This window comes from Henckelia pumila, unplaced genomic scaffold (assembly GCF_033568475.1).
Source record: "Henckelia pumila isolate YLH828 unplaced genomic scaffold, ASM3356847v2 CTG_461:::fragment_3, whole genome shotgun sequence".
In the NCBI taxonomy this organism is placed as follows: domain Eukaryota; kingdom Viridiplantae; phylum Streptophyta; class Magnoliopsida; order Lamiales; family Gesneriaceae; genus Henckelia; species Henckelia pumila.
The window spans coordinates 1,876,420-1,948,508 of NW_027331831.1; the positions used below are offsets into that span (position 1 = coordinate 1,876,420).

General features: G+C 32.4%; 3 protein-coding genes and 8 pseudogenes across 4 annotated transcripts; 5 read left to right on the forward strand and 6 right to left on the reverse strand.

Annotated features, from left to right (window-relative positions):
* Positions 1-2,686: 2,686 nt before the first annotated feature.
* On the forward strand, positions 2,687-19,670 carry LOC140872244 (uncharacterized). Of its 2 annotated transcripts, none has more exons than XM_073275055.1 (2): positions 2,687-3,479; positions 19,270-19,670. In XM_073275055.1, exons 1-2 carry the CDS (start codon positions 2,709-2,711, stop codon positions 19,582-19,584), a joined length of 1,086 nt encoding a protein of 361 aa, XP_073131156.1. In that variant the 5' UTR covers positions 2,687-2,708; the 3' UTR covers positions 19,585-19,670. The 2 variants fall into 2 exon arrangements, with proteins under 2 accessions (XP_073131156.1, XP_073131155.1); XM_073275054.1 differs by lacking the exon at positions 19,270-19,670 and adding an exon at positions 4,415-4,861.
* On the reverse strand, positions 5,837-8,815 carry LOC140871732 (eukaryotic translation initiation factor 2 subunit alpha homolog). Its single transcript, XM_073274409.1, has 7 exons — positions 8,335-8,815; positions 7,396-7,452; positions 7,207-7,293; positions 6,980-7,126; positions 6,732-6,836; positions 6,339-6,437; positions 5,837-6,170 (listed from the first exon to the last, which is right to left on the reverse strand). The coding sequence occupies exons 1-7, from the start codon at positions 8,371-8,373 to the stop codon at positions 6,015-6,017; spliced, it is 690 nt and encodes a 229-aa protein (XP_073130510.1). The 5' UTR covers positions 8,374-8,815; the 3' UTR covers positions 5,837-6,014.
* LOC140872355 (pentatricopeptide repeat-containing protein At1g19720-like) lies at positions 12,589-15,217 on the forward strand (annotated as a pseudogene).
* Positions 19,671-20,342: 672 nt separating the features above from the next.
* Positions 20,343-21,162, reverse strand: LOC140871480 (protein ZW2-like; annotated as a pseudogene).
* Positions 21,163-21,308: 146 nt separating this feature from the next.
* LOC140871482 (eukaryotic translation initiation factor 2 subunit alpha homolog) lies at positions 21,309-24,038 on the reverse strand (annotated as a pseudogene).
* A 4,024-nt stretch (positions 24,039-28,062) lies between these two features.
* Positions 28,063-30,847, forward strand: LOC140872323 (pentatricopeptide repeat-containing protein At1g19720-like; annotated as a pseudogene).
* Positions 30,848-36,793: 5,946 nt separating this feature from the next.
* On the reverse strand, positions 36,794-39,524 carry LOC140871484 (eukaryotic translation initiation factor 2 subunit alpha homolog; annotated as a pseudogene).
* A 4,040-nt stretch (positions 39,525-43,564) lies between these two features.
* LOC140871551 (pentatricopeptide repeat-containing protein At1g19720-like) lies at positions 43,565-46,350 on the forward strand (annotated as a pseudogene).
* A 5,951-nt stretch (positions 46,351-52,301) lies between these two features.
* On the reverse strand, positions 52,302-55,556 carry LOC140871485 (eukaryotic translation initiation factor 2 subunit alpha homolog; annotated as a pseudogene).
* Positions 55,557-59,113: 3,557 nt separating this feature from the next.
* On the forward strand, positions 59,114-64,461 carry LOC140871552 (pentatricopeptide repeat-containing protein At1g19720-like; annotated as a pseudogene).
* A 3,608-nt stretch (positions 64,462-68,069) lies between these two features.
* LOC140871486 (ethylene-responsive transcription factor ABI4) lies at positions 68,070-69,071 on the reverse strand. Its single transcript, XM_073274016.1, has one exon. The coding sequence runs from the start codon at positions 69,069-69,071 to the stop codon at positions 68,070-68,072; it is 1,002 nt and encodes a 333-aa protein (XP_073130117.1).
* Between the last annotated feature and the right edge of the window lie 3,018 nt (positions 69,072-72,089).

Genomic DNA, 72,089 nt, shown 5'->3' on the forward strand with positions numbered 1-72,089 from the left:
AAATTAAAATAATATGATATATATATATATATATATATATATATATATATATATATATATATATATATATAGAGAGAGAGAGAGAGAGAGAGTAAACACAATTTTCAATAATTAAACTTTGGCCATCCACGAAGCACGACAATTATTGTTGAACTCAAGTTTTTGGTTTTTTTTTTGGGAGCAATAATGCAGTTTATTATAGACAATTGGAGTTGATCATATAGATTATTTTATCTTTTGTTCGAATTTGGTTAATTAAAATTTAAAAGTTTTACTTCCTCCATTTTGTATACTACATTTATGTTAATACGTTTTCTCCTAAATCTAGATCCCCTTTTATATTTATTTATTTTTGGTTGGTTTTATCATTTTCTAACTCCAACAAGTAGTTCTCTCTCTCTCTTTGTTTATTGATGTGTCAAACCATCCTTTAAGTTTCAACTAAACAAAAAACGTTACAATATAAACTGCATAAATCAACAATATGGATTATAATATTATATTTTATGATAAAAATATATTTTATCAAAAGATATAACTAATAATAACGACGTAGGTTGAGTTTCTTGGATTGTAAAATAACTCCAACACAATAAATTATTACTTTCCGACATGTATGGTGACTACAACTTTATTGAAGTATAAAATGTGTACATTATATGTTCCGAAGACATATATCAAAATGTAAAGAAAAAAATTAAAACGACACAAAACTGATTTTGAAAAAGGTACTCTTCCGGTGAATGGAACAAAATCGCACGAGCAGGATTTGGAGTCCCTACAAAATAATGAATTTTAAATAATCGTCTCATAAAATGCGAAAATGTCAGTGTCGTAACTTGGTCACAAAAATTCAAAAAAAAAAATTATTCGCAAAAATCCCAAGCGTTTATCAAACTTAATTAATTTTGTACATAAATGAATATCATGGTTATACTATGATTAGTTCATAATTTTTCAAGGTATTATATTTCTATCAACAATTCTCGTACAAATATCAGTAAATATATACTATGATTAACTGAATACACTCACTTGTTATTGTTGTTCTCGGCATAATATAATTTCTAATATATTATCTATTGCAATTATAAAGCAAGACCAGTGAATACGTAGGAATTACTTTGATGCTTTTAGGTATAGTTTGGTACATTTGATAAGTTAGTGATTAATAAATTATTTTCTCTCATCCATACATTTTTAAAAAGCACATCATGATAATTCAATGAGCCCGTGATAAATGTTTCTACAAGTGGACTATGTATCCCTTTAATTTGGTGTGATAAATTTAATAAAAGGAAAAAAAATATTACAAAAATCCAAATTTAATTATTACAAGTATGCATGTGCAAGATCTTGAATAAAAATAAAAAATAAAATTTATTATGGTAAGGTTAATTTCATCGTTACAATCCAATATATAAATTTAATCACTCTTATTAAAACCATACCAAACATTTAATCGATTATCTGTTTATTGTTTAAAATATAGGTGAAAATTAACTTCCATTTATTTTAAAATAAAAGTTCCTATCAAGTAAAAACCAGCAGCTCATATTTAATTTTTCGAAAACCTATTTCAACAACAATCATAAAAATATTTGATAGTCATTCTCAAATAGATGATCCCATAATTTAATGTATTTGGTTCACGCATTGACTCTGTGGAATCACTTGTTTAAATCAACTGCTGATATAATTTTCAATTGTAGCTCACAAATATCAGTGATTACTTATTTAACTTGGCCTACGTACCATGCATGTAATAAAAATAAATGAATTGCAGCAAGAGGCCTATTCCCATAATATCTTCATCAAATATTTCGTGATTATAAATTCATGCCTAACACACATATGCCATTATAAAATATATGATTTCAATTACTAAATATTTATGAATAAATTCTAAAAAAAATTATATAAATAAATCGAATTTTAAATCTAATTCTTTATAAATGTTTGCCAAAAAAAATTACAAAGATAAATTCATTGAGTAATACATTAATACAAGAAAATTTCCTTTAAAGAACATTTGTCGGTAATACGCCAAATAAACGGAAAAAAATTCTCCAGCAATTACTGCTGGTTTTACATATATACATATAAATCGACGAAGCAAATTCATGTAAGGCTCTTACACACACAAAATCAATCACTAATATTTATGAATAAATTATAGAAACAAACATATATAAGAATTGAATTTTAAATCTACACAAAAACGGTTTCACGAGTCAATTTCGTGAGACGAATCTTTTCTTTAGGTCGACAGAGATGTAGGAAAATGTGAGCACTTGACCAAAGGTCACGAGTTCGATTCCCCTTACCAACATCTTTTTGAACTAGTTTATTGCGGTTTACCTGACTGACGTAGTTTGTAGGCTATTGTGTTAGTCTAGATATTTACCCATTGTGATCGGTTGCAGCCCAGGTTCATACGTCATAAAAAAATATTATACTTTTAGTGTAAAAAAGAATTTAACATTATCATAGATGATTCAATTAGGAGATCCGTGTTATAAAATTTTTTAATGAAAACGTCTCAAATGAGTTTTCGTGTACATAAAAATTTCTTTTAAAAAATATTTGTGGGTAATACGCCAAATAAACGCAAAGAATTCTCCAGCAATTACTGCTACTGTTTTTACATGTACATATAAATCCACGAAGCAATTTCATGTAAGGCTCTTACACACCAAAAATCCATCATGGCATCCTCCGCCGAGGAATCCCAAAACCACCGCCATCAATCCAATCCATACGCTACCACGGCGGCGCCACCGCCAACCCCATCCGTCAACACCAACCCCGCCTCATCCATCTCCACCTCCGACGCTCTTTCCGCTCTCCTCCACCGCCTCCCGCCGACCCTCTCCCTCTCCCTACCTCCCGGCCGCCGCTCCTCCACCAACGCCCCTCTACTATCTCTCTCCGATCCTATCCCTGCTCTCCACCCAAACCTCCTGTCGGCCTCCACAAAACTCGGCTTCTTCCACCTCAAACACCGAACCATCTGTCCCGCCGCCGAGTCCCTTTTCGAACTCCCGCACCAGAAAAAGCAACTCCTATTCCCGAACAACTGGCCTCTCGGGTACGACGAAGATGATGATGATGATCATGACGAATCTTTTTGCCTCGACTTCACAAAGAAAGTAGATGATTTGAATTTGGATTTGGATTTGGATTTGGATTTGGATTCTTTGCGTGAATTTACACGAGAAATGGAGACGCTGGGCTTGAGGTTGATTCAAGAACTGGCTTCTGTAATCGGGTTTGAGAATCCGATCGCAGAGGAGCTGTGCTCTCTGTTGTGGATATCTGATAATGGGTCGAGCAAACCGGGTCGGGTTTACCCGTATGTAGTCGGGTTGCATTATGTACCCAGGTGTCAGAAGTGGTCTTTGTGCTCGGATTCGGGTTGGGTCAATGTGTCGGGTCAGGAGGATTCTCTGCTGATCACACTTGGAGACATTGCTCAGGTGAGAATTTTACCAACTCTGTTTGGTTTCAAACAAAATAAATAAATAAAATATTTATGTTCTTACGTAATTTATTTAATAATTTGGTGGTTGGGTATTACTAGACTACTAGTAATGGGTGCTGATATATGCAATAGAAATAGAACAATATTGTTAGTTTATCTTAATAATAATTAATTATGAATTGTACAAACCCTTAAATTAATTATCATAATTTTGAGACGACTATATTTTTTTTAATATATAAATAAATATAAAAGTCTACCATAATTGAATGTTAAGTTATTTGCGAATTAAGTTCAGGATACTTCTTTAACATTTGATTTATTCGCAAATATTAAAATTAATTCAAACCTCAATCGAGGGAAAAAAATAATTTAATTAATACGACAAGCTGGTTCAATCTAATCCAGTTGTGTGGGGAAGGGAAATTGGGATTTTGGAATCTTGATAATTTTAGTTTAACACGAAATTAGGATTGAATTTGCATTTAATCACATATATTAATTGACTAGCTGGAAATGCAAATGGAAATGGAAAGGCTCTACTTAATTATACGTCGACATTTTCCAACAAATGTTATCAAATTAATGATGGTTTTGGACTTGTGATTTGTCAACATTGGTAGACACAATTTTGTGGAATATATTATTCAATTTTAATTGTGTAATTGTGTTAACATTGTTCTTTTTTTCCCCAGTCAATTCGAATTCTTTTATACTATCAAAAATAAATTTTTTTTTATCTAGTACCAATTCAAACTTTCTTGAACCAAAGCAAGAACAAAATGGCATGATAGAATTGGGTCTTGATATCAAATAAAATTATTGAAGTTTTAAGCGTATTATATATGTAAAGTCCTGAAAACAATAATTGAAACCTCCATTCTTTCTGTTCAAAAGAATATATACATTATGTGGTTTGTAACATGACAGGTCTGGAGCAATGGGAGATCGAAGAAAGTTAGAGGAAGACCGATACCATGTTCGGGCGACGATTTAGGTCGCGTAACAATGTCTCTACTGGTTACCCTCCCGATGGAAAGCATGGTGTCCCCTCGACCAGCTCCAAAAGTAGCCATTGAAGGTGGACACGATGGCAATGATGAAGAAAACGACCGCGACATCGAAGACAAAGACGCCGAGACTGAACCACAAGTGTTCCATTCGTTTCCTTTTGAAGATTACGCTTGGAAAGTATATCACGAACGTATTCTGTTCAAAGACCCACTCCTCAGATATAGAATTTAATTGATCAGTGCCATTGATGATAATTGGTGTGGCCTTGTTGTATTCAGTGCCCAATGGATGTCTTATTTTTTTAGTACATTTTTTGGTACATTGGTTAAACATGCATGAGATGGAGAGTACGTCCACTTCCAATTTTTGGATTATATAGACTTTTTGTCAATGCACTGAATAAATTTTTTTTTCCAAAAGAACTCAAATAAAAAATCTAATAATAAATCATATCGAATAAATTAATAATAAGAATAATGTTTAAAAATTTAAAATTTAACAACAGTCCAATTTGTTATTTTCGTTAAATCAAAGTTTTGTTATAATACCATTATTTGGTTTTTTAATTGTCATCGTAAACTTCATTACTTAATTTTGTCAATATTATTTATTGTTGTTTGGATTCGTTATAATCACCAAAGCATATAAGTTATAGCCAAAAAAATTTCAAACCAAACAGACGATAAACAAAGCACCACCCAATAATATAATGCATTCCTTATTATAACGTGTACGCTTAACATTTTCCTAGGGATAAATTTTCGTATGGATATACAAGTAACGACACGACGAGTGTCCTGTGTACGTCGTCCTTATGATCGGGTTGAATGACTTCTTGTGTTGGTGGGATTTCTGCAGGCAATAGTGTAGTTATATTCTCCGAATAAATGGCTCGTACAGTGATTTTATTTGTAATTCAATCTATACAAGTTTTATACGAAATTTCTATGTATCACAACCGACGTTTTGAGATCCTTAGAATCTGCTTGAGGTCTAGTACGGGGAGTTTAGCAATATTTATCAAACATTAGAAGCCAATTATGTGATATCTACGTGTTAAAAGATTGAAAAAAATTATCTAATCGAGGGTATACAACGCCAAAAGCAAATAAGGGGTGGGCTTTCTTCTGCCAGGTGCAAAACATAAGCAACACGACAAAGTTCATGTATAAGCCACGGCTTCGATGCAAACAATACAACAATAGACGTGCCAAAACAGAGTCGAATCCAAGAATTTGGGAGGGGGTGGTTCGACGAGATTGTGCATTAGCTAGATTTTTTGCGATGAAACTTTACTTTCTAAGACAAATTAAAACATAAAATGGGACAACAAAGATATATAGATTCAAATATAACTTTAAATCTTGCATACGTTAGCCAAAATTTAAAAATATAACAGGAAAACATGGGTAAAATGACAATACATTTGTTCAAATTGTATTTGGAGATAGGGTGAACAAAATTGTTTAAATTAACAAGTACTCTCACACAGGTACGAATAAGAAAGAAGAAATATCTAATCTGTTATCCCAGATCCCGTGTTCTCCAGATCTATGTCTCCCATCCCTGTATCTTCCTCCGCTTCACTATCTTCATCTCCACTAATCTCCTCGTTCTCGCGACCAAGCTTAGCCATATGCTCTGCGAGCAGTTTATCTTCTCGTTCACTCACCTAAATAAAACCAAACGAATTAAATGGTGGTGGCCATGATGAATATTCAATCAAGGTGAAAATTTTGAAACCGTAACAGAACATGCAAATGGAAACGATTTTTAGCGACAATCTGATGTGATATGGGAAAGTTGAAATTCTAATTTTGATAAATATAGTCATCCTCACCGCTCTAGGTGCTTCTTTGACAGTAAGTTTTCCTGAGTGTCGTGCAATCTCTTCTGTGCAAGCTTCAATGGCCTTGTTAAGTACAGATATACCTTGTTCCTGCAATGCAAAAATGAAACTAATTTTATTGGTGACAGCTTTTTGAATCATCTCAAATATAAAGTAAAATATAGGAAAATACAGGAAATGATGATAACAAGGCACCTTAACATTCACCAATGGCAAAAGCAAATTTTATGTCATTCGCTGGTGATGTACACCAGTTGCATTGCTTAACAAACTTTGATGCTTACCATAGGATCGTGAGTATCAATATTGATCCAGAACTCATTGCTGCCCATGCATAAGGCAATATCAGATTATTAAGCGTAACATGCTTGTCTAGTAATTTACCTTGTCAAGAGTCTGGGTGTTGAGAACATATGCTGGAGGAGCAACAAGTTTAATTTTAACAGGGCAATCCTTGTTTCCTGCAGCTTCAGCTTTTCGCATCGCGTCCTGAAAAGCATTTGGGAGATATCAGTGGTACATAACACCAAAGAGAGATCCCAGTAATGCTACTAACCACGATAATAATAAAGTTTTAAAAAAAAAATAAAAACAAAAAAAAAAGAGTCAGATGATTAATCATGGGAGTGAACCTTTATGTGCAGAACACCATCAAATTGAAAGCACTTCATTTCAATATCTGCACGAATTTTTAAAGGCTGTGGTGTCATTCTTCTCCTAATATTTTTAACTAAAGAGTCTTTTACATCCTCCGATAAAGCAGGAACAACCTTAGTTATCTGCAGGATTTCCAGATGGAAAATAATCATATACATTGATCTCGTGAAGAATATGAGATTGAAATGAAAATGTATACTACCTCTTGTCCGTTAGGTCCGACTTCTTTTACTTCACGAGTAAGAGAGTCAAGCACGGAATCAGGATCATTGACAACTACTTTAAACGCCTGTAATTTAGAAATCAGTAAAACGTTTGTTACGGAATTAAATATTAAGTTGGCGCAAATATACAACATATACTATATTGATTGAACTTCTGAGCATCTCACCTCAAATGCATGACCATATTTCCTGTATAAAGGCCAGCCCACATGAATATAGAGGTCCTGCAACAAAAAATCATCTAAGCAAAGCTCATAATAGATTGTAAAATTAGTTCACTAGTCAAATAGTTCATTAATCGGGTAGCGCAACAAGCAGTATTAGCAAATCGTTTTGAGTTAATTGGTCAGTTGGCATAATTGATGCTCACACCTTTAAAAAGTACAGTGAGACCTTAACAACTCTACAAGTAACCAAAGGTAACCACAATTTAGTTCCATTGACCAATACCGAGCTCAAAATTCACAAAGTTGCAATTGGTCCTATTCAACAATAACAAGACAACCATATTCAGATTCAAATACCAAAAGCTATTCCCAGGAGATGTGTTAAACAGAGTGAAGCCTAGATCTAGTAAGTAGCCTACAAAGCTCTTCTAGAAAAGCTTCAAACTACCCATAACTGCATCCATATAAGTGTTGAATGTTCTCTGACAGTTCCTTGTAGTTTTTTTCTTCCCTTTCTTCTCTTTCACCATTTTTTTTACAAGTTTCACGGCATACTTTGCCTATAAATAGCTACTTACACCTATTTCGTTGGGATAAAATTTACAAATCACAAGCATGCTGCCAAAGGCAAAATCAAGTTAATTATTTGGAGTCAAGCAACATATCAGTAGAAGTAGCAAACAAACATGAGACTAAAATAGAAAATGCAAAACACAAACTCCCTAACCGATGTTTATTAGCAAGGAAAATAACAACAAAAAATGATACAAAAACATAGAACATTCCCCAATGGACTCGTTGGCAGTATTTCAAAAGCACTGAGCTAAAATCAATTTAAAGGTGCATCTTTTTATTCAAATAAGAAAACAAAAGAATAGAAATGAAAAGGAAAACTTTGAAATAAAAATTTCAACAGATACAATCCAATTTAAAGATAACCTCAAGATCAATCTTCATTGTCTCCGCCACATGTCGCATTATGGAATGGACAAGCTTGCTCTTGTTAAATCTCTCCTCGCACGCCTGGATATCCTCTTCAGAAACTCGCCTCTTGCTGAGATCAATGTAACGTTCTTGATCGATCAACCAATGTTCGAAAAACAGCTGGAATGACTGAGCATCCGAGGTGTTTGAATATGATCCAAGAGAGACATGATTCCCGGAGGCCAATTAGGATATGGATTTGGGCAAAACTTTGAGAAGACGGGATGCTTCGGAATATGGGCATCCGAAGCTGGGTTTTCGAAGGGTGGGATCAAGAAACGGTGGATTTCGAAGGTTTACAAGTCGGTTGCAAAAGGGTTGATGGAAGCGTAGAAGATTATTAATTATGAGCGGCGGCGGAGGAGAATTGTGGGGGAAGAACTGCAAGCACTGTGAATTGATGGGGGAAGAACGGAATTATGCGGTGGAATTATGCGGTGGCCGCCTCAATTTAATTTTTGAAGCTATCTTTATTTAAACATAATATTTATAACCATATACTTGTTCCCACATCTAGAATTCAATAAATAATTTGTTATTTATAAATCACTTTTCACAATTGTTTGTTTGCCGGGCTCAGTCGCGAGGGCCTGTAACCATAGCTGGGGCAATAAAGTGGAGGTGAATGAAGCCGTGCCCACTATCTTCAAAGAAGAACCTTGAGCCCAGACTTGACCGCTGATAGCTGGCGACAGAGCGCATAGGAGGTACTCCTCTTTAGTTGCCGGCTTGACAGAGCAGCGACAGTATATCGGTTTCTAAATTGGGCTTATAAGATGGTGTTTCCACCTCATTCGAACCCCCAAACTTTTTTTGATTTATAAATTAAACACACATTTTTTAATTAAAAACATTATACAATTTTTTTTAATTTTTTTCAACTCTTCCCGATGTCACACTCCTATCTCCCTCCCAAAAACTTCCCTAACTAGTATTCCCACCTGTGCGATGCGCAGAATGATATTTTTGTGTAATTATTGACATAATATGAGTGCTTGAATAAATAATTAAAATATAAATAAATTAAGGTTGAAGTGGATTAAAAAATTTGAAATATACGGATATAAATATATCTTCATTGCTTATATAACTTTTTTTAAAAATTCAACTTGATATTTATTAAACCACAATTGAAGTCATCACAACGGATTTCAAATCCTTAGATTATTGGAATCAATTTAAATTCATTGTAGTTGGAGTGGTTTGTGACAGAGTTTAATATTTTTGTAAATTTCTTTGGAAAATTTTTTAGAAAACAGTTTTAAGCAAATGAAATAAGTTATTTGACATCTTCTAATATGTTTATAGATATATAAATATATAAGGTTTTCCGCCCCTATTTTTTTCATAAATTTCTTATTTTAATATTTTAATTTTCATATTATATTTTTATTAAAAAATTTGTTATTTTCTAAGGGATTTATTTACCCAATAATTATAAATTTGATGCATGCAATATTTGTATTCTATACAAAAGAAAAATATAATTTTTTTAAATTTTAAAATTTCAAAGTTGAAATATAAAAATATAAAATATAAAATATAAAAATAAATATAATAAAATATAGATACATAATATTTTAATAATATAAGTTACATTAAACTTTTTACAATTAGTATAAAATGTTTTTTATATAAACAAAAAATTAATATATAAATTATATAAAATTAAATAAACAAAAAATTTAATTATTATAACAAAAAAAATTTAAATTAAATCGTAAATTTGTCTATATTTTAAAAAACTTTAATCAAATAATATATCACTCAAATCAAAATAATATTTTCTTGAATATCCTATATAATCTCTATCTATAGTTTTAAACTCAATCATATCTTATTTGAATTTTTAAGTTTGATGATAATGTGTTCACTATTTTCAAAAATAATTTTTCGGTTGAAAATATTATAGTTTCTATTTTAGAAATCTTTTCATCTTATATATATATATAAACAAAAATAAATTTTTTTTTATCACAAAAAAAAATTTAATTTAGTTTAACTTCAGGAATATTTTTATCTATGTTCTAAAATTTTATATTAAATAATATATCACTCATAACATCATATTTTTTTGAATATTTTTGTTGTGTATATCTACATATGCATATAGACAAATCAATCATCATATTAAAAATAATATTAAATTTTATTTGATAAAAATAATATTTTAAATTTTTTCAATCGTATTTTGAAGTATATTTATAATTTCTAGATTAAATATAATATCACTAATTTTTATTAAATTTTGTTTAATAATGAAATTTTTTTTATCAAACTTTTATTAAATTTTGTTTAATAATGAAAAATATTTTTTTTAAAAAAAATCTGTCGGATTTTTATAAAAAGAGGAAGAATTTAAATTTTTTAGAAGACTATTTTGAATTTTGTTTTTAATTAAATCATATTTTTTACTTATATTTTAAAAATTTTAGTTTAAATATTTGCATATAAGTTTTATGTTTTTATATATAAAAATTGCTAAAGGTATAACAAATATCATATACAATGATATCTAAAATATTAATATCTTGAAATTTTTCTATTTTATCGCGATATTTTGTATCTAATTTATCATGATATTTTTGTATATTAAATTCCTGTATAATTTTTTGTGTTGTAAAATTTGGTGTACAAATTTTGTTTTATTGAGCAAAACAACCAACGTCAAAAGCAAAAATTAAATTTTTTTTATCAAGATAAATTATATTTTAATTTTTTAAAATTAAATTATATTTTTATCTATATTTTAAAATTTTTATGTCAAATATTTTATCATTTATAATTCATCTTATTTTTTGAATATTCAATATTTTCTCTATCTATAATTTTAAATTAAATAATATTTTTTTTATTTTTTAATTTTATGATATCTTTAATATTTTTGAAAATATCTTTTGGGCTTGAAAATTTGTTTTATTTCTATTTATGTCACTTTTTTGTTTATATATATATATATATATATATATATATATATATATACTAAACAACCACATTAAAAAAAAATTGTTTGATCACTATAAATAGTACTTTAATTTTTTTTAAATTAAATCATATTTATATATATATATATTTTAAAATTTTTAAATCAAATATTTTATCACTAATAATATTATTTTTTTAAACTTCAATATTATCTCTATCTATACTTTTAAATTTAACCATATTTATTTTCAAATTTAATGATTAATGATAATGTTTTTACTATTTTTATAAATTACTTTTGAACGAAAAACTATTTTTAGCAGACTTTTATTCTTTTATATAGATATAGATTAATAATATTATTTTTAAATCTTTGTTGTGTATATACATAATTGATAGTCAAAACACCGGCTATAAGAAAAATTTCAATTTTGTTAAATCAAGAAAAATAATTTTTTTAATTTTTTTTTTAAAAAATCACTCGTATTTTAAATATATTTTAAAATTTTTGGATAATATACTTTATCACTTATAATATAATATTTGTTTTATTTTGAATATTATCTTTACCTAGTTTAAATTCAACAATATCTTTATTTTATCTATGCAATATTTTTACTAATTTTAGAATAAACTTTAGGCGGGAAAATATTTGTTTTCTTTTTTTAGCATACTTTCTTGTTTTTATATATATATAGATTTCTGTTCTTCCTCCCATCGTCTTGCTCGCTTCCTTCTACGCCAAAAATCGTCGCCCAACACCAGCTCTATCATCCTCCAATCTCGTCTCGTCTGCTTTCCTTTTTCTACGTTGATCGAAATTATAAGTACGTGCATTTGTTTTTTTTTTTTCTGGTTATTTAATTGCGATTTCTTTGTCGTGACCGAATTGTTCAAACCTCTGTTCTTCTTCGTCGTTGCCCCCACATTCGATTACCCGAACAAGTTCTCGGAGGTAACGTTCTTGATCGATCAACCAATGCTTTTTTTTTTTTTTTGAAAAAATAAATGAATAAATTTTCAAAAAAAGAAGAGAAAAACAACATAATAGGCTTGGTTGGTTTTAGGAGGTGGATTTCTCGGCCCCCTGTGTTAAACTTTACTTGTTGGATAGAGCCTGAGCTTCATTAATTCATTTGGGCCCAGAAGAATTTAGATGGCCCATATTATTATGGACATAACCCAATTTATTCGGGTGGTCCACAATTAAGCAGCCAATAAAGCGCCGGTCGGATTTGTGGCTCAGCATCCACCAATGTCTTGCAGCACCAAAAACTCGCGAGAATGGAGAACATAGTTCTTCCATGTAAAACTATACCCCTTGGAATCCCTGAAACTTTGCGATTTCCGCACAAGATCTCTTTCAGAAGGCCCAGTTCAGCTGAAGATTTCGAATTGAAGCAGCTCTGCAAGCAAGGACGCCTCGGTGAAGCTATTGCCTATTTGGATTCCATTGCTTTATCATGGTCGAAGGTACGACACAACACTTTATCGTACTTGATTCAATCGTGCATTCATTCTCGTTCAATAAGGCTATGTTCCGAGCTGTATGCCCGTGTCAGGGAATGGCTAAAACGAAAACCTGACCCGTTTCTTGAAGGCAAGTTAGTTGGCATGTTTGCGAAGTGTGGTTCCCTAGATGATGCATTTCAAGTATTTGATGAAATGGTTGAAAGGAATTTGTATGCGTGGTCTGCTGCCATTGGCGCCTGTTCAAGAGAGAAGAGGTGGGGTGAAGTGTTGGACCTATTTTATTCGATGATGATTGAGGGTGATGCGTTTTCTGATAATTTCTTGTTTCCCAAAATTTTACAGGCGTGTGGAAAGTGTGGGGATGTCGATACAGGGAGATTGATACATGCTATGACAATTAAACTTGGGATGAGTAGAGAACTGCATGTGAGTAATTCTATTATTGCTGTCTACGCGAAATGTGGATGGTTGAGCTGTGCTGAGAAGTTTTTTGGAAGATCAGAAGTGAATGATATAGTTTCTTGGAATGCAATAATTACAGGGTATTGCCTGCAGGGAAAGATGGATGATGCACTTAGATTTTTTAACTTGATGTGCAAAGATGGTGTTGAGCCGGGGATGATCACTTGGAATATAATGATTTCAAGCTATAACAATGCAGGAAAGTGTGATGAAGCGATTGAAATGATGAATGAGATGGAGAGTTATGGTCTCATGCCCGATGTTTTCACTTGGACTAGTATGATTTCTGGACTTGCGCAGAATGATAAGGGGGCGGAGGCATTACGTTTGTTTCAAAAGATGCTTTCATCAAGAGTTGAACCAAATGGGGTTACTCTATTGAGTGCCATATCAGCATGTTCATCTTCAAAAGATCTTAGGAAAGGAAAGGAAGTTCATTTACTTGCCATCAAGTTGGGATATGCTGAAGATGTGTGGGGAATTCCCTCGTTGACATGTATTCCAAGAGTGGAAAACTTCGGGCAGCTCGCCAGGTTTTTGATATGATATCAGAAAAAGATGTGTATTCGTGGAACACAATGATAAGAGGATATTGCCAAGCTGGATACTGTGGTGTAGCACATGAGCTCTTTAAAAGAATGCAAGAATCAAGCATAAAGCCCAACGTAATTACGTGGAATGTGATGATCACGGGTTACATTCATAATGGAGATGTGGATCAGGCCGTGGATCTTTTCCAGAAGATGGAAAAGGATGGGGGAATTCATCGGGACACTGCATCTTGGAATGCTCTTATTACTGGTTTCTTGCACAATGGCTTGAAAAATAGAGCACTGCAGATTTTCCGGATGATGCAGTCTGTTGGTTACAAACCCAATTCAGTTACTATTTTGAGCATCTTGCCGGCATGTGCAAATTTGGTTTTTGTGAAAAAGTTGAAAGAGATCCATGGTTGTGCTTTGAGGAGAAATATAGACTCTGATGGTTCGGTTGTGAATTCTCTCATAGACACTTACTCGAAATCGGGGATGTTGAAATATGTGGAAGTCATATTCGATGGAAAGTCATCAAAAGATATTGTGACGTGGAACACAATGATTGCTAGTTATTTTGCGCATGGGCGTTTTATGAAATCAATTGAGCTCTTTGAAATGATGTTGCAACAGCAATACAGACCTAACAGAGGTACATTAGGGGGTGTGATTTCGGCTTATGGTCGTGCCAAAATGGTTGATGAAGGGTTGCTAGTCTTCTTGAAGATGAGTGAAGATTATCAGGTTTTACAAAGTTTAGACCTTTACATGGCTGTGGTAAATTTATATGGTCGTTCAGGGATGCTCGATGATGCATTGAACTTTATCAGGGGAATGCCCATAGAGCCTGATGTCTCTATTTGGTCTGCTTTTTTTGCTGCCTGCCGGGCACATGGGAATGTTAAGTTGGCAATTTACGCAGGAGAGAGGTTACTTGAACTTGAACCAGGAAATGCTTTCATTCACAGGGTAGTCGTACACCTATATAACTTGGTTGGAATTTCCAAGGATTCTTCCTATATAAAAGCATTCGAAATTAGGAAAGATTCAACAGAACCTATGGGTCTGAGCTGGATCGAAGATAAAAACACGGTTCATATGTTTAGTTCTGGTAATCTTGGCCAACTTGATGATAAATCTATACTTTCTTGGATAAAAAAGGAAGAATTAAGAACCAAGGGGACAAAATACTATGACGTGGGGAAGAAGAAAAAAAAGAAATGAATGGAGTTCACAGTGAGAAACTTGCATTAGCTTTTGCTCTCATCAAATCTGCTCAAAGGTCTCGAAGTATAAGGATAGTCAAGAACTTGAGGACGTGTGAGCAATGCCATGGATTTGCCAAATCAGTTTCTGAAACGCATGGGTGTGAAATATACTTAAGTGATCCAAAATTCTTGCACCATTTCGAAAACGGGGTCTGTTCGTGTGGCGATTACTGGTAGATTGATCATATAGGACCGTACACCTTCACCCACTGCTGTTCCGCAAGAAGCACTCTCGATGAGGTAAATATGTATATATTTTGCATTGTAAATTGAGGAGGCTTGTAGATAAAACTGTACCCAAAGTTTTGTCTATGGCTCCTAGGCTTTCCATGAAAATACAGTGGTGTAATGGCACTGGCTAAGTATGTTGTTTTTGAATGTAGCTTTTCTTTGTAGATAAGAAATGAATGCATAATGTTATAACTATTGTAAGCAAAGCAATAATTTTTCTTTTTTGTGAGAATGAATGATAATACAAAGGCTTGAGCCGAGGCACAAAGAGGCACCAAATGGATTATTGAACAAATATATGTGCTATTAATTTACATTTACTCGTATTTTGTTCAGATAATTTATAAATGTAATCATGCTGACGGATCTAGCTTAGGCCAATCCTAGGCTGTAGCCCACCCCAAATTCTTTTTTATTACATATATAAGTTGTTTTACTTAATCCAATAAAATTTATTTTTTACACCGGAAGCCTATGTGCACAACTTTTTGGGTGGAAAATTGCATTGTAGTCCTGCATATTTGTCATTTTACGATTTTTATTCTCTGTGTTAGGAAATTTCAGTTTTAGTCACTCAATTTTTTTGGTATTCTAGTCTTTTTTTATTGGAAGTGCTAATGTGGCAATATACACTCCAGTGTTAGCAGTACTGCATTGTTTCCATGTCAGAGCCAAGTCGGAACAAAGATGAAAGTTGCAAAAAAAAAAAACAAAGATAACAGATTAAAATTGAAATTTGACAACATAGAGGATCAAAATCCTAAAGACAAACATATAGGATTAAAAACACAATTTGTCTATTTTTTGTGAGTAGTACAATGTAATGACTTTTTTTTATACTACCTACGTCCCAATTATATTGTCCACGTTTTTTTTGTTTGTCCCAAATATATAGTAATATATCATATTTAGTAATATTTTTTTACACTTCTTTACTAATATACCCTTATTAACTACACCTTGAAAATTGTGCAATCATTTTTTAATGAGAGAATTTTTAAAATAGCCTTCTACAAGTATCTATAATCAATTTTGGCCTTAATTTAGCTATTTTTTCAAATTAGACTTTTAATCATCCCAAGTTACAGATTTATCCCTTAAACCCTATTATCACTTATTATCACCGATTTATCATTCTTATTTTTTTCTCTTTGTTGCCACCAACAAAACATTAAATCCAAGATACGAAATCTCATGTTTTGTGGTTTTGATTTTTTATTTATTCTTATATTTTATTTTAGTTTATTGAAAAAGTCACAAATTTCATTATATTATCTTCTCCCTCTCCCGGACTCTCACCGCCAACCATCAAATCAAATCAAGGGAGGTAATCTCTTTTTCTTTTTGCATCATTTTTTATGTGTTTTTATATCATGTTTTAATGTATTGAAAATTCATGATGAATATCAGATTATATAATTTTTTATGTAATATTGATAAGTATATCACACAAAGCTAATTGTTAGAGTAATGTTATCTACGTGCAGTAACTAGTAATTAGATAGTAGAGACTGATACATTGATATAGTTGTGGGGTTTGGCTCTATTAGCGGTGTTGAATCATATGCATATTGTGAAAAATATTGTGTTAATTTAAAATACATTTTAAACAATATTTTTACGAGCCAATTTTTTTTCTTCCAAATATAGTGTTGTAAATCTCTCTTAATTTATTGAGTGAGTTATAGTAATAGAATCTACTAATTTAGAAAATGTTTAAAAGGATATTTTAGGATTTTAAGTTTATGGAAAGGCTATACTGCAAAATATTTGATGAACAAGGCTATTTTTAAAAATATGGTTTGGAAGTAGGCTAGAATCCTTAAATTCTCTTTTTTAATATATTACATATGGATAAAATAGGAAGTTTATATAAAATTTACTTTCCCAATAAATTTTTCTTAATCTGTGTGAAAAACAAAATAGGAGAATGTATTTGGAACAGAGAGAGTAATATATAATTCATTGATTAAGTTCAACCCACCCCAACTCTAATTTATGAATCCGTCCCTGATCATGCATTTAAATATTCGTTTGCAATAATTAAGAGAAATGTGAAAATTTGGTTGAGTTGAGTGCTTGTGATTATTATTTTTAAGTTGACCATTGAAAATAAGTAATGTATTTTTTCAATAAGAAGAATATATGTTGATTTTGATTAGTACTTGGAGATCTATAATTTGAAGTCTAATATGGTATCATTCGAATAAAATATTCTTCTCAATTCCATGTCTCCCATGAAAGAGTGGGTGCTCGGTGAGCCAACTTGTGGCTAAGGGCTTTGATGACTCTTTGTATAAATAATCTTTTGTTTAATATAATTTACACTTTTATTAATGGCAATGACTTTATCTTTCTTCATATTGTTATATTGTGATATACTATTGTTGTTTTGATAAAGACCTTGAATATACTATAATGTATGTAAGATGTGGTAGTGCATGGGGATGACTATCATGAAACACATCTTATAGTCACTGTATATTCTAAACAGTTCCTAGTCGATTGAGCCGTCCGTTAATAAGGATAAGGATCGCTCGAGATTGAGACTAGCATTTGCGATGCCGAGTACCACGTTTCATTGGTATGGAACATAGAGATGTTCAAAGCATGCAAATGGATATTCATACGATGAATGATCGAACTACCCTATCCGGACTTTCCAAGTGGTTATCACTTATCGAGTGGATAAAGTCCGCGGTTTTGGTTGTACACCATTAGTCCTTACTACTTGAAACATCATTGAGACTTTATATGCTAGTACTGTACTTTGACTCGTTTACCGACTCTATTGGGGTCATCAGGTGTCGGGATTGGGTATAATTACGACACATATAGGAGTCGATGCTTTGTTGTCAAGGATTCACCACATACTTGCTAGTGTGGATATCCTATGCAATCTGAGGAGATATTAGTGTGACGAATCTCTGGTCAGAGTACATGATGTGTTTTAAGAAATAGTTTCTTAGTAGCACATGCGATGTCACTATTTGATCTTCAAGATGTATTGCATAGTTATCGAATCTCGAACGACTCTCGATTTACCAATTATGGAGACATTGCTCAGGTGAGAATTTTACCAACTCTGTTTGGTTTCAAACAAAATAAATAAATAAAATATTTATGTTCTTACGTAATTTATTTAATAATTTGGTGGTTGGGTATTACTAGACTACTAGTAATGGGTGCTGATATATGCAATAGAAATAGAACAATATTGTTAGTTTATCTTAATAATAATTAATTATGAATTGTACAAACCCTTAAATTAATTATCATAATTTTGAGACGACTATATTTTTTTAATATATAAATAAATATAAAAGTCTACCATAATTGAATGTTAAGTTATTTGCGAAGTTCAGGATACTTCTTTAAGATTTGATTTATTCGCAAATGTTAAAATTAATTCAAACCTCAATCGAGGGGAAAAAATAATTTAATTAATACGACAAGCTGGTTCAATCTAATCCAGTTGTGTGGGGAAGGGAAATTGGGATTTTGGAATCTTGATAATTTTAGTTTAACACGAAATTAGGATTGAATTTGCATTTAATCACATATATTAATTGACTAGCTAGAAATGCAAATGGAAATGGAAAGGCTCTACTTAATTATACGTCGACATTTTCCAACAAATGTTATCAAATTAATGATGGTTTTGGACTTGTGATTTGTCAACATTGGTAGACACAATTTTGTGGAATATATTATTCAATTTTAATTGTGTAATTGTGTTAACATTGCTCTTTTTTTCCCCCAGTCAATTCGAATTCTTTTATACTATCAAAAATAAATTTTTTTTTATCTAGTACCAATTCAAACTTTCTTGAACCAAAGCAAGAACAAAATGGCATGATAGAATTGGGTCTTGATATCAAATAAAATTATTGAAGTTTTAAGCGTATTATATGTGTAAAGTCCTGAAAACAATAATTGAAACCTCCATTCTTTCTGTTCAAAAGAATATATACATTATGTGGTTTGTAACATGACAGGTCTGGAGCAATGGGAGATCGAAGAAAGTTAGAGGAAGACCGATACCATGTTCGGGCGACGATTTAGGTCGCGTAACAATGTCTCTACTGGTTACCCTCCCGGTGGAAAGCATGGTGTCCCCTCGACCAGCTCCAAAAGTAGCCATTGAAGGTGGACACGATGGCAATGATGAAGAAAACGACCGCGACATCGAAGACGAAGACGCCGAGACTGAACCACAAGTGTTCCATTCGTTTCCTTTTGAAGATTACGCTTGGAAAGTATATCATGAACGTATTCTGCTCAAAGACCCACTCCTCAGATATAGAATTTAATTGATCAGTGTCATTGATGATAATTGGTGTGGTGTGGTGTGGCCTTGTTGTATTTAGTACCCAATGGATGTCTTATTATTTTAGTACATTTTTTGGTACATTGGTTAAACATGCATGAGATGGAGAGTACGTCCACTTCCAATTTTTGGATTATATAGACTTTTTGTCAATGCAAAATTTATTGGAAAAATAAATGAATTTATATTATATTTATTTAATTTATTAAAAAATTGTAGGGTTTTTTTTTTTGAAGAGATTAAAAATAGGGATATATTAGTAAATTATTAATTTTTTTTTTACTAAATATGAAACAAGTTTATATATTTTAGACAAACGAAGAGGAAAATTTAGGAGCATATATAAATTGTTAAATATAGAAACTGAATATAATGCAGTAGAGATCATTTGAAACCCCGTGCCGGCCTACTTCTAATATTTTTTTAAAAAGAACTCAAATAAAAAATCTAATAATAAATCATATCGAATAAATTAATACTATGAATAATGTTTAAAAATTTAAAATTTAACAACAGTCCAATTTGTTATTTTCGTTAAATCAAAGTTTTGTTATAATACCATTATTTGCTTTTTTAATTGTCATCGTAAACTTCATTACTTAATTTTGTCAATATTATTTATTGTTGTTTGGATTCGTTATAACCACCAAAGCATATAAGTTATAGCCAAAAAAATTTCAAACCAAACAGACGATAAACAAAGCATGTACGCTTAACATTTTCGTAGGGACCAAACGGAAATGTAAATATTTTTCTTCTACGTTTTGACCAAATTAACCATCGAGTGTGACTCCCATCATCGTAGCGTTTGACATAGTTTTTAATAATGAGGAAATACTTGTCAGCTTCGGCTTAAAAAAAACCGAGAATTGTTACGTACGAAAAGTACCTATAACAAACAAGCTGCAGTAGCCATTAGCTAAGCCTCTGGAACGTTTTGGGCATCACTTAATTTGCATCCCCCAGCTACGGATCTTGAGCCGCCAAGAACCGGACGGTTTGAGCCGGTTTAAGCGTCTCCACAATCTTGATCACGGTTCTTTTCCTCAAAAAATCGGCACATTGCAGTAGACCCACCGTCCATGGAAGCAGCTAAATGTTCCATAGCCGAATCGAAGTTAGCCTCGTCCCCGTTACGTGGCCTTCCCACTGTCCTAGCCAATTCCACCATTGTTGGAGACACCTATATATATATGGTCACAAGCAACATTAATAATAATTTAAATATTCATGGATATATATATTAGAATGAATGAATGAATAATATTAATATTATACCAACTCTAGCAAGTTCGTTCTTTTTCCTCTTGTTTGATCTGTGTCATCAAGTTGCATGTGTCAAATCCAACACATTGCTGATCACAATCCGAATAGCCAATCCCGGCCTGAATCCACAGATAGGTTCTCTCCAAGGAGCTAAACCAAGCCGGTGCGAACACCAGGAAAACATCCTCACCCGCAACTCTTCCCTTGGCTTCGTAATATTGGTTCCAATGAGCCATGACTTGTTGGATAAGCAACACGACAAAGTTCATGTATAAGCCACGGCTTCGATGCAAACAATACAACAATAGACGTGCCAAAACAGAGTCGAATCCAAGAATTTGGAAGGGGGTGGTTCGACGAGATTGTGCATTAGCTAGATTTTTTGCGATGAAACTTTACTTTCTAAGACAAATTAAAACATAAAATGGGACAACAAAGATATATAGATTCAAATATAACATTAAATCTTGCATACGTTAGCCAAAATTTAAAAATATAACAGGAAAACATGGGTAAAATGACAATACATTTGTTCAAATTGTATTTGGGGATAGGGTGAACAAAATTGTTTAAATTAACAAGTACTCTCACACAGGTACGAATAAGAAAGAAGAAATATCTAATCTGTTATCCCAGATCCCGTGTTCTCCAGATCTATGTCTCCCATCCCTGTATCTTCCTCCGCTTCACTATCTTCATCTCCACTAATCTCCTCGTTCTCGCGACCAAGCTTAGCCATATGCTCTGCGAGCAGTTTATCTTCTCGTTCACTCACCTAAATAAAACCAAACGAATTAAATGGTGGTGGCCATGATGAATATTCAATCAAGGTGAAAATTTTGAAACCGTAACAGAACATGCAAATGGAAACGATTTTTAGCGACAATCTGATGTGATATGGGAAAGTTGAAATTCTAATTTTGATAAATATAGTCATCCTCACCGCTCTAGGTGCTTCTTTGACAGTAAGTTTTCCTGAGTGTCGTGCAATCTCTTCTGTGCAAGCTTCAATGGCCTTGTTAAGTACAGATATATACCTTGTTCCTGCAATGCAAAAATGAAACTAATTTTATTGGTGACAGCTTTTTGAATCATCTCAAACATAAAGTTAAATATAGGGAAATACAGGAATTGATGATAACAAGGCACCTTAACATTCACCAATGGCAAAAGCAAATTTTATGTCATTCGCTGGTGATGTACACCAGTTGCATTGCTTAACAAACTTTGATGCTTACCATAGGATCGTGAGTATCAATATTGATCCAGAACTCATTGCTGCCCATGCATAAGGCAATATCAGATTATTAAGCGTAACATGCTTGTCTAGTAATTTACCTTGTCAAGAGTCTGGGTGTTGAGAACATATGCTGGAGGAGCAACAAGTTTAATTTTAACAGGGCAATCCTTGTTTCCTGCAGCTTCAGCTTTTCGCATCGCGTCCTGAAAAGCATTTGGGAGATATCAGTGGTACATAACACCAAAGAGAGATCCCAGTAATGCTACTAACCACGATAATAATAAAGTTTAAAAAAAAATTAAAAACAAAAAAAAAAGAGTCAGATGATTAATCATGGGAGTGAACCTTTATGTGCAGAACACCATCAAATTGAAAGCACTTCATTTCAATATCTGCACGAATTTTTAAAGGCTGTGGTGTCATTCTTCTCCTAATATTTTTAACTAAAGAGTCTTTTACATCCTCCGATAAAGCAGGAACAACCTTAGTTATCTGCAGGATTTCCAGATGGAAAATAATCATATACGTTGATCTCGTGAAGAATATGAGATTGAAATGAAAATGTATACTACCTCTTGTCCGTTAGGTCCGACTTCTTTTACTTCACGAGTAAGAGAGTCAAGCACGGAATCAGGATCATTGACAACTACTTTAAACGCCTGTAATTTAGAAATCAGTAAAACGTTTGTTACGGAATTAAATATTAAGTTGGCGCAAATATACAACATATACTATATTGATTGAACTTCTGAGCATCTCACCTCAAATGCATGACCATATTTCCTGTATAAAGGCCAGCCCACATGAATATAGAGGTCCTGCAACAAAAAATCATCTAAGCAAAGCTCATAATAGATTGTAAAATTAGTTCACTAGTCAAATAGTTCATTAATCGGGTAGCGCAACAAGCAGTATTAGCAAATCGTTTTGAGTTAATTGGTCAGTTGGCATAATTGATGCTCACACCTTTAAAAAGTACAGTGAGACCTTAACAACTCTACAAGTAACCAAAGGTAACCACAATTTAGTTCCATTGACCAATACCGAGCTCAAAATTCACAAAGTTGCAATTGGTCCTATTCAACAATAACAAGACAACCATATTCAGATTCAAATACCAAAAGCTATTCCCAGGAGATGTGTTAAACAGAGTGAAGCCTAGATCTAGTAAGTAGCCTACAAAGCTCTTCTAGAAAAGCTTCAAACTACCCATAACTGCATCCATATAAGTGTTGAATGTTCTCTGACAGTTCCTTGTAGTTTTTTTCTTCCCTTTCTTCTCTTTCACCATTTTTTTTACAAGTTTCACGGCATACTTTGCCTATAAATAGCTACTTACACCTATTTCGTTGGGATAAAATTTACAAATCACAAGCATGCTGCCAAAGGCAAAATCAAGTTAATTATTTGGAGTCAAGCAACATATCAGTAGAAGTAGCAAACAAACATGAGACTAAAATAGAAAATGCAAAACACAAACTCCCTAACCGATGTTTATTAGCAAGGAAAATAACAACAAAAAATGATACAAAAACATAGAACATTCCCCAATGGACTCGTTGGCAGTATTTCAAAAGCACTGAGCTAAAATCAATTTAAAGGTGCATCTTTTTATTCAAATAAGAAAACAAAAGAATAGAAATGAAAAGGAAAACTTTGAAATAAAAATTTCAACAGATACAATCCAATTTAAAGATAACCTCAAGATCAATCTTCATTGTCTCCGCCACATGTCGCATTATGGAATGGACAAGCTTGCTCTTGTTAAATCTCTCCTCGCACGCCTGGATATCCTCTTCAGAAACTCGCCTCTTGCTGAGATCAATGTAACGTTCTTGATCGATCAACCAATGTTCGAAAAACAGCTGGAATGACTGAGCATCCGAGGTGTTTGAATATGATCCAAGAGAGACATGATTCCCGGAGGCCAATTAGGATATGGATTTGGGCAAAACTTTGAGAAGACGGGATGCTTCGGAATATGGGCATCCGAAGCTGGGTTTTCGAAGGGTGGGATCAAGAAACGGTGGATTTCGAAGGTTTACAAGTCGGTTGCAAAAGGGTTGATGGAAGCGTAGAAGATTATTAATTATGAGCGGCGGCGGAGGAGAATTGTGGGGGAAGAACTGCAAGCACTGTGAATTGATGGGGGAAGAACGGAATTATGCGGTGGAATTATGCGGTGGCCGCCTCAATTTAATTTTTGAAGCTATCTTTATTTAAACATAATATTTATAACCATATACTTGTTCCCACATCTAGAATTCAATAAATAATTTGTTATTTATAAATCACTTTTCACAATTGTTTGTTTGCCGGGCTCAGTCGCGAGGGCCTGTAACCATAGCTGGGGCAATAAAGTGGAGGTGAATGAAGCCGTGCCCACTATCTTCAAAGAAGAACCTTGAGCCCAGACTTGACCGCTGATAGCTGGCGACAGAGCGCATAGGAGGTACTCCTCTTTAGTTGCCGGCTTGACAGAGCAGCGACAGTATATCGGTTTCTAAATTGGGCTTATAAGATGGTGTTTCCACCTCATTCGAACCCCCAAACTTTTTTTGATTTATAAATTAAACACACATTTTTTAATTAAAAACATTATACAATTTTTTTTAATTTTTTTCAACTCTTCCCGATGTCACACTCCTATCTCCCTCCCAAAAACTTCCCTAACTAGTATTCCCACCTGTGCGATGCGCAGAATGATATTTTTGTGTAATTATTGACATAATATGAGTGCTTGAATAAATAATTAAAATATAAATAAATTAAGGTTGAAGTGGATTAAAAAATTTGAAATATACGGATATAAATATATCTTCATTGCTTATATAACTTTTTTTAAAAATTCAACTTGATATTTATTAAACCACAATTGAAGTCATCACAACGGATTTCAAATCCTTAGATTATTGGAATCAATTTAAATTCATTGTAGTTGGAGTGGTTTGTGACAGAGTTTAATATTTTTGTAAATTTCTTTGGAAAATTTTTTAGAAAACAGTTTTAAGCAAATGAAATAAGTTATTTGACATCTTCTAATATGTTTATAGATATATAAATATATAAGGTTTTCCGCCCCTATTTTTTTCATAAATTTCTTATTTTAATATTTTAATTTTCATATTATATTTTTATTAAAAAATTTGTTATTTTCTAAGGGATTTATTTACCCAATAATTATAAATTTGATGCATGCAATATTTGTATTCTATACAAAAGAAAAATATAATTTTTTTAAATTTTAAAATTTCAAAGTTGAAATATAAAAATATAAAATATAAAATATAAAAATAAATATAATAAAATATAGATACATAATATTTTAATAATATAAGTTACATTAAACTTTTTACAATTAGTATAAAATGTTTTTTATATAAACAAAAAATTAATATATAAATTATATAAAATTAAATAAACAAAAAATTTAATTATTATAACAAAAAAAATTTAAATTAAATCGTAAATTTGTCTATATTTTAAAAAACTTTAATCAAATAATATATCACTCAAATCAAAATAATATTTTCTTGAATATCCTATATAATCTCTATCTATAGTTTTAAACTCAATCATATCTTATTTGAATTTTTAAGTTTGATGATAATGTGTTCACTATTTTCAAAAATAATTTTTCGGTTGAAAATATTATAGTTTCTATTTTAGAAATCTTTTCATCTTATATATATATATAAACAAAAATAAATTTTTTTTTATCACAAAAAAAAATTTAATTTAGTTTAACTTCAGGAATATTTTTATCTATGTTCTAAAATTTTATATTAAATAATATATCACTCATAACATCATATTTTTTTGAATATTTTTGTTGTGTATATCTACATATGCATATAGACAAATCAATCATCATATTAAAAATAATATTAAATTTTATTTGATAAAAATAATATTTTAAATTTTTTCAATCGTATTTTGAAGTATATTTATAATTTCTAGATTAAATATAATATCACTAATTTTTATTAAATTTTGTTTAATAATGAAATTTTTTTATCAAACTTTTATTAAATTTTGTTTAATAATGAAAAATATTTTTTTAAAAAAAATCTGTCGGATTTTTATAAAAAGAGGAAGAATTTAAATTTTTTAGAAGACTATTTTGAATTTTGTTTTTAATTAAATCATATTTTTTACTTATATTTTAAAAATTTTAGTTTAAATATTTGCATATGAGTTTTATGTTTTTATATATAAAAATTGCTAAAGGTATAACAAATATCATATACAATGATATCTAAAATATTAATATCTTGAAATTTTTCTATTTTATCGCGATATTTTGTATCTAATTTATCATGATATTTTTATATATTAAATTCCTGTATAATTTTTTGTGTTGTAAAATTTGGTGTACAAATTTTGTTTTATTGAGCAAAACAACCAACGTCAAAAGCAAAAATTAAATTTTTTTTATCAAGATAAATTATATTTTAATTTTTTAAAATTAAATTATATTTTTATCTATATTTTAAAATTTTTATGTCAAATATTTTATCATTTATAATATCATCTTATTTTTTGAATATTCAATATTTTCTCTATCTATAATTTTAAATTAAATAATATTTTTTTTATTTTTTAATTTTATGATATCTTTAATATTTTTGAAAATATCTTTTGGGCTTGAAAATTTGTTTTATTTCTATTTATGTCACTTTTTTGTTTATATATATATATATATATATATATATATATATATATATATACTAAACAACCACATTAAAAAAAAATTGTTTGATCACTATAAATAGTACTTTAATTTTTTTTAAATTAAATCATATTTATATATATATATATTTTAAAATTTTTAAATCAAATATTTTATCACTAATAATATTATTTTTTTAAACTTCAATATTATCTCTATCTATACTTTTAAATTTAACCATATTTATTTTCAAATTTAATGATTAATGATAATGTTTTTACTATTTTTATAAATTACTTTTGAACGAAAAACTATTTTTAGCAGACTTTTATTCTTTTATATAGATATAGATTAATAATATTATTTTTAAATCTTTGTTGTGTATATACATAATTGATAGTCAAAACACCGGCTATAAGAAAAATTTCAATTTTGTTAAATCAAGAAAAATAATTTTTTTAATTTTTTTTAAAAAATCACTCGTATTTTAAATATATTTTAAAATTTTTGGATAATATACTTTATCACTTATAATATAATATTTGTTTTATTTTGAATATTATCTTTACCTAGTTTAAATTCAACAATATCTTTATTTTATCTATGCAATATTTTTACTAATTTTAGAATAAACTTTAGGCGGGAAAATGTTTGTTTTCTTTTTTTAGCATACTTTCTTGTTTTTATATATATATAGATTTCTGTTCTTCCTCCCATCGTCTTGCTCGCTTCCTTCTACGCCAAAAATCGTTGCCCAACACCAGCTCTATCATCCTCCAATCTCGTCTCGTCTGCTTTCCTTTTTCTACGTTGATCGAAATTATAAGTACGTGCATTTGTTTTTTTTTTTATGGTTATTTAATTGCGATTTCTTTGTCGTGACCGAATTGTTCAAACCTCTGTTCTTCTTCGTCGTTGCCCCCGCATTCGATTACCCGAACAAGTTCTCGGAGGTAACGTTCTTGATCGATCAACCAATGCTTTTTTTTTTTTTTTTGAAAAAATAAATGAATAAATTTTCAAAAAAAGAAGAGAAAAACAACATAATAGGCTTGGTTGGTTTTAGGAGGTGGATTTCTCGGCCCCCTGTGTTAAACTTTACTTGTTGGATAGAGCCTGAGCTTCATTAATTCATTTGGGCCCAGAAGAATTTAGATGGCCCATATTATTATGGACATAACCCAATTTATTCGGGTGGTCCACAATTAAGCAGCCAATAAAGCGCCGGTCGGATTTGTGGCTCAGCATCCACCAATGTTTTGCAGCACCAAAAACTCGCGAGAATGGAGAACATAGTTCTTCCATGTAAAACTATACCCCTTGGAATACCTGAAACTTTGCGATTTCCGCACAAGATCTCTTTCAGAAGGCCCAGTTCAGCTGAAGATTTCGAATTGAAGCAGCTCTGCAAGCAAGGACGCCTCGGTGAAGCTATTGCCTATTTGGATTCCATTGCTTTATCATGGTCGAAGGTACGACACAACACTTTATCGTACTTGATTCAATCGTGCATTCATTCTCGTTCAATAAGGCTATGTTCCGAGCTGTATGCCCGTGTCAGGGAATGGCTAAAACGAAAACCTGACCCGTTTCTTGAAGGCAAGTTAGTTGGCATGTTTGCGAAGTGTGGTTCCCTAGATGATGCATTTCAAGTATTTGATGAAATGGTTGAAAGGAATTTGTATGCGTGGTCTGCTGCCATTGGCGCCTGTTCAAGAGAGAAGAGGTGGGGTGAAGTGTTGGACCTATTTTATTCGATGATGATTGAGGGTGATGCGTTTCCTGATAATTTCTTGTTTCCCAAAATTTTACAGGCGTGTGGAAAGTGTGGGGATGTCGATACAGGGAGATTGATACATGCTATGACAATTAAACTTGGGATGAGTAGAGAACTGCATGTGAGTAATTCTATTATTGCTGTCTACGCGAAATGTGGATGGTTGAGCTGTGCTGAGAAGTTTTTTGGAAGATCAGAAGTGAATGATATAGTTTCTTGGAATGCAATAATTACAGGGTATTGCCTGCAGGGAAAGATGGATGATGCACTTAGATTTTTTAACTTGATGTGCAAAGATGGTGTTGAGCCGGGGATGATCACTTGGAATATAATGATTTCAAGCTATAACAATGCAGGAAAGTGTGATGAAGCGATTGAAATGATGAATGAGATGGAGAGTTATGGTCTTATGCCCGATGTTTTCACTTGGACTAGTATGATTTCTGGACTTGCGCAGAATGATAAGGGGGCGGAGGCATTACGTTTGTTTCAGAAGATGCTTTCATCAAGAGTTGAACCAAATGGGGTTACTCTATTGAGTGCCATATCAGCATGTTCATCTTCAAAAGATCTTAGGAAAGGAAAGGAAGTTCATTTACTTGCCATCAAGTTGGGATATGCTGAAGATGTGTGGGGAATTCCCTCGTTGACATGTATTCCAAGAGTGGAAAACTTCGGGCAGCTCGCCAGGTTTTTGATATGATATCAGAAAAAGATGTGTATTCGTGGAACACAATGATAAGAGGATATTGCCAAGCTGGATACTGTGGTGTAGCACATGAGCTCTTTAAAAGAATGCAAGAATCAAGCATAAAGCCCAACGTAATTACGTGGAATGTGATGATCACGGGTTACATTCATAATGGAGATGTGGATCAGGCCGTGGATCTTTTCCAGAAGATGGAAAAGGATGGGGGAATTCATCGGGACACTGCATCTTGGAATGCTCTTATTACTGGTTTCTTGCACAATGGCTTGAAAAATAGAGCACTGCAGATTTTCCGGATGATGCAGTCTGTTGGTTACAAACCCAATTCAGTTACTATTTTGAGCATCTTGCCGGCATGTGCAAATTTGGTTTTTGTGAAAAAGTTGAAAGAGATCCATGGTTGTGCTTTGAGGAGAAATATAGACTCTGATGGTTCGGTTGTGAATTCTCTCATAGACACTTACTCGAAATCGGGGATGTTGAAATATGCGGAAGTCATATTCGATGGAAAGTCATCAAAAGATATTGTGACGTGGAACACAATGATTGCTAGTTATTTTGCGCATGGGCGTTTTATGAAATCAATTGAGCTCTTTGAAATGATGTTGCAACAGCAATACAGACCTAACAGAGGTACATTAGGGGGTGTGATTTCGGCTTATGGTCGTGCCAAAATGGTTGATGAAGGGTTGCTAGTCTTCTTGAAGATGAGTGAAGATTATCAGGTTTTACAAAGTTTAGACCTTTACATGGCTGTGGTAAATTTATATGGTCGTTCAGGGATGCTCGATGATGCATTGAACTTTATCAGGGGAATGCCCATAGAGCCTGATGTCTCTATTTGGTCTGCTTTTTTTGCTGCCTGCCGGGCACATGGGAATGTTAAGTTGGCAATTTACGCAGGAGAGAGGTTACTTGAACTTGAACCAGGAAATGCTTTCATTCACAGGGTAGTCGTACACCTATATAACTTGGTTGGAATTTCCAAGGATTCTTCCTATATAAAAGCATCCGAAATTAGGAAAGATTCAACGAACCTATGGGTCTGAGCTAGATCGAAGATAAAAACACGGTTCATATGTTTAGTTCTGGTAATCTTGGCCAACTTGATGATAAATCTATACTTTCTTGGATAAAAAAGGAAGAATTAAGAACCAAGGGGACAAAATACTATGACGTGCTCGTCATTCCGGAAGAAGAAAAAAAAGAAATGAATGGAGTTCACAGTGAGAAACTTGCATTAGCTTTTGCTCTCATCAAATCTGCTCAAAGGTCTCGAAGTATAAGGATAGTCAAGAACTTGAGGACGTGTGAGCAATGCCATGGATTTGCCAAATCAGTTTCTGAAACGCATGGGTGTGAAATATACTTAAGTGATCCAAAATGCTTGCACCATTTCGAAAACGGGGTCTGTTCGTGTGGCGATTACTGGTAGATTGATCATATAGGACCGTACACCTTCACCCACTGCTGTTCCGCAAGAAGCACTCTCGATGAGGTAAATATGTATATATTTTGCATTGTAAATTGAGGAGGCTTGTAGATAAAACTGTACCCAAAGTTTTGTCTATGGCTCCTAGGCTTTCCATGAAAATACAGTGGTGTAATGGCACTGGCTAAGTATGTTGTTTCTGAATGTAGCTTTTCTTTGTAGATAAGAAATGAATGCATAATGTTATAACTGTTGTAAGCAAAGCAATAATTTTTCTTTTTTGTGAGGATGAATGATAATACAAAGGCTTGAGCCGAGGCACAAAGAGGCACCAAATGGATTATTGAACAAATATATGTGCTATTAATTTACATTTACTCGTATTTTGTTCAGATAATTTATAAATGTAATCATGCTGACGGATCTAGCTTAGGCCAATCCTAGGCTACAGCCCACCCCAAATTCTTTTTTATTACATATATAAGTTGTTTTACTTAATCCAATAAAATTTACTTTTTACACCGGAAGCCTATGTGCACAACTTCATTTTTGGGTGGAAAATTGCATTGTAGTCCTGCATATTTGTCATTTTACGATTTTTATTCTCTGTGTTAGGAAATTTCAGTTTTAGTCACTCAATTTTTTTGGTATTCTAGTCTTTTTTTATTGGAAGTGCTAATGTGGCAATATACACTCCAGTGTTAGCAGTACTGCATTGTTTCCATGTCAGAGCCAAGTCGGAACAAAGATGAAAGTTGCAAAAAAAAAATCAAAGATAACAGATTAAAATTGAAATTTGACAACATAGAGGATCAAAATCCTAAAGACAAACATATAGGATTAAAAACACAATTTGTCTATTTTTTGTGAGTAGTACAATGTAATGACTTTTTTTTATACTACCTACGTCCCAATTATATTGTCCACGTTTTTTTTTGTTTGTCCCAAATATATAGTAATATACCATATTTAGTAATATTTTTTTACACTTCTTTACTAATATACCCTTATTAACTACACCTTGAAAATTGTGCAATCATTTTTTAATGAGAGAATTTTTAAAATAGCCTTATACAAGTATCTATAATCAATTTTGGCCTTAATTTAGCTATTTTTTCAAATTAGACTTTTAATCATCCCAAGTTACAGATTTATCCCTTAAACCCTATTATCACTTATTATCACCGATTTATCATTCTTATTTTTTTCTCTTTGTTGCCACCAACAAAAAATTAAATCCAAGATACGAAATCTCATGTTTTGTGGTTTTGATTTTTTATTTATTCTTATATTTTATTTTAGTTTATTGAAAAAGTCACAAATTTCATTATATTATCTTCTCCCTCTCCCGGACTCTCACCGCCAACCATCAAATCAAATCAAGGGAGGTAATCTCTTTTTCTTTTTGCATCATTTTTTATGTGTTTTTATATCATGTTTTAATGTATTGAAAATTCATGATGAATATCAGATTATATAATTTTTTATGTAATATTGATAAGTATATGACACAAAGCTAATTGTTAGAGTAATGTTATCTACGTGCAGTAACTAGTAATTAGATAGTAGAGACTGATACATTGATATAGTTGTGGGGTTCGGCTCTATTAGCGGTGTTGAATCATATGCATATTGTGAAAAATATTGTGTTAATTTAAAATACATTTTAAACAATATTTTTACGAGCCAATTTTTTTTCTTCCAAATATAGTGTTGTAAATCTCTCTTAATTTATTGAGTGAGTTATAGTAATAGAATCTACTAATTTATAAAATGTTTAAAAGGATATTTTAGGATTTTAAGTATATGGAAAGGCTATACTGCAAAATATTTGATGAACAAGGCTATTTTTAAAAATATGGTTTGGAAGTAGGCTAGAATCCTTAAATTCTCTTTTTTAATATATTACATATGGATAAAATAGGAAGTTTATATAAAATTTACTTTCCCAATAAATTTTTCTTAATCTGTGTGAAAAACAAAATAGGAGAATGTATTTGGAACAGAGAGAGTAATATATAATTCATTGATTAAGTTCAACCCACCCCAACTCTAATTTATGAATCCGTCCCTGATCATGCATTTAAATATTCGTTTGCAATAATTAAGAGAAATGTGAAAATTTGGTTGAGTTGAGTGCTTGTGATTATTATTTTTAAGTTGACCATTGAAAATAAGTAATGTATTTTTTCAATAAGAAGAATATATGTTGATTTTGATTAGTACTTGGAGATCTATAATTTGAAGTCTAATATGGTATCATTCGAATAAAATATTCTTCTCAATTCCATGTCTCCCATGAAAGAGTGGGTGCTCGGTGAGCCAACTTGTGGCTAAGGGCTTTGATGACTCTTTGTATAAATAATCTTTTGTTTAATATAATTTACACTTTTATTAATGGCAATGACTTTATCTTTCTTCATATTGTTATATTGTGATATACTATTGTTGTTTTGATAAAGACCTTGAATATACTATAGTGTATGTAAGATGTGGTAGTGCATGGGGATGACTATCATGAAACACATCTTATAGTCACTGTATATTCTAAACAGTTCCTAGTCGATTGAGCCGTCCGTTAATAAGGATAAGGATCGCTCGAGATTGAGACTAGCATTTGCGATGCCGAGTACCACGTTTCATTGGTATGGAACATAGAGATGTTCAAAGCATGCAAATGGATATTCATACGATGAATGATCGAACTACCCTATCCGGACTTTCCAAGTGGTTATCACTTATCGAGTGGATAAAGTCCGCGGTTTTGGTTGTACACCATTAGTCCTTACTACTTGAAACATCATTGAGACTTTATATGCTAGTACTGTACTTTGACTCGTTTACCGACTCTATTGGGGTCATCAGGTGTCGGGATTGGGTACAATTACGACACATATAGGAGTCGATGCTTTGTTGTCAAGGATTCACCACATACTTGCTAGTGTGGATATCCTATGCAATCTGAGGAGATATTAGTGTGACGAATCTCTGGCCAGAGTACATGATGTGTTTTAAGAAATAGTTTCTTAGTAGCACATGCGATGTCACTATTTGATCTTCAAGATGTATTGCATAGTTATCGAATCTCGAACGACTCTCGATTTACCAATTATGGAGACATTGCTCAGGTGAGAATTTTACCAACTCTGTTTGGTTTCAAACAAAATAAATAAATAAAATATTTATGTTCTTACGTAATTTATTTAATAATTTGGTGGTTGGGTATTACTAGACTACTAGTAATGGGTGCTGATATATGCAATAGAAATAGAACAATATTGTTAGTTTATCTTAATAATAATTAATTATGAATTGTACAAAACCTTAAATTAATTATCATAATTTTGAGACGACTATATTTTTTTAATATATAAATAAATATAAAAGTCTACCATAATTGAATGTTAAGTTATTTGCGAAGTTCAGGATACTTCTTTAACATTTGATTTATTCGCAAATATTAAAATTAATTCAAACCTCAATCGAGGGGAAAAAATAATTTAATTAATACGACAAGCTGGTTCAATCTAATCCAGTTGTGTGGGGAAGGGAAATTGGGATTTTGTAATCTTGATAATTTTAGTTTAACACGAAATTAGGATTGAATTTGCATTTAATCACATATATTAATTGACTAGCTGGAAATGCAAATGGAAATGGAAAGGCTCTACTTAATTATACGTCGACATTTTCCAACAAATGTTATCAAATTAATGATGGTTTTGGACTTGTGATTTGTCAACATTGGTAGACACAATTTTGTGGAATATATTATTCAATTTTAATTGTGTAATTGTGTTAACATTGCTCTTTTTTTCCCCCAGTCAATTCGAATTCTTTTATACTATCAAAAATAAATTTTTTTTTATCTAGTACCAATTCAAACTTTCTTGAACCAAAGCAAGAACAAAATGGCATGATAGAATTGGGTCTTGATATCAAATAAAATTATTGAAGTTTTAAGCGTATTATATGTGTAAAGTCCTGAAAATAATAATTGAAACCTCCATTCTTTCTGTTCAAAAGAATATATACATTATGTGGTTTGTAACATGACAGGTCTGGAGCAATGGGAGATCGAAGAAAGTTAGAGGAAGACCGATACCATGTTCGGGCGACGATTTAGGTCGCGTAACAATGTCTCTACTGGTTACCCTCCCGGTGGAAAGCATGGTGTCCCCTCGACCAGCTCCAAAAGTAGCCATTGAAGGTGGACACGATGGCAATGATGAAGAAAACGACCGCGACATCGAAGACGAAGACGCCGAGACTGAACCACAAGTGTTCCATTCGTTTCCTTTTGAAGATTACGCTTGGAAAGTATATCATGAACGTATTCTGCTCAAAGACCCACTCCTCAGATATAGAATTTAATTGATCAGTGTCATTGATGATAATTGGTGTGGTGTGGTGTGGCCTTGTTGTATTTAGTACCCAATGGATGTCTTATTATTTTAGTACATTTTTTGGTACATTGGTTAAACATGCATGAGATGGAGAGTACGTCCACTTTCAATTTTTGGATTATATAGACTTTTTGTCAATGCAAAATTTATTGGAAAATAAATGAATTTATATTATATTTATTTAATTTATTAAAAAATTGTAGGGTTTTTTTTTTTGAAGAGATTAAAAATAGGGATATATTAGTAAATTATTAATTTTTTTTTTACTAAATATGAAACAAGTTTATATATTTTAGACAAACGAAGAGGAAAATTTAGGAGCATATAAATTGTTAAATATAGAAACTGAATATAATGCAGTAGAGATCATTTGAAACCCCGTGCCGGCCTACTTCTAATATTTTTTTAAAAAGAACTCAAATAAAAAATCTAATAATAAATCATATCGAATAAATTAATACTATGAATAATGTTTAAAAATTTAAAATTTAACAACAGTCCAATTTGTTATTTTCGTTAAATCAAAGTTTTGTTATAATACCATTATTTGCTTTTTTAATTGTCATCGTAAACTTCATTACTTAATTTTGTCAATATTATTTATTGTTGTTTGGATTCGTTATAACCACCAAAGCATATAAGTTATAGCCAAAAAAATTTCAAACCAAACAGACGATAAACAAAGCATGTACGCTTAACATTTTCGTAGGGACCAAACGGAAATGTAAATATTTTTCTTCTACGTTTTGACCAAATTAACCATCGAGTGTGACTCCCATCATCGTAGCGTTTGACATAGTTTTTAATAATGAGGAAATACTTGTCAGCTTCGGCTTAAAAAAAACCGAGAATTGTTACGTACGAAAAGTACCTATAACAAACAAGCTGCAGTAGCCATTAGCTAAGCCTCTGGAACGTTTTGGGCATCACTTAATTTGCATCCCCCAGCAGCTACGGATCTTGAGCCGCCAAGAACCGGACGGTTTGAGCCGGTTTAAGCGTCTCCACAATCTTGATCACGGTTCTTTTCCTCAAAAAATCGGCACATTGCAGTAGACCCACCGTCCATGGAAGCAGCTAAATGTTCCATAGCCGAATCGAAGTTAGCCTCGTCCCCGTTACGTGGCCTTCCCACTGTCCTAGCCAATTCCACCATTGTTGGAGACACCTATATATATGGTCACAAGCAACATTAATAATAATTTAAATATTCATGGATATATATATTAGAATGAATGAATGAATAATATTAATATTATACCAACTCTAGCAAGTTCGTTCTTTTTCCTCTTGTTTGATCTGTGTCATCAAGTTGCATGTGTCAAATCCAACACATTGCTGATCACAATCCGAATAGCCAATCCCGGCCTGAATCCACAGATAGGTTCTCTCCAAGGAGCTAAACCAAGCCGGTGCGAACACCAGGAAAACATCCTCACCCGCAACTCTTCCCTTGGCTTCGTAATATTGGTTCCAATGAGCCATGACTTGTTGGATAAGCAACACGACAAAGTTCATGTATAAGCCACGGCTTCGATGCAAACAATACAACAATAGACGTGCCAAAACAGAGTCGAATCCAAGAATTTGGAAGGGGGTGGTTCGACGAGATTGTGCATTAGCTAGATTTTTTGCGATGAAACTTTACTTTCTAAGACAAATTAAAACATAAAATGGGACAACAAAGATATATAGATTCAAATATAACATTAAATCTTGCATACGTTAGCCAAAATTTAAAAATATAACAGGAAAACATGGGTAAAATGACAATACATTTGTTCAAATTGTATTTGGGGATAGGGTGAACAAAATTGTTTAAATTAACAAGTACTCTCACACAGGTACGAATAAGAAAGAAGAAATATCTAATCTGTTATCCCAGATCCCGTGTTCTCCAGATCTATGTCTCCCATCCCTGTATCTTCCTCCGCTTCACTATCTTCATCTCCACTAATCTCCTCGTTCTCGCGACCAAGCTTAGCCATATGCTCTGCGAGCAGTTTATCTTCTCGTTCACTCACCTAAATAAAACCAAACGAATTAAATGGTGGTGGCCATGATGAATATTCAATCAAGGTGAAAATTTTGAAACCGTAACAGAACATGCAAATGGAAACGATTTTTAGCGACAATCTGATGTGATATGGGAAAGTTGAAATTCTAATTTTGATAAATATAGTCATCCTCACCGCTCTAGGTGCTTCTTTGACAGTAAGTTTTCCTGAGTGTCGTGCAATCTCTTCTGTGCAAGCTTCAATGGCCTTGTTAAGTACAGATATATACCTTGTTCCTGCAATGCAAAAATGAAACTAATTTTATTGGTGACAGCTTTTTGAATCATCTCAAACATAAAGTTAAATATAGGGAAATACAGGAATTGATGATAACAAGGCACCTTAACATTCACCAATGGCAAAAGCAAATTTTATGTCATTCGCTGGTGATGTACACCAGTTGCATTGCTTAACAAACTTTGATGCTTACCATAGGATCGTGAGTATCAATATTGATCCAGAACTCATTGCTGCCCATGCATAAGGCAATATCAGATTATTAAGCGTAACATGCTTGTCTAGTAATTTACCTTGTCAAGAGTCTGGGTGTTGAGAACATATGCTGGAGGAGCAACAAGTTTAATTTTAACAGGGCAATCCTTGTTTCCTGCAGCTTCAGCTTTTCGCATCGCGTCCTGAAAAGCATTTGGGAGATATCAGTGGTACATAACACCAAAGAGAGATCCCAGTAATGCTACTAACCACGATAATAATAAAGTTTTAAAAAAAATTAAAAACAAAAAAAAAAGAGTCAGATGATTAATCATGGGAGTGAACCTTTATGTGCAGAACACCATCAAATTGAAAGCACTTCATTTCAATATCTGCACGAATTTTTAAAGGCTGTGGTGTCATTCTTCTCCTAATATTTTTAACTAAAGAGTCTTTTACATCCTCCGATAAAGCAGGAACAACCTTAGTTATCTGCAGGATTTCCAGATGGAAAATAATCATATACGTTGATCTCGTGAAGAATATGAGATTGAAATGAAAATGTATACTACCTCTTGTCCGTTAGGTCCGACTTCTTTTACTTCACGAGTAAGAGAGTCAAGCACGGAATCAGGATCATTGACAACTACTTTAAACGCCTGTAATTTAGAAATCAGTAAAACGTTTGTTACGGAATTAAATATTAAGTTGGCGCAAATATACAACATATACTATATTGATTGAACTTCTGAGCATCTCACCTCAAATGCATGACCATATTTCCTGTATAAAGGCCAGCCCACATGAATATAGAGGTCCTGCAACAAAAAATCATCTAAGCAAAGCTCATAATAGATTGTAAAATTAGTTCACTAGTCAAATAGTTCATTAATCGGGTAGCGCAACAAGCAGTATTAGCAAATCGTTTTGAGTTAATTGGTCAGTTGGCATAATTGATGCTCACACCTTTAAAAAGTACAGTGAGACCTTAACAACTCTACAAGTAACCAAAGGTAACCACAATTTAGTTCCATTGACCAATACCGAGCTCAAAATTCACAAAGTTGCAATTGGTCCTATTCAACAATAACAAGACAACCATATTCAGATTCAAATACCAAAAGCTATTCCCAGGAGATGTGTTAAACAGAGTGAAGCCTAGATCTAGTAAGTAGCCTACAAAGCTCTTCTAGAAAAGCTTCAAACTACCCATAACTGCATCCATATAAGTGTTGAATGTTCTCTGACAGTTCCTTGTAGTTTTTTTTCTTCCCTTTCTTCTCTTTCACCATTTTTTTTACAAGTTTCACGGCATACTTTGCCTATAAATAGCTACTTACACCTATTTCGTTGGGATAAAATTTACAAATCACAAGCATGCTGCCAAAGGCAAAATCAAGTTAATTATTTGGAGTCAAGCAACATATCAGTAGAAGTAGCAAACAAACATGAGACTAAAATAGAAAATGCAAAACACAAACTCCCTAACCGATGTTTATTAGCAAGGAAAATAACAACAAAAAATGATACAAAAACATAGAACATTCCCCAATGGACTCGTTGGCAGTATTTCAAAAGCACTGAGCTAAAATCAATTTAAAGGTGCATCTTTTTATTCAAATAAGAAAACAAAAGAATAGAAATGAAAAGGAAAACTTTGAAATAAAAATTTCAACAGATACAATCCAATTTAAAGATAACCTCAAGATCAATCTTCATTGTCTCCGCCACATGTCGCATTATGGAATGGACAAGCTTGCTCTTGTTAAATCTCTCCTCGCACGCCTGGATATCCTCTTCAGAAACTCGCCTCTTGCTGAGATCAATGTAACGTTCTTGATCGATCAACCAATGTTCGAAAAACAGCTGGAATGACTGAGCATCCGAGGTGTTTGAATATGATCCAAGAGAGACATGATTCCCGGAGGCCAATTAGGATATGGATTTGGGCAAAACTTTGAGAAGACGGGATGCTTCGGAATATGGGCATCCGAAGCTGGGTTTTCGAAGGGTGGGATCAAGAAACGGTGGATTTCGAAGGTTTACAAGTCGGTTGCAAAAGGGTTGATGGAAGCGTAGAAGATTATTAATTATGAGCGGCGGCGGAGGAGAATTGTGGGGGAAGAACTGCAAGCACTGTGAATTGATGGGGGAAGAACGGAATTATGCGGTGGAATTATGCGGTGGCCGCCTCAATTTAATTTTTGAAGCTATCTTTATTTAAACATAATATTTATAACCATATACTTGTTCCCACATCTAGAATTCAATAAATAATTTGTTATTTATAAATCACTTTTCACAATTGTTTGTTTGCCGGGCTCAGTCGCGAGGGCCTGTAACCATAGCTGGGGCAATAAAGTGGAGGTGAATGAAGCCGTGCCCACTATCTTCAAAGAAGAACCTTGAGCCCAGACTTGACCGCTGATAGCTGGCGACAGAGCGCAAGGAGGTACTCCTCTTTACTTGCACTCCTCTTTAGTTGCCGGCTTGACAGAGCAGCGACAGTATATCGGTTTCTAAATTTGGCTTATAAGATGGTGTTTCCACCTCATTCGAACCCCCAAACTTTTTTTGATTTATAAATTAAACACACATTTTTTAATTAAAAACATTATACAATTTTTTTTAATTTTTTTCAACTCTTCCCGATGTCACACTCCTATCTCCCTCCCAAAAACTTCCCTAACTAGTATTCCCACCTGTGCGATGCGCAGAATGATATTTTTTGTGTAATTATTGACATAATATGAGTGCTTGAATAAATAATTAAAATATAAATAAATTAAGGTTGAAGTGGATTAAAAAATTTGAAATATACGGATATAAATATATCTTCATTGCTTATATAACTTTTTTTAAAAATTCAACTTGATATTTATTAAACCACAATTGAAGTCATCACAACGGATTTCAAATCCTTAGATTATTGGAATCAATTTAAATTCATTGTAGTTGGAGTGGTTTGTGACAGAGTTTAATATTTTTGTAAATTTCTTTGGAAAATTTTTTAGAAAACAGTTTTAAGCAAATGAAATAAGTTATTTGACATCTTCTAATATGTTTATAGATATATAAATATATAAGGTTTTCCGCCCCTATTTTTTTCATAAATTTCTTATTTTAATATTTTAATTTTCATATTATATTTTTATTAAAAAATTTGTTATTTTCTAAGGGATTTATTTACCCAATAATTATAAATTTGATGCATGCAATATTTGTATTCTATACAAAAGAAAAATATAATTTTTTTAAATTTTAAAAATTTCAAAGTTGAAATATAAAAATATAAAATATAAAATATAAAAATAAATATAATAAAATATAGATACATAATATTTTAATAATATAAGTTACATTAAACTTTTTACAATTAGTATAAAATGTTTTTTATATAAACAAAAAATTAATATATAAATTATATAAAATTAAATAAACAAAAAATTTAATTATTATAACAAAAAAAATTTAAATTAAATCGTAAATTTGTCTATATTTTAAAAAACTTTAATCAAATAATATATCACTCAAATCAAAATAATATTTTCTTGAATATCCTATATAATCTCTATCTATAGTTTTAAACTCAATCATATCTTATTTGAATTTTTAAGTTTGATGATAATGTGTTCACTATTTTCAAAAATAATTTTTCGGTTGAAAATATTATAGTTTCTATTTTAGAAATCTTTTCATCTTATATATATATATATATAAACAAAAATAAATTTTTTTTATCACAAAAAAAAATTTAATTTAGTTTAACTTCAGGAATATTTTTATCTATGTTCTAAAATTTTATATTAAATAATATATCACTCATAACATCATATTTTTTTGAATATTTTTGTTGTGTATATCTACATATGCATATAGACAAATCAATCATCATATTAAAAATAATATTAAATTTTATTTGATAAAAATAATATTTTAAATTTTTTCAATCGTATTTTGAAGTATATTTATAATTTCTAGATTAAATATAATATCACTAATTTTTATTAAATTTTGTTTAATAATGAAATTTTTTTATCAAACTTTTATTAAATTTTGTTTAATAATGAAAAATATTTTTTTTTAAAAAAATCTGTCGGATTTTTATAAAAAGAGGAAGAATTTAAATTTTTTAGAAGACTATTTTGAATTTTGTTTTTAATTAAATCATATTTTTTACTTATATTTTAAAAATTTTAGTTTAAATATTTGCATATGAGTTTTATGTTTTTATATATAAAAATTGCTAAAGGTATAACAAATATCATATACAATGATATCTAAAATATTAATATCTTGAAATTTTTCTATTTTATCGCGATATTTTGTATCTAATTTATCATGATATTTTTATATATTAAATTCCTGTATAATTTTTTGTGTTGTAAAATTTGGTGTACAAATTTTGTTTTATTGAGCAAAACAACCAACGTCAAAAGCAAAAATTAAATTTTTTTTATCAAGATAAATTATATTTTAATTTTTTAAAATTAAATTATATTTTTATCTATATTTTAAAATTTTTATGTCAAATATTTTATCATTTATAATATCATCTTATTTTTTGAATATTCAATATTTTCTCTATCTATAATTTTAAATTAAATAATATTTTTTTTATTTTTTAATTTTATGATATCTTTAATATTTTTGAAAATATCTTTTGGGCTTGAAAATTTGTTTTATTTCTATTTATGTCACTTTTTTGTTTATATATATATATATATATATATATATATATATATATATACTAAACAACCACATTAAAAAAAAATTGTTTGATCACTATAAATAGTACTTTAATTTTTTTTAAATTAAATCATATTTATATATATATATATTTTAAAATTTTTAAATCAAATATTTTATCACTAATAATATTATTTTTTTAAACTTCAATATTATCTCTATCTATACTTTTAAATTTAACCATATTTATTTTCAAATTTAATGATTAATGATAATGTTTTTACTATTTTTATAAATTACTTTTGAACGAAAAACTATTTTTAGCAGACTTTTATTCTTTTATAGATATAGATTAATAATATTATTTTTAAATCTTTGTTGTTTATATACATAATTGATAGTCAAAACACCGGCTATAAGAAAAATTTCAATTTTGTTAAATCAAGAAAAATAATTTTTTTAATTTTTTTTAAAAAATCACTCGTATTTTAAATATATTTTAAAATTTTTGGATAATATACTTTATCACTTATAATATAATATTTGTTTTATTTTGAATATTATCTTTACCTAGTTTAAATTCAACAATATCTTTATTTTATCTATGCAATATTTTTACTAATTTTAGAATAAACTTTAGGCGGGAAAATGTTTGTTTTCTTTTTTTAGCATACTTTCTTGTTTTTATATATATAGATTTCTGTTCTTCCTCCCATCGTCTTGCTCGCTTCCTTCTACGCCAAAAATCGTTGCCCAACACCAGCTCTATCATCCTCCAATCTCGTCTCGTCTGCTTTCCTTTTTCTACGTTGATCGAAATTATAAGTACGTGCATTTGTTTTTTTTTTTATGGTTATTTAATTGCGATTTCTTTGTCGTGACCGAATTGTTCAAACCTCTGTTCTTCTTCGTCGTTGCCCCCGCATTCGATTACCCGAACAAGTTCTCGGAGGTAACGTTCTTGATCGATCAACCAATGCTTTTTTTTTTTTTTTTTGAAAAAATAAATGAATAAATTTTCAAAAAAAGAAGAGAAAAACAACATAATAGGCTTGGTTGGTTTTAGGAGGTGGATTTCTCGGCCCCCTGTGTTAAACTTTACTTGTTGGATAGAGCCTGAGCTTCATTAATTCATTTGGGCCCAGAAGAATTTAGATGGCCCATATTATTATGGACATAACCCAATTTATTCGGGTGGTCCACAATTAAGCAGCCAATAAAGCGCCGGTCGGATTTGTGGCTCAGCATCCACCAATGTTTTGCAGCACCAAAAACTCGCGAGAATGGAGAACATAGTTCTTCCATGTAAAACTATACCCCTTGGAATACCTGAAACTTTGCGATTTCCGCACAAGATCTCTTTCAGAAGGCCCAGTTCAGCTGAAGATTTCGAATTGAAGCAGCTCTGCAAGCAAGGACGCCTCGGTGAAGCTATTGCCTATTTGGATTCCATTGCTTTATCATGGTCGAAGGTACGACACAACACTTTATCGTACTTGATTCAATCGTGCATTCATTCTCGTTCAATAAGGCTATGTTCCGAGCTGTATGCCCGTGTCAGGGAATGGCTAAAACGAAAACCTGACCCGTTTCTTGAAGGCAAGTTAGTTGGCATGTTTGCGAAGTGTGGTTCCCTAGATGATGCATTTCAAGTATTTGATGAAATGGTTGAAAGGAATTTGTATGCGTGGTCTGCTGCCATTGGCGCCTGTTCAAGAGAGAAGAGGTGGGGTGAAGTGTTGGACCTATTTTATTCGATGATGATTGAGGGTGATGCGTTTCCTGATAATTTCTTGTTTCCCAAAATTTTACAGGCGTGTGGAAAGTGTGGGGATGTCGATACAGGGAGATTGATACATGCTATGACAATTAAACTTGGGATGAGTAGAGAACTGCATGTGAGTAATTCTATTATTGCTGTCTACGCGAAATGTGGATGGTTGAGCTGTGCTGAGAAGTTTTTTGGAAGATCAGAAGTGAATGATATAGTTTCTTGGAATGCAATAATTACAGGGTATTGCCTGCAGGGAAAGATGGATGATGCACTTAGATTTTTTAACTTGATGTGCAAAGATGGTGTTGAGCCGGGGATGATCACTTGGAATATAATGATTTCAAGCTATAACAATGCAGGAAAGTGTGATGAAGCGATTGAAATGATGAATGAGATGGAGAGTTATGGTCTTATGCCCGATGTTTTCACTTGGACTAGTATGATTTCTGGACTTGCGCAGAATGATAAGGGGGCGGAGGCATTACGTTTGTTTCAGAAGATGCTTTCATCAAGAGTTGAACCAAATGGGGTTACTCTATTGAGTGCCATATCAGCATGTTCATCTTCAAAAGATCTTAGGAAAGGAAAGGAAGTTCATTTACTTGCCATCAAGTTGGGATATGCTGAAGATGTGTGGGGAATTCCCTCGTTGACATGTATTCCAAGAGTGGAAAACTTCGGGCAGCTCGCCAGGTTTTTGATATGATATCAGAAAAAGATGTGTATTCGTGGAACACAATGATAAGAGGATATTGCCAAGCTGGATACTGTGGTGTAGCACATGAGCTCTTTAAAAGAATGCAAGAATCAAGCATAAAGCCCAACGTAATTACGTGGAATGTGATGATCACGGGTTACATTCATAATGGAGATGTGGATCAGGCCGTGGATCTTTTCCAGAAGATGGAAAAGGATGGGGGAATTCATCGGGACACTGCATCTTGGAATGCTCTTATTACTGGTTTCTTGCACAATGGCTTGAAAAATAGAGCACTGCAGATTTTCCGGATGATGCAGTCTGTTGGTTACAAACCCAATTCAGTTACTATTTTGAGCATCTTGCCGGCATGTGCAAATTTGGTTTTTGTGAAAAAGTTGAAAGAGATCCATGGTTGTGCTTTGAGGAGAAATATAGACTCTGATGGTTCGGTTGTGAATTCTCTCATAGACACTTACTCGAAATCGGGGATGTTGAAATATGCGGAAGTCATATTCGATGGAAAGTCATCAAAAGATATTGTGACGTGGAACACAATGATTGCTAGTTATTTTGCGCATGGGCGTTTTATGAAATCAATTGAGCTCTTTGAAATGATGTTGCAACAGCAATACAGACCTAACAGAGGTACATTAGGGGGTGTGATTTCGGCTTATGGTCGTGCCAAAATGGTTGATGAAGGGTTGCTAGTCTTCTTGAAGATGAGTGAAGATTATCAGGTTTTACAAAGTTTAGACCTTTACATGGCTGTGGTAAATTTATATGGTCGTTCAGGGATGCTCGATGATGCATTGAACTTTATCAGGGGAATGCCCATAGAGCCTGATGTCTCTATTTGGTCTGCTTTTTTTGCTGCCTGCCGGGCACATGGGAATGTTAAGTTGGCAATTTACGCAGGAGAGAGGTTACTTGAACTTGAACCAGGAAATGCTTTCATTCACAGGGTAGTCGTACACCTATATAACTTGGTTGGAATTTCCAAGGATTCTTCCTATATAAAAGCATCCGAAATTAGGAAAGATTCAACGGAACCTATGGGTCTGAGCTAGATCGAAGATAAAAACACGGTTCATATGTTTAGTTCTGGTAATCTTGGCCAACTTGATGATAAATCTATACTTTCTTGGATAAAAAAGGAAGAATTAAGAACCAAGGGGACAAAATACTATGACGTGCTCGTCATTCCGGAAGAAGAAAAAAAAGAAATGAATGGAGTTCACAGTGAGAAACTTGCATTAGCTTTTGCTCTCATCAAATCTGCTCAAAGGTCTCGAAGTATAAGGATAGTCAAGAACTTGAGGACGTGTGAGCAATGCCATGGATTTGCCAAATCAGTTTCTGAAACGCATGGGTGTGAAATATACTTAAGTGATCCAAAATGCTTGCACCATTTCGAAAACGGGGTCTGTTCGTGTGGCGATTACTGGTAGATTGATCATATAGGACCGTACACCTTCACCCACTGCTGTTCCGCAAGAAGCACTCTCGATGAGGTAAATATGTATATATTTTGCATTGTAAATTGAGGAGGCTTGTAGATAAAACTGTACCCAAAGTTTTGTCTATGGCTCCTAGGCTTTCCATGAAAATACAGTGGTGTAATGGCACTGGCTAAGTATGTTGTTTCTGAATGTAGCTTTTCTTTGTAGATAAGAAATGAATGCATAATGTTATAACTGTTGTAAGCAAAGCAATAATTTTTCTTTTTTGTGAGGATGAATGATAATACAAAGGCTTGAGCCGAGGCACAAAGAGGCACCAAATGGATTATTGAACAAATATATGTGCTATTAATTTACATTTACTCGTATTTTGTTCAGATAATTTATAAATGTAATCATGCTGACGGATCTAGCTTAGGCCAATCCTAGGCTACAGCCCACCCCAAATTCTTTTTTATTACATATATAAGTTGTTTTACTTAATCCAATAAAATTTACTTTTTACACCGGAAGCCTATGTGCACAACTTCATTTTTGGGTGGAAAATTGCATTGTAGTCCTGCATATTTGTCATTTTACGATTTTTATTCTCTGTGTTAGGAAATTTCAGTTTTAGTCACTCAATTTTTTTGGTATTCTAGTCTTTTTTTATTGGAAGTGCTAATGTGGCAATATACACTCCAGTGTTAGCAGTACTGCATTGTTTCCATGTCAGAGCCAAGTCGGAACAAAGATGAAAGTTGCAAAAAAAAAATCAAAGATAACAGATTAAAATTGAAATTTGACAACATAGAGGATCAAAATCCTAAAGACAAACATATAGGATTAAAAACACAATTTGTCTATTTTTTGTGAGTAGTACAATGTAATGACTTTTTTTTATACTACCTACGTCCCAATTATATTGTCCACGTTTTTTTTGTTTGTCCCAAATATATAGTAATATACCATATTTAGTAATATTTTTTTACACTTCTTTACTAATATACCCTTATTAACTACACCTTGAAAATTGTGCAATCATTTTTTAATGAGAGAATTTTTAAAATAGCCTTATACAAGTATCTATAATCAATTTTGGCCTTAATTTAGCTATTTTTTCAAATTAGACTTTTAATCATCCCAAGTTACAGATTTATCCCTTAAACCCTATTATCACTTATTATCACCGATTTATCATTCTTATTTTTTTCTCTTTGTTGCCACCAACAAAAAATTAAATCCAAGATACGAAATCTCATGTTTTGTGGTTTTGATTTTTTATTTATTCTTATATTTTATTTTAGTTTATTGAAAAAGTCACAAATTTCATTATATTATCTTCTCCCTCTCCCGGACTCTCACCGCCAACCATCAAATCAAATCAAGGGAGGTAATCTCTTTTTCTTTTTGCATCATTTTTTATGTGTTTTTATATCATGTTTTAATGTATTGAAAATTCATGATGAATATCAGATTATATAATTTTTTATGTAATATTGATAAGTATATGACACAAAGCTAATTGTTAGAGTAATGTTATCTACGTGCAGTAACTAGTAATTAGATAGTAGAGACTGATACATTGATATAGTTGTGGGGTTCGGCTCTATTAGCGGTGTTGAATCATATGCATATTGTGAAAAATATTGTGTTAATTTAAAATACATTTTAAACAATATTTTTACGAGCCAATTTTTTTTCTTCCAAATATAGTGTTGTAAATCTCTCTTAATTTATTGAGTGAGTTATAGTAATAGAATCTACTAATTTATAAAATGTTTAAAAGGATATTTTAGGATTTTAAGTATATGGAAAGGCTATACTGCAAAATATTTGATGAACAAGGCTATTTTTAAAAATATGGTTTGGAAGTAGGCTAGAATCCTTAAATTCTCTTTTTTAATATATTACATATGGATAAAATAGGAAGTTTATATAAAATTTACTTTCCCAATAAATTTTTCTTAATCTGTGTGAAAAACAAAATAGGAGAATGTATTTGGAACAGAGAGAGTAATATATAATTCATTGATTAAGTTCAACCCACCCCAACTCTAATTTATGAATCCGTCCCTGATCATGCATTTAAATATTCGTTTGCAATAATTAAGAGAAATGTGAAAATTTGGTTGAGTTGAGTGCTTGTGATTATTATTTTTAAGTTGACCATTGAAAATAAGTAATGTATTTTTTCAATAAGAAGAATATATGTTGATTTTGATTAGTACTTGGAGATCTATAATTTGAAGTCTAATATGGTATCATTCGAATAAAATATTCTTCTCAATTCCATGTCTCCCATGAAAGAGTGGGTGCTCGGTGAGCCAACTTGTGGCTAAGGGCTTTGATGACTCTTTGTATAAATAATCTTTTGTTTAATATAATTTACACTTTTATTAATGGCAATGACTTTATCTTTCTTCATATTGTTATATTGTGATATACTATTGTTGTTTTGATAAAGACCTTGAATATACTATAGTGTATGTAAGATGTGGTAGTGCATGGGGATGACTATCATGAAACACATCTTATAGTCACTGTATATTCTAAACAGTTCCTAGTCGATTGAGCCGTCCGTTAATAAGGATAAGGATCGCTCGAGATTGAGACTAGCATTTGCGATGCCGAGTACCACGTTTCATTGGTATGGAACATAGAGATGTTCAAAGCATGCAAATGGATATTCATACGATGAATGATCGAACTACCCTATCCGGACTTTCCAAGTGGTTATCACTTATCGAGTGGATAAAGTCCGCGCGTTTTGGTTGTACACCATTAGTCCTTACTACTTGAAACATCATTGAGACTTTATATGCTAGTACTGTACTTTGACTCGTTTACCGACTCTATTGGGGTCATCAGGTGTCGGGATTGGGTACAATTACGACACATATAGGAGTCGATGCTTTGTTGTCAAGGATTCACCACATACTTGCTAGTGTGGATATCCTATGCAATCTGAGGAGATATTAGTGTGACGAATCTCTGGCCAGAGTACATGATGTGTTTTAAGAAATAGTTTCTTAGTAGCACATGCGATGTCACTATTTGATCTTCAAGATGTATTGCATAGTTATCGAATCTCGAACGACTCTCGATTTACCAATTATGGAGACATTGCTCAGGTGAGAATTTTACCAACTCTGTTTGGTTTCAAACAAAATAAATAAATAAAATATTTATGTTCTTACGTAATTTATTTAATAATTTGGTGGTTGGGTATTACTAGACTACTAGTAATGGGTGCTGATATATGCAATAGAAATAGAACAATATTGTTAGTTTATCTTAATAATAATTAATTATGAATTGTACAAAACCTTAAATTAATTATCATAATTTTGAGACGACTATATTTTTTTAATATATAAATAAATATAAAAGTCTACCATAATTGAATGTTAAGTTATTTGCGAAGTTCAGGATACTTCTTTAACATTTGATTTATTCGCAAATATTAAAATTAATTCAAACCTCAATCGAGGGGAAAAAATAATTTAATTAATACGACAAGCTGGTTCAATCTAATCCAGTTGTGTGGGGAAGGGAAATTGGGATTTTGTAATCTTGATAATTTTAGTTTAACACGAAATTAGGATTGAATTTGCATTTAATCACATATATTAATTGACTAGCTGGAAATGCAAATGGAAATGGAAAGGCTCTACTTAATTATACGTCGACATTTTCCAACAAATGTTATCAAATTAATGATGGTTTTGGACTTGTGATTTGTCAACATTGGTAGACACAATTTTGTGGAATATATTATTCAATTTTAATTGTGTAATTGTGTTAACATTGCTCTTTTTTTCCCCCAGTCAATTCGAATTCTTTTATACTATCAAAAATAAATTTTTTTTTATCTAGTACCAATTCAAACTTTCTTGAACCAAAGCAAGAACAAAATGGCATGATAGAATTGGGTCTTGATATCAAATAAAATTATTGAAGTTTTAAGCGTATTATATGTGTAAAGTCCTGAAAATAATAATTGAAACCTCCATTCTTTCTGTTCAAAAGAATATATACATTATGTGGTTTGTAACATGACAGGTCTGGAGCAATGGGAGATCGAAGAAAGTTAGAGGAAGACCGATACCATGTTCGGGCGACGATTTAGGTCGCGTAACAATGTCTCTACTGGTTACCCTCCCGGTGGAAAGCATGGTGTCCCCTCGACCAGCTCCAAAAGTAGCCATTGAAGGTGGACACGATGGCAATGATGAAGAAAACGACCGCGACATCGAAGACGAAGACGCCGAGACTGAACCACAAGTGTTCCATTCGTTTCCTTTTGAAGATTACGCTTGGAAAGTATATCATGAACGTATTCTGCTCAAAGACCCACTCCTCAGATATAGAATTTAATTGATCAGTGTCATTGATGATAATTGGTGTGGTGTGGTGTGGCCTTGTTGTATTTAGTACCCAATGGATGTCTTATTATTTTAGTACATTTTTTGGTACATTGGTTAAACATGCATGAGATGGAGAGTACGTCCACTTTCAATTTTTGGATTATATAGACTTTTTGTCAATGCAAAATTTATTGGGAAAATAAATGAATTTATATTATATTTATTTAATTTATTAAAAAATTGTAGGGTTTTTTTTTTTGAAGAGATTAAAAATAGGGATATATTAGTAAATTATTAATTTTTTTTTTACTAAATATGAAACAAGTTTATATATTTTAGACAAACGAAGAGGAAAATTTAGGAGCATATATAAATTGTTAAATATAGAAACTGAATATAATGCAGTAGAGATCATTTGAAACCCCGTGCCGGCCTACTTCTAATATTTTTTTAAAAAGAACTCAAATAAAAAATCTAATAATAAATCATATCGAATAAATTAATACTATGAATAATGTTTAAAAATTTAAAATTTAACAACAGTCCAATTTGTTATTTTCGTTAAATCAAAGTTTTGTTATAATACCATTATTTGCTTTTTTAATTGTCATCGTAAACTTCATTACTTAATTTTGTCAATATTATTTATTGTTGTTTGGATTCGTTATAACCACCAAAGCATATAAGTTATAGCCAAAAAAATTTCAAACCAAACAGACGATAAACAAAGCATGTACGCTTAACATTTTCGTAGGGACCAAACGGAAATGTAAATATTTTTCTTCTACGTTTTGACCAAATTAACCATCGAGTGTGACTCCCATCATCGTAGCGTTTGACATAGTTTTTAATAATGAGGAAATACTTGTCAGCTTCGGCTTAAAAAAAACCGAGAATTGTTACGTACGAAAAGTACCTATAACAAACAAGCTGCAGTAGCCATTAGCTAAGCCTCTGGAACGTTTTGGGCATCACTTAATTTGCATCCCCCAGCAGCTACGGATCTTGAGCCGCCAAGAACCGGACGGTTTGAGCCGGTTTAAGCGTCTCCACAATCTTGATCACGGTTCTTTTCCTCAAAAAATCGGCACATTGCAGTAGACCCACCGTCCATGGAAGCAGCTAAATGTTCCATAGCCGAATCGAAGTTAGCCTCGTCCCCGTTACGTGGCCTTCCCACTGTCCTAGCCAATTCCACCATTGTTGGAGACACCTATATATATATGGTCACAAGCAACATTAATAATAATTTAAATATTCATGGATATATATATTAGAATGAATGAATGAATAATATTAATATTATACCAACTCTAGCAAGTTCGTTCTTTTTCCTCTTGTTTGATCTGTGTCATCAAGTTGCATGTGTCAAATCCAACACATTGCTGATCACAATCCGAATAGCCAATCCCGGCCTGAATCCACAGATAGGTTCTCTCCAAGGAGCTAAACCAAGCCGGTGCGAACACCAGGAAAACATCCTCACCCGCAACTCTTCCCTTGGCTTCGTAATATTGGTTCCAATGAGCCATGACTTGTTGGATAAGCAACACGACAAAGTTCATGTATAAGCCACGGCTTCGATGCAAACAATACAACAATAGACGTGCCAAAACAGAGTCGAATCCAAGAATTTGGAAGGGGGTGGTTCGACGAGATTGTGCATTAGCTAGATTTTTTGCGATGAAACTTTACTTTCTAAGACAAATTAAAACATAAAATGGGACAACAAAGATATATAGATTCAAATATAACATTAAATCTTGCATACGTTAGCCAAAATTTAAAAATATAACAGGAAAACATGGGTAAAATGACAATACATTTGTTCAAATTGTATTTGGGGATAGGGTGAACAAAATTGTTTAAATTAACAAGTACTCTCACACAGGTACGAATAAGAAAGAAGAAATATCTAATCTGTTATCCCAGATCCCGTGTTCTCCAGATCTATGTCTCCCATCCCTGTATCTTCCTCCGCTTCACTATCTTCATCTCCACTAATCTCCTCGTTCTCGCGACCAAGCTTAGCCATATGCTCTGCGAGCAGTTTATCTTCTCGTTCGCTCACCTAAATAAAACCAAACGAATTAAACACATGATGGTGGTGGCCATGATGAATATTCAATCGAGGTGAAAATTTTGAAACCGTAACAGAACATGCAAATGGAAACGATTTTTAGCGACAATCTGATGTGATATGGGAAAGTTGAAATTCTAATTTTGATAAATATAGTCATCCTCACCGCTCTAGGTGCTTCTTTGACAGTAAGTTTTCCTGAGTGTCGTGCAATCTCTTCTGTGAAAGCTTCAATGGCCTTGTTAAGTACAGATATATACCTTGTTCCTGCAATGCAAAAATGAAACTAATTTTATTGGTGACAGCTTTTTGAATCATCTCAAACATAAAGTTAAATATAGGGAAATACAGGAATTGATGATAACAAGGCACCTTAACATTCACCAATGGCAAAAGCAAATTTTATGTCATTCGCTGGTGATGTACACCAGTTGCATTGCTTAACAAACTTTGATGCTTACCATAGGATCGTGAGTATCAATATTGATCCAGAACTCATTGCTGCCCATGCATAAGGCAATATCAGATTATTAAGCGTAACATGCTTGTCTAGTAATTTACCTTGTCAAGAGTCTGGGTGTTGAGAACATATGCTGGAGGAGCAACAAGTTTAATTTTAACAGGGCAATCCTTGTTTCCTGCAGCTTCAGCTTTTCGCATCGCGTCCTGAAAAGCATTTGGGAGATATCAGTGGTACATAACACCAAAGAGAGATCCCAGTAATGCTACTAACCACGATAATAATAAAGTTTTAAAAAAAATTAAAAACAAAAAAAAAAGAGTCAGATGATTAATCATGGGAGTGAACCTTTATGTGCAGAACACCATCAAATTGAAAGCACTTCATTTCAATATCTGCACGAATTTTTAAAGGCTGTGGTGTCATTCTTCTCCTAATATTTTTAACTAAAGAGTCTTTTACGTCCTCCGATAAAGCAGGAACAACCTTAGTTATCTGCAGGATTTCCAGATGGAAAATAATCATATACGTTGATCTCGTGAAGAATATGAGATTGAAATGAAAATGTATACTACCTCTTGTCCGTTAGGTCCGACTTCTTTTACTTCACGAGTAAGAGAGTCAAGCACGGAATCAGGATCATTGACAACTACTTTAAACGCCTGTAATTTAGAAATCAGTAAAACGTTTGTTACGGAATTAAATATTAAGTTGGCGCAAATATACAACATATACTATATTGATTGAACTTCTGAGCATCTCACCTCAAATGCATGACCATATTTCCTGTATAAAGGCCAGCCCACATGAATATAGAGGTCCTGCAACAAAAAATCATCTAAGCAAAGCTCATAATAGATTGTAAAATTAGTTCACTAGTCAAATAGTTCATTAATCGGGTAGCGCAACAAGCAGTATTAGCAAATCGTTTTGAGTTAATTGGTCAGTTGGCATAATTGATGCTCACACCTTTAAAAAGTACAGTGAGACCTTAACAACTCTACAAGTAACCAAAGGTAACCACAATTTAGTTCCATTGACCAATACCGAGCTCAAAATTCACAAAGTTGCAATTGGTCCTATTCAACAATAACAAGACAACCATATTCAGATTCAAATACCAAAAGCTATTCCCAGGAGATGTGTTAAACAGAGTGAAGCCTAGATCTAGTAAGTAGCCTACAAAGCTCTTCTAGAAAAGCTTCAAACTACCCATAACTGCATCCATATAAGTGTTGAATGTTCTCTGACAGTTCCTTGTAGTTTTTTTCTTCCCTTTCTTCTCTTTCACCATTTTTTTTACAAGTTTCACGGCATACTTTGCCTATAAATAGCTACTTACACCTATTTCGTTGGGATAAAATTTACAAATCACAAGCATGCTGCCAAAGGCAAAATCAAGTTAATTATTTGGAGTCAAGCAACATATCAGTAGAAGTAGCAAACAAACATGAGACTAAAATAGAAAATGCAAAACACAAACTCCCTAACCGATGTTTATTAGCAAGGAAAATAACAACAAAAAATGATACAAAAACATAGAACATTCCCCAATGGACTCGTTGGCAGTATTTCAAAAGCACTGAGCTAAAATCAATTTAAAGGTGCATCTTTTTATTCAAATAAGAAAACAAAAGAATAGAAATGAAAAGGAAAACTTTGAAATAAAAATTTCAACAGATACAATCCAATTTAAAGATAACCTCAAGATCAATCTTCATTGTCTCCGCCACATGTCGCATTATGGAATGGACAAGCTTGCTCTTGTTAAATCTCTCCTCGCACGCCTGGATATCCTCTTCAGAAACTCGCCTCTTGCTGAGATCAATGTAACGTTCTTGATCGATCAACCAATGTTCGAAAAACAGCTGGAATGACTGAGCATCCGAGGTGTTTGAATATGATCCAAGAGAGACATGATTCCCGGAGGCCAATTAGGATATGGATTTGGGCAAAACTTTGAGAAGACGGGATGCTTCGGAATATGGGCATCCGAAGCTGGGTTTTCGAAGGGTGGGATCAAGAAACGGTGGATTTCGAAGGTTTACAAGTCGGTTGCAAAAGGGTTGATGGAAGCGTAGAAGATTATTAATTATGAGCGGCGGCGGAGGAGAATTGTGGGGGAAGAACTGCAAGCACTGTGAATTGATGGGGGAAGAACGGAATTATGCGGTGGAATTATGCGGTGGCCGCCTCAATTTAATTTTTGAAGCTATCTTTATTTAAACATAATATTTATAACCATATACTTGTTCCCACATCTAGAATTCAATAAATAATTTGTTATTTATAAATCACTTTTCACAATTGTTTGTTTGCCGGGCTCAGTCGCGAGGGCCTGTAACCATAGCTGGGGCAATAAAGTGAAGGTGAATGAAGCCGTGCCCACTATCTTCAAAGAAGAACCTTGAGCCCAGACTTGACCGCTGATAGCTGGCGATGGCGGTCCCATCGTGCATAAGAGTGAACTCCGAATAAGAGGTACTCCTCTTTACTTGCCGGCTTGACAGAGCGCATAGGAGGTACTCCTCTTTAGTTGCCGGCTTGACAGAGCAGCGACAGTATATCGGTTTCTAAATTGGGCTTATAAGATGGTGTTTCCACCTCATTCGAACCCCCAAACTTTTTTTGATTTATAAATTAAACACACATTTTTTAATTAAAAACATTATACAATTTTTTTTAATTTTTTTCAACTCTTCCCGATGTCACACTCCTATCTCCCTCCCAAAAACTTCCCTAACTAGTATTCCCACCTGTGCGATGCGCAGAATGATATTTTTGTGTAATTATTGACATAATATGAGTGCTTGAATAAATAATTAAAATATAAATAAATTAAGGTTGAAGTGGATTAAAAAATTTGAAATATACGGATATAAATATATCTTCATTGCTTATATAACTTTTTTTAAAAATTCAACTTGATATTTATTAAACCACAATTGAAGTCATCACAACGGATTTCAAATCCTTAGATTATTGGAATCAATTTAAATTCATTGTAGTTGGAGTGGTTTGTGACAGAGTTTAATATTTTTGTAAATTTCTTTGGAAAATTTTTTAGAAAACAGTTTTAAGCAATTGAAATAAGTTATTTGACATCTTCTAATATGTTTATAGATATATAAATATATAAGGTTTTCCGCCCCTATTTTTTTCATAAATTTCTTATTTTAATATTTTAATTTTCATATTATATTTTTATTAAAAAATTTGTTATTTTCTAAGGGATTTATTTACCCAATAATTATAAATTTGATGCATGCAATATTTGTATTCTATACAAAAGAAAAATATAATTTTTTTAAATTTTAAAATTTCAAAGTTGAAATATAAAAATATAAAATATAAAATATAAAAATAAATATAATAAAATATAGATACATAATATTTTAATAATATAAGTTACATTAAACTTTTTACAATTAGTATAAAATGTTTTTTATATAAACAAAAAATTAATATATAAATTATATAAAATTAAATAAACAAAAAATTTAATTATTATAACAAAAAAAATTTAAATTAAATCGTAAATTTGTCTATATTTTAAAAAACTTTAATCAAATAATATATCACTCAAATCAAAATAATATTTTCTTGAATATCCTATATAATCTCTATCTATAGTTTTAAACTCAATCATATCTTATTTGAATTTTTAAGTTTGATGATAATGTGTTCACTATTTTCAAAAATAATTTTTCGGTTGAAAATATTATAGTTTCTATTTTAGAAATCTTTTCATCTTATATATATATATATAAACAAAAATAAATTTTTTTTTATCACAAAAAAAAATTTAATTTAGTTTAACTTCAGGAATATTTTTATCTATGTTCTAAAATTTTATATTAAATAATATATCACTCATAACATCATATTTTTTTGAATATTTTTGTTGTGTATATCTACATATGCATATAGACAAATCAATCATCATATTAAAAATAATATTAAATTTTATTTGATAAAAATAATATTTTAAATTTTTTCAATCGTATTTTGAAGTATATTTATAATTTCTAGATTAAATATAATATCACTAATTTTTATTAAATTTTGTTTAATAATGAAATTTTTTTATCAAACTTTTATTAAATTTTGTTTAATAATGAAAAATATTTTTTTTAAAAAAAATCTGTCGGATTTTTATAAAAAGAGGAAGAATTTAAATTTTTTAGAAGACTATTTTGAATTTTGTTTTTAATTAAATCATATTTTTTACTTATATTTTAAAAATTTTAGTTTAAATATTTGCATATGAGTTTTATGTTTTTATATATAAAAATTGCTAAAGGTATAACAAATATCATATACAATGATATCTAAAATATTAATATCTTGAAATTTTTTTATTTTATCGCGATATTTTGTATCTAATTTATCATGATATTTTTATATATTAAATTCCTATATAATTTTTTGTGTTGTAAAATTTGGTGTACAAATTTTGTTTTATTGAGCAAAACAACCAACGTCAAAAGCAAAAATTAAATTTTTTTTGATCAAGATAAATTATATTTTAAATTTTTAAAATTAAATTATATTTTTATCTATATTTTAAAATTTTTATGTCAAATATTTTATCATTTATAATATCATCTTATTTTTTGAATATTCAATATTTTCTCTATCTATAATTTTAAATTAAATTATATTTTTTTTATTTTTAATTTTATGATATCTTTAATATTTTTGAAAATATCTTTTGGGCTTGAAAATTTGTTTTATTTCTATTTATGTCACTTTTTTGTTTATATATATATATATATATATATATATATATTTACTAAACAACCACATTAAAAAAAATTGTTTGATCACTATAAATAGTACTTTAATTTTTTTAAATTAAATCATATTTATATATATATATTTTAAAATTTTTAAATCAAATATTTTATCACTCATAATATTATTTTTTTAAACTTCAATATTATCTCTATCTATACTTTTAAATTTAACCATATTTTATTTTCAAATTTAATGATTAATGATAATGTTTTTACTATTTTTATAAATTACTTTTGAACGAAAAACTATTTTTAGCAGACTTTTATTCTTTTATATAGATATATATTAATAATATTATTTTTTAATCTTTGTTGTGTATATACATAATTGATAGTCAAAACACCGGCTATAAGAAAATTTTCAATTTTGTTAAATCAATAAAAATAATTTTTTTAATTTTTTTAAAAAAATCACTCGTATTTTAACTATATTTTAAATTTTTTGGATAATATACTTTATCACTTATAATATAATATTTGTTTTATTTTGAATATTATCTTTACCTAGTTTAAATTCAACAATATCTTTATTTTATCTATGCAATATTTTTACTAATTTTAGAATAAACTTTAGGCGGAAAAATGTTTGTTTTCTTTTTTTAGCATACTTTCTTGTTTTTATATATATATAGATTTCTGTTCTTCCTCCCATCGTCTTGCTCGCTTCCTTCTACGCCAAAAATCGTCGCCCAACACCAGCTCTATCATCCTCCAATCTCGTCTCGTCTGCTTTCCTTTTCCTACGTTGATCGAAATTATAAGTACGTGCATTTGTTTTTTTTTTTCTGGTTATTTAATTGCGATTTCTTTGTCGTGACCGAATTGTTCAAACCTCTGTTCTTCTTCGTCGTTGCCCCCGCATTCGATTACCCGAACAAGTTCTCGGAGGTAACGTTCTTGATCGATCAACCAATGCTTTTTTTTTTTTTTTGAAAAAATAAATGAATAAATTTTCAAAAAAAGAAGAGAAAAACAACAGAATAGGCTTGGTTGGTTTTAGGAGGTGGATTTCTCGGCCCCCTGTGTTAAACTTTACTTGTTGGATAGAGCCTGAGCTTCATTAATTCATTTGGGCCCAGAAGAATTTAGATGGCCCATATTATTATGGACATAACCCAATTTATTCGGGTGGTACACAATTAAGCAGCCAATAAAGCGCCGGTCGGATTTGTGGCTCAGCATCCACCAATGTCTTGCAGCACCAAAAACTCTCGAGAATGGAGAACATAGTTCTTCCATGTAAAACTATACCCCTTGGAATCCCTGAAACTTTGCGATTTCCGCACAAGATCTCTTTCAGAAGGCCCAGTTCAGCTGAAGATTTCGAATTGAAGCAGCTCTGCAAGCAAGGACGCCTCGGTGAAGCTATTGCCTATTTGGATTCCATTGCTTTATCATGGTCGAAGGTACGACACAACACTTTATCGTACTTGATTCAATCGTGCATTCATTCTCGTTTAATAAGGCTATGTTCCGAGCTGTATGCCCGTGTCAGGGAATGGCTAAAACGAAAACCTGACCCGTTTCTTGAAGCCAAGTTAGTTGGCATGTTTGCGAAGTGTGGTTCCCTAGATGATGCATTTCAAGTATTTGATGAAATGGTTGAAAGGAATTTGTATGCGTGGTCTGCTGCCATTGGCGCCTGTTCAAGAGAGAAGAGGTAGGGTGAAGTGTTGGACCTATTTTATTTGATGATGATTGAGGGTGATGCGTTTCCTGATAATTTCTTGTTTCCCAAAATTTTACAGGCGTGTGGAAAGTGTGGGGATGTCGATACAGGGAGATTGATACATGCTATGACAATTAAACTTGGGATGAGTAGAGAACTGCGTGTGAGTAATTCTATTATTGCTGTCTACGCGAAATGTGGATGGTTGAGCTGTGCTGAGAAGTTTTTTGGAAGATCAGAAGTGAATGATATAGTTTCTTGGAATGCAATAATTACAGGGTATTGCCTGCAGGGAAAGATGGATGATGCACTTAGATTTTTTAACTTGATGTGCAAAGATGGTGTTGAGCCGGGGATGATCACTTGGAATATAATGATTTCAAGCTATAACAATGCAGGAAAGTGTGATGAAGCGATTGAAATGATGAATGAGATGGAGAGTTATGGTCTCATGCCCGATGTTTTCACTTGGACTAGTATGATTTCTGGACTTGCGCAGAATGATAAGGGGGCGGAGGCATTACGTTTGTTTCAGAAGATGCTTTCATCAAGAGTTGAACCAAATGGGGTTACTCTATTGAGTGCCATATCAGCATGTTCATCTTCAAAAGATCTTAGGAAAGGAAAGGAAGTTCATTTATTTGCCATCAAGTTGGGATATGCTGAAGATGTTCTTGTGGGGAATTCCCTCGTTGACATGTATTCCAAGAGTGGAAAACTTCGGGCAGCTCGCCAGGTTTTTGATATGATATCAGAAAAAGATGTGTATTCGTGGAACACAATGATAGGAGGATATTGCCAAGCTGGATACTGTGGTGTAGCACATGAGCTCTTTAAAAGAATGCAAGAATCAAGCATAAAGCCCAACGTAATTACGTGGAATGTGATGATCACGGGTTACATTCATAATGGAGATGTGGATCAGGCCATGGATCTTTTCCAGAAGATGGAAAAGGATGGGGGAATTCATCGGGACACTGCATCTTGGAATGCTCTTATTACTGGTTTCTTGCACAATGGCTTGAAAAATAGAGCACTGCAGATTTTCCGGATGATGCAGTCTGTTGGTTACAAACCCAGTTCAGTTACTATTTTGAGCATCTTGCCGGCATGTGCAAATTTGGTTTTTGTGAAAAAGTTGAAAGAGATCCATGGTTGTGCTTTGAGGAGAAATATAGACTCTGATGGTTCGGTTGTGAATTCTCTCATAGACACTTACTCGAAATCGGGGATGTTGAAATATGCGGAAGTCATATTCGATGGAAAGTCATCAAAAGATATTGTGACGTGGAACACAATGATTGCTAGTTATTTTGCGCATGGGCGTTTTATGAAATCAATTGAGCTCTTTGAAATGATGTTGCAACAGCAATACAGACCTAACAGAGGTACATTAGGGGGTGTGATTTCGGCTTATGGTCGTGCCAAAATGGTTGATGAAGGGTTGCTAGTCTTCTTGAAGATGACTGAAGATTATCAGGTTTTACAAAGTTTAGACCTTTACATGGCTGTGGTAAATTTATATGGTCGTTCAGGGATGCTCGATGATGCATTGAACTTTATCAGGGGAATGCCCATAGAGCCTGATGTCTCTATTTGGTCTGCTTTTTTTGCTGCCTGCCGGGCACATGGGAATGTTAAGTTGGCAATTTACGCAGGAGAGAGGTTACTTGAACTTGAACCAGGAAATGCTTTCATTCACAGGGTAGTCGTACACCTATATAACTTGGTTGAAATTTCCAAGGATTCTTCCTATATAAAAGCATCCGAAATTAGGAAAGATTCAACAGAACCTATGGGTCTGAGCTAGATCGAAGATAAAAACACGGTTCATGTAACACCCGGTATTTTAAATACGTAAATTCGCATGCATAATTAGGAATTTTATTTATTTAGAATTTTAGATTTATGGGTTAAATAATTATGTGAAATTATTTGTGCATGTTTTAAGTTATTTTAAGCATTTAACCCATAATTAGTGATTTTCACGATTTATGGAAATTAATTGTTTTTGATCGCGTAGACGGGACTGTGGACGGACGAGATGACAACTTTCTATCCAAATTATTTTATGAGTCTTTTTAGAGCCCAAAAATATTATTTTGAGTTTTATTTCCTCAATATTTTTAGTATTTAATTTTATATAATTTTAGGAGTCCATTTTTATTCAAAATAAGTCAAAATAGTGACTTTTAATTGTTTTTAAAATTCCCTTAATTATATATTTCGGGATTTTAATTTTAGTTATCAGATTTTACTTCTTAATTAGAGTTTTTAAGTTATATATTTTACATTAAAAAACCCTTATTAATATTTTAATTATCCTAAAAACCTACTTTTAATTAAATTAAAAACCTAAACCTATCCTACCCAAATCCCTCACCCGATCACTCTCTCAGCCGCCACCCCTCTCCTTAATTCTTCTTCGACCGATCAACAGCCTCCAAGAAGGCTCCATAGACGTTTTTCTTCGAAGCTTCAAGGTTGTTCGTCGTCCCGTCGTCCCGGATTCGTTCTACACGCTCCTACCTCTTATTTTAACGGTGCAAGGCATGATTCTTCTTCTCTTTTTATGCATCAAATCAGTATTAATTGTTTCAGTATGTGTATACATCGATTTCTTCAAAGAATTTCAGAAAATGGGTCGTTTTGTGCTTGTGTCACGTTCATGTTCTTGATTTATCATCACTCACGTTTTCTCCATTTTTCTTTGGGCGACTAGCTGCTGGTCAGGTTCTGTAGGGTGTGCTAAGATGGTCTAGACTCGAATGGCTCGAGTGGTTCGAGCCAAACGAGTCTAGAAACAAGCTAAGGGAGTTCGGGTCTTGATGGTGGCGCAGATTAGGGTTCTGAGAAGGGGGGCTCGGTGATGAGGTCTAGGCTGCATGGGGCTGGGGCCATGGGCTGGTTTGGACCGCCCAGACGTGGGCTACGTCTGGGTGGTGGGGCTCCGGCCAGGGGCGGCCGAAGCAGGGAGGCAGCAGCCCTAGAAGGGCTGCTGCTCGCGGCCAAGAGCTGCAAGGAAGAGGGGCGTCGGGTTTTAGGGTTTGAAGTGATCCGGGTCGGGTTGTTGGGTCCGGGTCGGGTCAGGAAAGTCATGGGTTATGTTAGTTGGGTCCGGGTCCGGGTTAAGTTAGTTGGGCTCGGGTATTTTTATTTTTAAGTTTTAAGTTTAATTAAGTGTTTAATGGGCCTAATTAAATCTCAAAATTTATTTGGGCTCCATTTAATTATTTCGGGTTAAATTTAATTATTTTGGGCTTAATTAAATTAATTAAGTGGGTCCACTAATTTTTATGGGCCTTGAGGGCCCATGGAAGTTATTGGGCCAGTTTTTGGGCTTTTGGGCCCATTGGACCAGAATATGTTGTTATTGGGCCAGAAGTGTTTTAATGGGCTTTAATTAATTAATTGGGCTTAGAAATGTAATGTGGGGCTTAAGTATGTTAATGGGTCAGTCTCAGTGTTAATGGGCCAGATTTAAGTAAATGGGCTTGAGTGTTAGGGCCAGCAGTTCAGTACAATCCATGAGAAATTTGCATAAGTCCTGAATATATATTTAATTATTTTATGCATGGAAGTTATTTTTAATATTTATATGTTAGTATGAAATTAAATTAAATATATATGAAGGACACACATTTTATTTAAGTACATGCATTCATGAAATAATTTTTATGCATGATTTAATGTTTAAGGTTGAGCAAAAGAAAATATTTTATGTTGGAAGTTGAAGTAGTGTGACAATTTAAGGGGGACTCGTCCCCATATGTGAACTATTGAAGGGCAGTTTACTGCCAATTTAAGAGGTGATTCGTCACCGCCACGTACGTTGGTTTCCACGCTGATCAGTATTTGATGTATGATTTAAGGTTACACTATGGATACAACCATGCGATGTTAGAAAATAATTTGCTCAACAATGTTTATGTATTATTTATGTTATGATATTTAAGTTAATTGAAGTTATGTGATGTCAATGATATTTTAAGCATGCTCATTCATGTATATGTTATGTATTAGTATTAAAGTGATTTAAATTATTTTAAACCCTTGTTATGTTAGCATGTTGGGCCTCTAGGCTCACTACATTGGTATGGTGCAGGTGAGTACGTGGAGGAGGATGTAGCTCCTACCGGCGGCGAGGACGTATGAGCAGACTGAGAGTGATCCCCCGTGACCGTTGTCTGAGTCTTTATGCATGTCTCGAGTTTTTAGCATGTTACATTTTAATTATTTTCAGTGGTTGTGATTTGGGATATTTTATTTAAGAAATTTTCAGTGCATGCAAAACTTTAATTTATTTTACTTTTGTCAGTATTGTATTTAACGCATGACTCAGATATTTAAATTATGAAATGTTAAGTTTTCGATTTGTTGCATTATTTTTATTCATGTTATTTATTTTTAAATCTATTTATTCTGTGCATATATGTATGGGCATGTATGTACATATTTTTATTTAGTAAAAAAAAATAAAAATTTCCGCATATTTATTTATTAATTATAGAGTTAGGGTCGTTTCAGTTCATATGTTTAGTTCTGGTAATCTTGGCCAACTTGATGATAAATCTATACTTTCTTGGATAAAAAAAGGAAGAATTAAGAACCAAGGGGACAAAATACTATGACGTGCTCGTCATTCCGGAAGAAGAAAAAAAAGAAATGAATGGAGTTCACAGTGAGAAACTTGCATTAGCTTTTGCTCTCATCAAATCTGCTCAAAGGTCTCGAAGTATAAGGATAGTCAAGAACTTGAGGACGTGTGAGCAATGCCATGGATTTGCCAAATCAGTTTCTGAAACGCATGAGTGTGAAATATACTTAAGTGATCCAAAATGCTTGCACCATTTCGAAAACGGGTCTGTTCGTGTGGCGATTACTGGTAGATTGATCATATAGGACCGTACACCTTCACCCACTGTTGTTCCGCAAGAAGCACTCTCGATGAGGTAAATATGTATATATTTTGCATTGTAAATTGAGGAGGCTTGTAGATGAAACTGTACCCAAAGTTTTGTCTATGACTCCTAGGCTTTCCATGAAAATACAGTGGTGTAATGGCACTGGCTAAGTATGTTGTTTCTGAATGTAGCTTTTCTTTGTAGATAAGAAATGAATGCATAATGTTATAACTGTTGTAAGCAAAGCAATAATTTTTCTTTTTTGTGAGGATGAATGATAATACAAAGGCTTGAGCCGAGGCACAAAGAGGCACCAAATGGATTATTGAACAAATATATGTGCTATTAATTTACATTTACTCGTATTTTGTTCAGATAATTTATAAATGTAATCATGCTGACGGATCTAGCTTAGGCCAATCCTAGGCTGTAGCCCACCCCAAATTCTTTTTTATTACATATATAAGTTGTTTTACTTAATCCAATAAAATTTACTTTTTACACCGGAAGCCTATGTGCACAACTTCATTTTTGGGTGGAAAATTGCATTGTAGTCCTGCATATTTGTCATTTTACGATTTTTATTCTCTGTGTTAGGAAATTTCAGTTTTAGTCACGCAATTTTTTTGGTATTCTAGTCTTTTTTTATTGGAAGTGCTAATGTGGCAATATACACTCCAGTGTTAGCAGTACTGCATTATTTTCATGTCAAAGCCAAGTCGGAACAAAGATGAAAGTTGAAAAAAAAAAAACAAAGATAACAGATTAAAATTGAAATTTGACAACATAGAGGATCAAAATCCTAAAGACAAACATATAGGATTAAAAACACAATTTGTCTATTTTTTGTGAGTAGTACAATGTAATGACTTTTTTTTATACTACCTACGTCCCAATTATATTGTCCACGTTTTTTTTTATTTGTCCCAAATATATAGTAATATACCATATTTAGTAATATTTTTTTACACTTCTTTACTAATATACACTTATTAACTACACTTTGAAAATTGTGCAATCATTTTTTAATGAGAGAATTTTTAAAATGGCCTTCTACAAGTATCTATAATCAATTTTGGCCTTAATTTAGCTATTTTTTCAAATTAGACTTTTAATCATCCCAAGTTACAGATTTATCCCTTAAACCCTATTATCACTTATTATCACCGATTTATCATTCTTATTTTTTTCTCTTTGTTGCCACCAACAAAACATTAAATCCAAGATACGAAATCTCATGTTTTGTGGTTTTGATTTTTTATTTATTCTTATATTTTATTTTAGTTTATTGGAAAAGTCACAAATTTCATTATATTATCTTCTCCCTCTCCCGGATTCTCACCGCCAACCATCAAATCAAATCAAGGGAGGTAATCTCTTTTTCTTTTTGCATCATTTTTTATGTGTTTTTATATCATGTTTTAATGTATTGAAAATTCATGATGAATATCAGATTATATAATTTTTTATGTAATATTGATAAGTATATCACACAAAGCTAATTGTTAGAGTAATGTTATCTACGTGCAGTATCTAGTAATTGGATAGTAGAGACTGATACATTGATATAGTTGTGGGGTTCGGCTCTATTAGCGGTGTTGAATCATATGCATATTGTGAAAAATATTGTGTTAATTTAAAATACATTTTAAACAATATTTTTACGAGCCAATTTTTTTTCTTCCAAATATATTGTTGTAAATCTCTCTTAATTTATTGAGTGAGTTATAGTAATAGAATCTACAAATTTAGAAAATGTTTAAAAGGATATTTTAGGATTTTAAGTTTATGGAAAGGCTATACTGCAAAATATTTGATGAACAAGGCTATTTTTAAAAATATGATTTGGAAGTAGGCTAGAATCCTTAAATTCTCTTTTTTAATACATTACATAGGAATAAAATAGAAAGTTTATATAAAATTTACTTTCCCAATAAATTTTTCTTAATCCATGTGAAAAACAAAATAGGACAATGTATTTGGAACAGAGAGAGTAATATATAATTCATTGATTAAGATCAACCCACCCCAACTCTAATTTATAAATCCGTCCCTGATCATGCATTTAAATATTCGTTTGCAATAATTAAGAGAAATGTGAAAATTTGGTTGAGTTGAGTGCTTGTGATTATTATTTTTAAGTTGACCATTGAAAATAAGTAATGTATTTTTTCAATAAGAAGAATATATGTTGATTTTGATTAGTACTTGGAGATCTATAATTTGAAGTCTAATATGGTATCATTCGAATAAAATATTCTTCTCAATTCCATGTCTCCCATTCATATGACGACGGACACATCATGTTTTATTTTTATTTTTTTAGGAAAAAATAAAATAAAATAAAAACCTTTTTCCGTATAATATTCTCTCCTTGTCCCCCATAAAAAAATCCATCCAAAATAATTTAAGGAAATATTGTGATCCATCGATTTAAAATTAGTATTTTTGTTTTCTTAAATCACCCCTAATTTATTTCGTGGGATAATTGATGACCCATATGAAAATACATCCTACAAAATCCAATTTTAACGCCATTCGTTCAAACGTCATTTTATTTTCACTTTAGAAGTATCGTTTACCCACTTTAGAATTATCGTTTACCCTAAAATAAATCAACTTCCACACAAAATATTTAGGGATTGCTTTGCAAATTTAAATTGCCAACTTAGAAACATACACTATATATATATATTATACAGAATTTATTAAGCTCAGGGTGAAATTGTTTCATGGCTTAACGTCTCGACCGTGTCTCCCATGATGCCATTGTTTGCAACTTGGCGTTCATAATAGGAATCATCTCCGCCACACATTTCACGGTACCGATTAAGAACCCGAAAAAACACGATACACCAAAAACAGTGGCGGAGAAGGGTTCCAAGAAGAGTCCCCGTGTCATGACCATGATCTTCACCGCGATACCTTGCGGTACGAGGGCTCAGACATATAGTTTTGTAATTAGATTGATCAACCATATATCCAGATTTCCCAGAATCTTTCGAATTCTATTTACTTGTTGTAAAGTAAATATATCGCCATTACATATGTACTTTATTTTTATTTTGTGAATTCGACTATTTACACATGTACATTGCAACACGTGGGAAAATGGATAGTAGTAACCTGGAGAAACATGCAAATTAACATGTATAGGCTTTGCTTAATTCCATTATATTTTTAACAATATATGTACTCAGCAATGCTAATTACTAAATTTATATATGAAATGCTAACGTAGAATAAGGAAAGATTGATAAATATTTCCATCACTTCTATTTAGCCTAGCTGCTAAAATTACAAGTATATAAATAGATTCTCAAGATACTGATCGATCACGTAATTTATAATTCCCGTCCCCTCAAATTTTTTAATTCCCATTATAAATATAATCTAAGCTCACTCACATCTTAAAACGTGACAAAATACATACGTATTAATTAATTAATACTGTGAATTCATGATCAGCTACATAGGAAGTTGATTCTTGGATAATACAGAACCAAATTTGTGAAATCTTCTCGAAACCCTAGCGATGTTCTTGCATCATTTCCATGCAAATTAACATAAATTAATTAAAGCTTACTTGATTTTCAAAGACTATCGAACAAGAATGAATCGCTGTAGTCCCAAATATTAGTCGAGGGGAGCTCATCTTCGCCGCCCAGAGCCCATGAAGGGGAGGAGACGTAACCATTCAACACCACCGATGGCTCTGCCACAGGCGGCGGCGGCGGAGGCGGAGGCGGAGGCGGAGGTGGATGAGTGGATTCGAGAGACAAGCTGGAACCCACCAGGGAATTAATCTCGTCGTACCCAAATTGATGGAAATTGTCGTGGTGATGGTGATTATTTATACTAGGGTTTGGATAGAAGGAGGTGGCTGCAGCTTCGACTTTTGCTGTGGGGTCGGATTCCACATTCATATCCGCCATTCCGTACTCGTGATGTTGGGCTATTCCCACATGTTCTTGAGACATGTTCGGGTATTGTACGGCTCCGTACATCCCGTACGGAATGTAGTTGGCCCCCATCCCTCCCACCGCATGCTGCTGCGGAGGCGGCGGAGGCGGTTGATTCGAGAACGTGAGGCCAAACCCTGATGGCCGAGGAAGCAATGGACGGAGGGTTTGAGCGGAAGACGAAGAGGTTCTGTTCCGAGACTGAGAAGACGGATCGCCGGCATCAGCGCCGCCAAGACCAACGCCGTCAGCTCCGCCGACAGAGGGTTGTAGGTTGAGCTGAGCCCTGGATCCATACAAGATAACCGCAGCACGGTCATAAGCACGAGCCGCGTCCTCCGCCGTGGCAAAAGTTCCCAACCATCGACGCGTGCGCTTTCTTGGCTCACGGATCTCCGCCACCCATTTCCCCCAGCTCCGCTGCCTGACACCTCTATACCTGAACTTTCCATTATCCGGCCCTCCTTTCCCTTTACACTTCTTGTTCTTGCTACTGCCACCACCATCGGCGACGGCGGAAGAAGAAGAACCTCCGGAAAGGGCGGGCGGAGAATCGTGGAAAATGAAGGTGGTGTTCTGAGGAGATTGATGAATATCATCAGGAGTGTCTGAAACAGCGGCGCCACCGCTCATGGTGAGTGGCTGAAAAGAGAGGTGGAGGGATTAAAATTATAAAGAAAGGTAAAAATGGGGAAGAGTGTAGTAGTAAGTAGGGTTTTGCCTCGTTCTGTGTTTACCCAATAAAGTCGAGAGAGAAAGAAAGAGAAGATAGTAAAATTTTTAGGGCTCTGAAAGCATTGTCTGCAAATGGTAGAAGAGGGCGGTGGTATATATATATATATATATATACATGCCTAAGCTACCTACCATGCGTATGTATTCATTCGGTTTATACACACGGTTATGATATGCATACATATAATTATAAGTTATTTCGAAATTACAAAGTTATGTATTGATAGAAAAATCTTTCACTAATGTATGATTGTGTCGAAATCCTATATGTACACGTAACATTTTTCATACGGTTATCCATATATCACATGCCAAGCCCGTCTTATTTACTTGCACTTAAATCCGTGAGTATATTTTTGTGTGTTAGGGATATGCGTTTTCTAAAGTTTGAGTTCTTTAGAGTCGTCCATACTTTGATTAAAACGACTCTTCAATATGTTTGTTTTGGTATTTCTTTAATTTTTACCGTTATTCCTAGTTCTATTATTAGCATTATCGTGGACGATGTTTGTAATTCCTCTACTGATGCTTTATAAAATTTGGTGTTTTTTGTTTCCGAAAAAATCTTAAAGAAGCATAAACTTGGATATCCCTATCCGTATATATAAAAACTATATATGATATTATAAACGGAACAAATAAATAAAATCAAATGAATGTATCAAAATTCAAGAAAAAATGTCATTAATTAATTAATTATAGTTTAATTAAAAACTGATAACATGATTTAAGAAATAAAATATTCTTTAAGAAATCAGTTCAAAACTTTATTATTTTCAGATAAAAAAAAATTAAATCATCATTCGAAACATGGAAAAATTAAAATTAAGAAATATAATATTATTATTTTTTCAATATATAGTCCTTCACATTATGTCTGACACTCCACACAGGCATGTGTCTGTGTCGTTTTCCTGGCTGTGTCCTAATGCATTTTTTCCCTCGTAATATTTGCTCATGTCATGTAGCATATATGTCCAATTATAATTAGAATTCATCAAATAGAAATTATACGTATAATTGATCGAATAGTGTGATGCGATGGCTACATGTATTGATTTAATCAATCGGGAACATAGATGGTTAAATATTTTTATGTGGTACATATCCTAATTTATATTTAATTTTTTTTTATTCATTCATATCCATATACTGATATACAAGGAGATATAATATTGTAAGTATCACATGCGATCTGTGAATACAGAATTACAAAAATATCTTCTAGTAGTTGTTTATCTTCTAGCTAGTTATTACCATTATTAATGTTTACAAATAAAATATTTTTGAATGGATAAAGACTAGACGAATGTTTCTGATTGACATGGCAATGGCATTCATCGTCGTCGAATTAATTAAGTTGAAAAAAAAAAAGGATTATATAATTTTTTTGAATTGGGAAATGATCAATGATTTCTTTGATCGAGATAATAATTTATTTGCCTTTTCAAAAATCATTAAGAGGCCATAAATTCGATCGACCCCTTGCACTTTTTTCCCCCATTGACTAAAGCGAAAGTATATTTTATCAAGAGTTTCATGAGGACATAAAACTTCCCATCAAAATGAAAGAAGATAAATCTGCGTAAAGTTATATATCGTTTTTATTATTCATTCTTTCACCTATATATATATATTATCATTATTAAATTAAATACATTAAGTATTCCAACAAATTTATTTTTACTCAATTAAAATATTCACTAAAAAGGTAAAATTTGAAATTTCTTTTAAAAAATTTAGTTTTCTAAAAACTTTCTTCAGTAATATGAAATGACACTCAAATAAAAACGGATGGAATATGTATTTTAAAAATCATGAGTATTTTTGGTTGGAGAAACCAAAAAAACTTATTGAAGACTTTTTCAAACTATAATTTAGTAGTTTTGCTATTTTGTTCACCAACCGTGCCAACTTTTGTACCCAACATGTGCAATAGTTAAGTATTTTATACATGATGAGCATAAAGGTTGGCACGGTTGATGAACAGCATAGCAAAACTCATAATTTAGTATCTAAATTTGCTAAATATGAGCGGCTACTGAGTACTGATAATACGCACCCTCTAGCTAATATCAATCAGTTATAATTTTAATAGGGGCCTTAAATTAAGAAACTAATTAGGATCAAAGTGTATGAACACCATGTTTGAAATTAAAATTATAACCTAACAATTAGGAGACAATTAATTGAGATGATTAAAAATTGTGGCCCTGTCTCCTCCAACGACACAAGAAGAAGAAATAAAGATACTACTTCAGATGGGACCACACTACCTATTAACTTTACTCTTTTGGGGAATTTACAAATTAAGATTGTGGGGACAAATTGAACAAAGGCAGCAGAGATGATCCATCTAATGGGTGTCCAAGTTAGTGTAGCAGTTGAACTTTTGGTCAAATGTCAGGAGTTCGATTTCTTTTGTCAACACTTTCTTGGACTAGCCTGTCACACAGGATTTGTCCATTATGGTTTATCTGACTAACGTAGTTTGCAAACTATTTTGTTAGTTCGGGATTTATCCAGAGCACACCTAAGGATAGCGGTTGTAGGTTTTACGTGAAAAAAAAAATCTAGTATATACATATTTTTAAAGTCTATAGTTTTTGTATATAAAAAATATATACTAACCGTATCAGCATCTATGTCCATTAAATCCTAGGAATTAATTAGGAACCGATTATTTATGAAAAAAATATCTTATGAGAGATATTTGGAATTAAAAATAATATATATAAAAGAGGTTACTATTTCCAATGCCATTTCTGAGCTGCAGCCACATGCTGCTGCATATGGAGTGTGCTTGTTAATTTATAATAAAATAGAAGTGTTTTTTTTTTTTTACCGGGTTTGAATCAAAGGAGAGATTTATGCCATTTAGACCAAAAAAGTTTGTGGCACGGACAAATTCCATCT

Coding starts and splice junctions, on each gene's coding strand:
- LOC140872244 (XM_073275055.1), top strand. CDS start 2,709: ATGGCATCCTCCGCCGAGGAATCCCAAAACCACCGCCATCAATCCAAT. Junction 3,480..19,269: donor CACTTGGAGACATTGCTCAG/GTGAGAATTTTA, acceptor GTAACATGACAG/GTCTGGAGCAATGGGAGATC.
- LOC140871732 (XM_073274409.1), bottom strand. CDS start 8,373: ATGCGACATGTGGCGGAGACAATGAAGATTGATCTTGAG. Junction 7,127..7,206: donor TCGGACCTAACGGACAAGAG/GTAGTATACATT, acceptor GAAATCCTGCAG/ATAACTAAGGTTGTTCCTGC. Junction 6,837..6,979: donor ATGGTGTTCTGCACATAAAG/GTTCACTCCCAT, acceptor AATGCTTTTCAG/GACGCGATGCGAAAAGCTGA.
- LOC140871486 (XM_073274016.1), bottom strand. CDS start 69,071: ATGAGCGGTGGCGCCGCTGTTTCAGACACTCCTGATGATATTCATCAA.